This window comes from Gastrolobium bilobum, unplaced genomic scaffold (assembly GCF_033153095.1).
Source record: "Gastrolobium bilobum isolate Gb01-03AN ecotype WA unplaced genomic scaffold, APGP_CSIRO_Gbil_v1 utg90389, whole genome shotgun sequence".
NCBI lineage: Eukaryota > Viridiplantae > Streptophyta > Magnoliopsida > Fabales > Fabaceae > Gastrolobium > Gastrolobium bilobum.
In genome coordinates, this window is record NW_026898883.1 from 1 (window position 1) to 65,171 (window position 65,171).

Genomic DNA, 65,171 nt, shown 5'->3' on the forward strand with positions numbered 1-65,171 from the left:
TCAATTCTTGAAGGAAGAGGTAAGCAAGTAGCGGAGTAGTACATTCTAAACAACTGTTCAGAGGCTGCTCCTACATTAAGTGAGATTTTATTTGTTTTTACATTGGTGCCAAATGTTAAGACTGCCTGTGGTTAAGAGGGGATCAGAACAACGATCATTTTTTTTGTTACAGTTGCTTCTCTAAATGGTTTCGATCCAATAATTCCAGCTAGCCAAATTTCAAACTTGATCAATTCATTTCCTCTCGATTTCCTAAATGGTTTTGAGAGCACTTCGTTGCGAACACATCAGCTGCACATGATGTTGCATGGAGTTTAGCTGACGGAGCTGCAATAATTGTCACACGGTTCAGAAAATATATCATTAACGGGTACAGGTTTGCAACCGTAGAAGCGAATGCAAATAAATCTTGCTGTAACTATGGTGTATCTGTTCGAGGTGGCTTGGTCGATGGTATTGAGGACGACTACTATAGGAAGCTACTTTACATAATTCAATTGCATTACAGAGGGGAAAATAAGGTGACTTTGTTTAAGTGTGACTGGATTGATAACACTCCACGCGGGACAAAAGTTGATAACTATGGCAATGTTGAGGTTCATCAGTCAAGGAGATATACAGTGAGATATGAACCAATCATACTTGCTCAGCAGGCCGAACAAGTTTATTATACATCATATCAAAACCAAAGCTCGAAATGTTATCCCGGAGTCCAAATAGTCACAAATAAATGAAATATCTGAACCATTTCAAGCTAACGTTGAAGATTTACTGCCCGTAAATATTGTAGAGGATGATGTGCCAATCAATCTATTTGCTACTGCTGCAGAGTTAGACATGATTCCTATCCATGAGGGGAATGAAGAATCAGATGATGACGAACAAGAGACTTATTCAGATAGTGAATCTGAATTGGACGAATATGAGACTCCAGAGGAAGCGCACAAGAAGAAGTAGAAGAACATGATTCATCTAACTGATCACTCTCTAACATTTGTTTACTAATGTTTGTTATGCTAAAGACAGTTATCAATATGCCTTGACTTGTAAACTATATTGAGATTGTTGTTCCGTACATTTCATTGCGCTTAAATTATTTTTGATAGAGCTCATTAGTAACTTGTTTATGGTTGGGTATTGCGTATTATTTTGTACATATTCAAACATTATTTTTATAAAGCTTTGCAGATGGATCATTCTCAGCCAAATTGCACTGGTGCATGCGGTAGAGGATGTGCCCGTCGTATCACCGCTGGCAGAGGAGATAGGATAGAGTCGTGACGCCTCTAACACACTTATCATCCTCCCCTCTACCACCAACTCTGTTATGGGTCCCGGTGGTCTTCTTCACACTCCTCCTACGCTTTTGGGCGTGCCAGAGCAGGTTAAAACTAACTCCAATTTGAATAAGTTAAATTTTAATATTTTATTTATAATTTTGAACTAACTGCTTGAATGGATAACTTATTTGACTTTTGTAGGATCTGTCCCCCTTCTTGTGTGGGTGATACTCCTTTTGCCGAGGAGCCACTGTGGGGATCAGTTGATCCCATCACCAAAATGGTCTGGATTCGTCCGTCAGGGAGAACCGAGTAAGTTTTCTTTGTTACAATGAGATACTAATTTCTTTTTTTTTTACCCTGTTGTTTGTATGCTAATAGTTTGATTTATTTTTATTATCAGGTTCTACCCACATAAAGAACCCAACGAATACTTGATGAATATGATTTTTCAAAATTACACCCACACATGGGGTTTTTGGAAAGATGTTCTACCCAACCAAAAAGAAGCTTGGCGTGATTCTTTCTTGGTAAGTTTGCCCATATTTTGGTTACTATACCATTTTTATCAACATGCATTTTAAATTAATCTTGTACATGATAATGTGCACTAATCGCTTGTGTCTTGGAAAATTTGCAGGGTAGCTTCAGTTGGTTGCCCGATCACCATGCCGATTTGATAGCTGCTTTCAAACATAAGGTAGGCAAATGGTACGCTAACAAAATGCACAATTTGAGGTATGACAAGGGCGATAGCTCTTAGTGCAATTCTGAAGCTAAGCGTCAAATGTTGGAAAACTGGGCCGTAGATGAGGGCTTTCAGGCGAGGTCCGCTCGAAACAAGCAGAATAGGGCGCACATGGGAGAAGGCACTTATGATGGCGGCTGCATTTCGTACTTCGAGCATAAGAGAAGAATTGTAAGTGTGCAATATTTTTTATCTCGGCATTCTATATTTTGCACTTGTAATTAATTAATTATGCCAATTTTTATTTGTAGCAAGCTTATGGGGTGCCCCCAGATAAGGTAGAGTTTGCTACATTTCAGAGGACCCACACACAAGAGTTTGAAGCAGGGACTTGACGGTGGATTAACAACACGTCCAGATAAATAGCGGTGAGTTATTAGTTACTTCGTTTTTGTTTGATTTATTAGCGTTTAATTTGCTTCATGGTTATTAATATTTTTTTTTTGGCATGTAGGAGGGGTTCCAAAAGCTCCTGGAGGAGACATAAACACAGGTGACAGACGATGGAACCGCCTCTTCTCAGGTCGATAGCAATGAACTCTTCATTAAGGCGACTGAGCCATTTAATAAAAAGGGAAGAATATTTGGCCTGGGAGAATTTGCTAGCAGCTTGAAGAGGACCAAGCGCCCCTCCAGACAACTTCCAAGTGTTTTTGAAGGTAAAGGCATTTATAGTTAATTGTTTCAAAATTTCACTCCCTATTCCATTTAAATTAAGTACAAAACAATTGACCTAAGCATATGTTCTTATTATTGCAGATGAGCTCGCCAGAATGCGAGCAGTGGCTGCTAAATTGGAGGCAGAATTGCAGTAGCAAAAGGAGCAAAGGGAAAAAAGGGACGCCGAATTGCAACAACAAAAGGAGCAAAGGGAAAAAAGGGACGTCAAGCTAAGGCATGAAAGGGATAAAATGGACACCGAGCTAAGGCAACAAAAAGAGAAACAAAAAAAGACGGATAACCTGTTACAGAAATTACTTAGCAAAATGGAGAAGAAGAATAAGAAGAATAAGCAGAAAAAGATGATGAAGAAGAAGCAGACTGTAGACTCATCATCCTCATCCTCATCCCCATCCTCATCCCACACCCATACCTCATGATGTATTCGAAACTTTTGTTTATGACTACCTTTATTGATACATTTTTCTAATTGTATGAGATTATAATGTTAGTTTGTATGGAATTATAGTGTTAGTTTGTATGAGATTATAATTTGTTAGTTTGTATGGGATTATAATTTGTTAGTTATTTCATTTCAATGAGACATATAAGTATTTTTGTTATGGTTGTATTGTTTACAGGTTTGAAAATAAATTAATTTAAATATATATTTTTAATTTTTATAATTTTTCGACGGAAATTGTACTCACATTCCATTGCAAAATTTGCAATGGTATTTTTCACTATTCCATCGCAAATTTGGGTTTGTGGACCGAATTTTTGCGATGGTATTGCAACACATTTCCGTCGCAAATTCTTATGGTTACTGGCGGTGGGATTTTCATTACATCCAAATTTTGCGATGGGTTTTTCAAAAATTCCATCGCAAATTTGCGACGGTGTTGTAATATATTTCCATTGCAAACTTTGCGATGGGTTCTTTCCCCATTTACTTTATGACGAATCATTTGCGACGGGAATTCCGTTGAAATTTTAGACGGTATTCTCATTATTCATGTCAGCATTCTGCGATGGAAAATAAGTGTTTTGTGACGGGTTTTTTGGGTCGCAATTTGCGACGAAATTTCTAACAAGAAAACGTCGTCGTAAAAGTAGGTAATTGTCTGCAGATGTTGCTAGCCACTACCAGTACAATTAAAAGTCTAGAGGATAAAAATGTTATAAAAAAGATGGGTAATGTTTTTCTTCTTTTACATGACACAAACAATTTTCTTACACAAACATAAAAGTGGACCCATCAATTCTTTTACTTTTTTTTTTACTTTAAAAGTAGTGAACCTCACAATTGGTTATCTCTATGACATGACTTAAAATTTTTTTCTACGACATAATATTTGTCTTTCCCAAAAAAAATGTTATTAAAGTCGAAATGTTGATAAACTCAGTCGTGATACCAAGTTAATAAATTATTGGTTCAATCAGTATAGAAATTAATTCATATAATTATATGTAATAAATATAAAAAGAGGATGAGTACAACCGACACATATGTCCACTCTTGATGATTAGCATTAATTTGCACTTTTTTCCTTCAAAGCATTGAAATTATCAGGAGTTATTCTTAAAAGCTATTAATAGTTTAATCATTTTTTATTATATAAATAGGCATTAATTTGCACGATCGACACACATGCTTATTAAGTGGTAAAACTCAAGAGGCTAGTCCTTGGTACATTAGTCTATAAATATTATTACATATCCCACAAATATTAGAGGATTCGACTAGTAGAAGTTTTCAACCTCTTTCATTACTTCAATCATTTTTGTTTTCTATTTTGTTGCTTTCTTTCATTGAACATTATTTTACATACTTTCCTTTATATTTTCTTTTTATTTGAACTTTCTTTTAATACTATATATTTCTTTTATTTGTGATGGGAGTTATTCATTAATGGAAAATGCATAAAGGAATCTATTTGCTTTGCTGAACTGATATCCCTAATCGAACCATTGACAAATTGAGTAAATTTTAAAACAAACAACCACTACGTAGTTTTGTATACCTTTTCCATCCTTATCCAAGATCTTTCTGAGTTACAAAAAAAAAAAATAACTAAATAAAATCACATACATAGATTGAACAAAATAAGGAGTATATGCATTATTCTACCTCCGTAGGTATTATTTATATCAGGGAATAAAAATAGGCATTCTTAGTAAGGAAACAAAGTGAAAATAGTATTAAAAAAAAAAAGTTAGGCAGTGTATCACGTAGGAGGGAAGTATTGCTTGTCAATTTAAAAGCAACGGCCGAGAATGCTTTTATGCTTCTTCTGAGTTTTACTTAATCATGATAACCAGTAATCTTAGAAGCAATTTCAGGTAATCGTCCTTACCCTCGACGTAATCCTTTTCTGTCGTAAAACTGAAGGAAATCTTAGATTTATGCGGAAGCGGTTTAGGACCTAGTACATTGGTATGCTTACCGAATCATCCTTGTTTCAGAATTACCTCTCGGTGCGCAGGTCTCGTGTAGAATCTTCCCTTGTAGGATTCCTCTTCACGAACAGCTCACCTCAGTGCCGCAGCACGAACAACCTCCTTGAAGCTGGACTGTGGCAGATCTTCCAAACTATCTCTCGAGGAGGAAGGGGAAGTGTGTGGGCACTGATTAGATTATGAGCTTGCCTCTTTCTCACAAAGAAGACCTTAGAGGCTGATGACTTAAGAGGTACTATTTATATGGGTTCCAAGAAACCCTAGCTCATTGGGCTCTAGGTTCCTTGGGCTCTTCTCATACTAATAACCCATTTGGGCTTTAGTAAAAGAGCAAACCCAACAATCTCCCACTTGCTCTTTTGGATACAAACTTGAGTCGTAAAACCCAAGATCATGTAACCCATAAGTCCTCATCTATCTGAAAAATACCCCATCCCTTGTCTCAAGCTAGCTTGGGGATCTACCATCTGTTATTAATCAAGGCTCCTGATAATCAACAAATGATTATCTAATTCGGTGCTACTCCACTAAAAGCCCGAACTTGAACTCCAAGATTAACAACACTTATAACATGAATATGCATCGCCCCTTTGTAAAATGTCTATAATGGATTGACAAGTTTTCTGTAACTCAATCAATTATTTATTCCATTGACTATGATAGTTTCTCTAATGGATTACATGCACTGGCCAGTGTCTTTAATATCCAAGTACTGAAACATATCAAGGGGACATATCCTACAAATTCCATGTTGTTTATCTCATAAATACCGATAATCAAATAATCTCACTCCCAAAATACCGAGTTATTGGCCGTCAATAGATCGAACCTCACCCGTTGGTAAATCAAAGAATGAAAACTATTTGATTACCTATTTATAATAAACTCAGGATTAAGAGCAATTACATAACTATAGTTAACTAGAGATTTGATACCTTATGACAGAAAAAAAACCTTAATCAAATCTCTCCTTGATCCTTTCAATGTGAATGTTAACTCACACCAATATTTTACAATGATTCAGACAAAACCATTTCATAAAATATTGCAGCCTAAATAAAGTGCCCAACTTTATTTAACAGCTGTGAATCCATTCATCAATTGTGAGAACCTATGATCATGTCCTCTATGAACGTATCCATATGATCATATACTCCACAATTTGATCCGGACCTTTATGTTTGTAAGTAGTGCGCAAAATAAATAAATAAAACCTTATTTATGAAATTCAGAAAATTATTTTATTGTTTCATTGTCTTACTCCAAGAGCACAATGAAACCAATAACTCCCACTTGTTTAATGCAAGTCTGGGATCCTCCTAAGACCCAAAGAAGTAACATGCCTCTCGAACACAAGTTCAGGCAAACTCTTAGTAACTGGGTCTGCAAGATCCACCTCTAATGCTATCTGAGTTTAGTGAAAAACTCATAGCTCGAGGTTGATTTTCTTGAGTCAATATCCACTTGAAATAACTGAATTTTTGAAAACTCAGCTTTTCAAGACTCCCAACCAGCATATAATCTTTCGTTCTCCAAAGATACTTGAGTACATGCTTAACAATAATCTAGTATTCCTCTAGGTTCAAAATGGTACTATCTCACTACTCCCACTACGTGACAGATGTTTGGTTTAACGCCCAACATGATATGCGTGAGTCTACCTTTGCCAAAGCATAAGATATCTTGCTCATGCATTCTTCCTTCTTAGAAGTCTTTGGTCACTCCTTAGGAAGATGAATTTCACATCTGAGAATTATAATTCTTCTCTTAGAATTCTCATGTTGAATTTTGGGTTTTGTCAATGTAAGTAGCCTGAGGTGATGCCAACAACTTATTCTTCCGGTCTCATAAGAGTTTTATACCAAGAATATAATTGGCTTCCCCAGTACTTCCATACCAAAACACTAACTTAGCCAACTCTTTATGCTTGATATTACCTCCACATTGTTTCCAATAAGGAGCATATCATCTACATAAAGTACCAGAAAAGCTATTGTCTTCCGTTGTATCCTTTACATACAAATACACATCATTCATCAAGGTTCTCTCAAAATCAAAATTTTGATAACCTGATCAAAAATGATGTTTCAAGACCTGGATGCTTGCTTAAGTCTATGAAATAGACTTTCACAACTTGCATACCGTGTGTTCCTGCTCATTTGCTATAAACCCTTTTGGTTGTTGTATGTAGATATCCTGACATCCAACTCCCAAAATGAAATCTCATAATTGAGACTTATAGCAATTAAGAGAATCTGGATAGACTCAAGCATGGCGTCTGGCAAAAAATGCCTCCAAGCTAGCTTTGAAGGTTTTCACCTTTCTGTCCATCCTCTCTTTGCCTTTTATGTCCACATGCACCTTGTGGGTTTTACCCCTCTTGGTGTATTTACTAGGACCGAACGGAGTTGAAATACAAGTATTTCATCTCATTGTTCATAGCGTGAGCAACACTTGATCAACAACATCTTCTAGTGTATTATCGTAACTAGTAGGATCAATATCACTCAACAAGAGACAACTTGAGAGTTAACAAGGTTCTCTCCTACTATGAATGTACTGCATTAGACCTTGTGTATTTATAGGTAAAACAAATAGTGGGTCAAATGATGGATCTTCAATTTCTTGAGGATCCGATTATCCTTGATATTGTTCCTTTACATGTGATACTAATATTTCTACTAGTTTCACTTATATATTATCATGTTGAATTTCCAATCATGGTTCTCTTGTTTGTTCACTTAGAGATATATCTATCCCCTCTTGAACAATCAAGGGAACAATGGATGAAGCTTCTAGAGATTCTGGAAATTCTTGATCTGAGATAAATCTCATCGAGAATAACCTAACTTAAGAGCTTGTAATTTCTTATCTAGTCCTCCTTTAAGAAAATCATGTGAGTGCTCACTTAGATTATCTTGTCCTTAAGACTAAATAAGAAATCATCCCTAGTTCTCTTAGGGTAGCCAAAAGATATGCACACTTCCATACAAGATTCCATCTCATTTGACTGCTGTTGTAGGACGTGTGTCGTAGCACCCTAAATTCGAATATGGTTAGATCTGGGCTTGCACCCCTTCCATAATTCTTTAGGTGTCTTTACAACAAACGTTGACGGAACCAAGTTAAGAAGGTACATTTCCTTCTCTTAGGCATCTCCCTTGAACAACATTGACAAAGATGAATAACTGAACATGATCTTCACCAAGTCTAGAAATGTTTGATTTTTGCATACTGCAACTTCATTCAACTAATGCGTTCTTAGAGTTGACAGTTACGAAAACTATCCCCTCTTAAATCAGGTAAGACCTGAAATTACCAGACAGGTAGCCAAACACTTTAGTAGACCAAAGTGGTTTTTGATTTGAACACCTACATGCTTTTCTGCCTCAGACTAAACCTCTTGGAATTTCCAAAAGCTTTAGACTTATGGCGCACTTGGTTCATCTGTCCAAATCCAGAGTAAACATTCATATAATGAAGTACTCATCACCTCTTCTGGTCTGAACGCTAATTGGTCCACATACATTAGTATGTACCAGTTCCAGTTGAATAGTTGCGCAAACCTTTTTGGCCCTTGTAGGATTGCTTGGCCACTTTACCTTCCAAATAGGACTAACATGTAGCTGTTAGTTAAAAGATTCTTGAACTTTCAGTATCTCTTTTAACTAAAACATATTTTCTACTTGAGATAATGTGACTCAATCACAAAGGCCAAAGTTATGTTTCATTTGAAACTTTTATTTCTTTGGTGAAAATCCTTGTTCATCATCCTTTCCATTCAACATAACAAATTTAAAAAAGGTTATAGGACATAGGTAATAAAGACTATTTAAACAATGTACCAGAACAAACAAGACGAAGATGAACTTCGAAATGTAACTGAGGAATCAATTGCATTGTCAACCCATGTTTTAACCAAAACAACTAACAAAAATTGAATTCCTCTTGAAATCTGGAACAAATAAACAGTCACCCAAAACCATAGTCTTATAAATAACTTGTCTTACTGCAAATGCAGACACAAGTTCCCATTTTCAAGCTTAAAATATCTATGTCCATTGCTGACAGGTATGCCATGTTTGAACTACTACAAAGAGTAACAAACATAATCAGTGATTCCTGAATCAATAATTCATTCACTGATCAGGCCTTGATATGCCCATGTCTGGTTCTTTTCATCACCTCTGGGCAATTTTTCTTTCAGTGTCCCTTTAGTCTGTACTTGAAGAACTTGCCTTGCGGCTTCTTCATAGCAACTGGTTTGACAACTGATAACCAAGTCATTTTGTTCTTGTTACCACCCTTGGGTTTCCCTTTGGATTTAACAAGACTCTTAGCAAACCTGCACCGACTGCATTCTGTCTAGCAGAGCTGCTAGATGCAGCAAACATGTCATTAAGAGTCTGAAGCATTTTTACTCCACTCTTAATCATGTACACTTGCTTTTGCAAGTATTTGGAAAGACTGACAATAATATAGCAACGAACTACCATATCTGCCCTTTCTCAATCTGAGAAATGCATCTTAGTTTCCTTAAACGCTTTCTCTGCAGGTTGCTATGGCCCTCACATTGTCAGGACAAATTTTAGCTTCCATGTTTTAGAACAATATCAAAGATTTGCTTTTCACTTATTCATAGTTGGTACCATCTAGAGGTTTTCGACTCAAAATCATTTCTAAGATATTTTCTGAAAAACATATAAAGCACACAATTACAAACAAATAATGCAATAAACAAACGAAGTGCAAGTAGATTCTCATAACTACTCTTGTTTATTGTTAACAATCCTTCAGTTTATCTTTACAAGGCTTACGATGGGCAAGTCACTTGTAAAAACCAAAATTGTTATTTGGGCCTTCAGTGCCATTGCCAGAGCCTCGATGGGAGGGTTAACAATTTTACCAAAGTTGAATGTAATTAACCATTGTTTAATTTCAAAATTATCCTTAGTGTCTAAGCATTGCCGACGATGGGCCGTACAATACTTTACTAAAATTTTGAAATTATTAAGATTTAATCTAGTGAAATCTGATTATCCTTATCCGATGGGGCTTCAGCGATAACCATTTCACTAATAAACCCACAAATGGAGCCCGCAGGTTTTAAAATTATTTAATTTTTAAAACCTTCACTCATTCAACATTTTTGTTTGAGAATTTTCATAAGCCCTGTCGAATTCATTGTTTAATTTCAAAATTATCTTTAATAACTTAGTATTATCGACGATGGGCCATACAATACTTTATTAAAATTTTGAAATTATTAAGGCCTAATAAAATCCAATCATGCTAATCCGTTGGGGCCTCACATGATTATTTTATTGATAGGCCCTCAATGCGCCTGGAGGTTAAATTAATTTCTTAATTTAAATCTCCTCCCATAATTATTTAGGTCCAATCTAATAAAATTCAATCATGCTTATTCGATGGGACTTCACATGATTATTTTATTAATGGTCCTTATAATGCGCTTGAAGGTTAAATTAATTTCTTAATTTAAATCTCCTTCCATTCAACATAAGCAACATTTTCTAATTTCCAAGAATTATTTAATTGAGAGTATCCTTTGTTTGATTTCAAAAACTATATAAGTAAGAGCACCGATAAACGTGCACTAAGCTTAACATAATTTTGAAAGCATTAAGGTCCTGAAATCCGGTCACTTTACGTCAGCGTGTGCTCCAAACAATCATGATACATGAATGTTGTATGCAGCGTGTGTTATTCCATGACCATTTCAGAAAACCCACAAATTACTCGCAAAATAAAAGAATTCTCTTAGGAAATTTTCTCTAATTATTTTTCTAGATTTAAATCATCCAAATAGCTGATTTAATTATTAATCTAGATTGCAACAATCATAATAATTATCATTTATGAGGATAATTTGAAATCAAAATAATTTCCATAACGATTATTTGTCTTGATGTTAATTATCCAAAATTAATTAATTCAATTATTAATCTAGATTTTTAATAAAAATCATAATAATTATTAATTAATTTCTTAGGATGATTTAAAATCAAAATAATCCCATAATAACTATCATACTAGTCGCTGAAGACATAATAGCTATTATGCTCATGCAATCATACAAGTTATGCAACAATATGGCACCACATATTCTATATGGCACCACATATTCTATATGGCATGTTATCGCAATAAAGCATGTTATCAATCATATAATTTATACCAATCAATAAAAGCATTAAATAATAAAATCTAATTACTTTAATCCATGGCCTTCCTATTTTAAAGAAAATAAAATAAAATAAAATAATACAACTTTGGAATTCGACTTTCGCCTAGCCCATAGTATCTGTCTCAAGCCCCTTTAGGGTTTCATGGGCCCAAAAGCCCAAAGACCCAATCCTTTGGCGAGAAACCCTAGGACGCGAAAGAGAAACCCTAGCCGTCAGGTCTGCCGCGCCGTCACCCGAAGTCAAATCAAGCTGAAACTCCAGGGGAAGGACCGCCACGTAGAGACGAGTGCACCGCCGCCGGAATCACCCAAAAAGGTGGCCGGACGCTCCCTCACTCTCCCATTCTTTGCCGGAGAGTGGCGGCCACTCTCAGAATCTTGTGGAGGCGCGTGGAGGCGCGTGTAAACTCAGATGGCGGTAAGCCACCCACCGTTGCGTTCGTCTTTCCGTCCTCTTTCCAACCATATATAGATCGCCTCATTCCGAGATCGGGAAGACCTCGAAAAGTCTCCGACAGTTCTGACTGCGCATCTTACTCGCGGTTTCTCGATCTTGAACTTTTACAAAATATTTGAAAAATACACAGAAATTCCAAAAATAAACAAAAACAGCAAGGAGGAAACCTAATCATATGGGATTCCTCCTTGTTACAAATCGAGAAATACACGAGAGATCCTAACCATGGATTAAAGCATTTTTACCGATTAAAATTTAAACTTTTATGAAAATGAATTATAAAATACACATGCTAGATTCATACCATAATCCTAGAACCCTAGGTGCACATTTCAAGAAGCAAAACTAATTACATGAATAGTGAAACTAGATTCACATACCAATGTACAGCCAAGGCTCTGATACCAATTGAAGGAAATCTTAGATTTATGCGGAAGCGGTTTAGGACCTAGTACATTGGTATGCTTACCGAATCATCCTTGTTTCAGAATTACCTCTCGGTGCGCAGGTCTCGTGTAGAATCTTCCCTTGTAGGATTCCTCTTCACGAACAGCTCACCTCAGTGCCGCAGCACGAACAACCTCCTTGAAGCTGGACTGTGGCAGATCTTCCAAACTATCTCTCGAGGAGGAAGGGAAAGTGTGTGGGCACTGATTAGATTATGAGCTTGCCTCTTTCTCACAAAGAAGACCTTAGAGGCTGATGACTTAAGAGGTACTATTTATATGGGTTCCAAGAAACCCTAGCTCATTGGGCTCTAGGTTCCTTGGGCTCTTCTCATACTAATAACCCATTTGGGCTTTAGTAAAAGAGCAAACCCAACAAAAACAGTGGTAGATTTGGAATAATCATGTGACCTACCACTCTATAAATATGAACACCTCCATGCATGCTACATATATATAACCAAGATACATAGACTTAAGTGTCCTTGAAATAACTAGAAAGGTTGTGAGTGGCGAGAATGACACTTGCATATCATCTTCATTATTAGAAGAGGGGCTGAAGAAGAAGCATAACACTATAGTAGCGAAAATGGGAGCCAAGAGGTCATTTTTTTTCACTCCTTTTACAACGTATTCAAATTCTTTTTCTCAGGTGGAAGCAGGTACGATGAATGTGAAGGCAGTGGCAGTACTGGGAGCGGTGGAAGTGGAAGGATATTTGTCAGTGATGAAGACAAAGGACGTTGGTTTGCAGAGCCTGATATTGATAGAAAAGCCTCTGAATTCATTGCTAGATACTATGCCACCAGAGACACTAACTCTGAGGACCAATTAGCATCTTAATTTTTTGTATGAATTCATGTTTCTTACTAAAATTTCTTTTGCCTTTCAAGGGAGTTGTGTAGGAGAATGTTTAGAAATATATACGTTCATGATGTTGAATTACCGTTCTCGTGCATGATCTATATATCGCTTTTCAAGTTAATTAGGGATATCATTTACTAGTATTAGCATAAGTTTGCTATATAGTTTCTTGTATTAAAATTCACAGTCGTAGTTTTTTTTTTTTTTCCAACTTTTCTTAAGTTACACATACATGCACTAGCACACATTGACTTATTTAATTATATATGCTTATACAATCATTAATTTGGCAAAATCATGACGAAGAGACGCGGTTTCTTGTTAAGAAGGGAATTAACTTAGTTGTATGTATGTACAGTTGTACACTATATATACATTAGACAGCTATAGCAGGAGTTAATTAATGCATGCAAGTTTAATAAATACAAGTATTATTATGTTATTCGCATTCTAATCGTATTCTCTATTTAATTTTAAAAAGAAAAATTAAAATATCTATCTTCTCTCTGAATTAGAACTCTTTTTGAACAATTGAAAAGGTCAAGTGCTAAAATAATCTCGTATGTGATTTTTACGTGATCAATGCTCTTCATGATTCCACTCAGCCTAAAGAAGGAACCCTCTCCCTCTGTTCCCCATAAAACTTTCCTCTTTTGCAATTTGATATAAAGAAGGATTATATTTACAAAAATTTTATTTACAAACTACACTATGTTCTACTTGGGTAACACCCTGTGTATACTCGGTTTGTTATCATATCATCGTATTAAGCTACGCTTAATTAAATTGCGGAATAAATTTTTCTTTTCAATTATGACGTCATTATCGTTAACCAAGTTGATTACTTAGTCCTTTTTCATAAAACACTGTCTGTATGTAAGTTGCAATAAAGCTAAATACACTGAATAACCTCATGACATAAATAAGTGAGTATCTAAGTCACGGAACTACAACACGTAGTCCGGACCATAATCCTTATACAATTATACAACTCAATACTAAAACGAAACATAGTCAATCAATGTGGCATGGACTTAACCCCCGTTTTAATGGATGTTCATTAACATATTTTAGACTTAGCTTATCAGTCCTTAACTCAAATGATCCAAGTTTCCCTTTTTAATGGATTAAATAAGCTTAAATCATGAAAATACCAAAGGGGTGATCATGGTATACCTCAAGGCTTTGAAACTCAGAAAAAGACACTGACTTTGACAAATTTTCCATAGCAATTTGCGAGGGAATTTTCATATGACAAATTTCCCTCGCAAATTTCGTCGCTGACCGTTTTTGCGAGGGAATTTTGCTGTTTTGCGAGGGAATTTTTCCCTCGCTAATTGTGAATTTTCTAGTAGTGACGGATTACACTGATTTCAACAAAATATAGGCTTTTTGACCCTTATAACCCTTTATTAATAATTAATTACCAAATTGACCTTCATTACAAACTATTTCAAAAATTTAACCCCTTAAAAAAACATGACACCAATCTGCCCCTGTTTGACCGTTGACCACCAAGCCTACCCGGGTACACCACTCCCTACCCGGATATTTTTTGAAATTTTTTGCCTACCCGGATAGGTAGTGGTGTACTTGGGTATTGTTCTTCGCACCTGGGAAATTGCTTGAATTATTTACCCGGGTAGGGAGGAGTCTACCCGGGTAAATCTCCACATCTTCATCTTCGTCTTCTTCAATCTCTCTCTCTTAAGTGGGTTTGCTTTTGTCTCACAGAAATCAGGTTGGTCTTTTCTGCTTCTCCTTCTTTCTCTCTCTCTCTCAACTGCTGTTCTTAAAAATACTAATTTTGGTGTTGTTCCTGTTTTGGAGTCACCTTTGATTTTGACTGAATTGTTATTTACTTAAAAGTTTTAATTTAAAAATTTGTTTATTTTTTCTGGTAATGATCTTGTAAGGTAGTACGAGGTCTTTAATGGTTCCTCAAGTGGTTGAGATTCTTCTATCTTTTTTCTATTTTCAGACCCAGATCTCAGTTTTTCCCACCCACTATTGTTGCTTCTGTATAATTTCTTTCTAGAACCGATTTGTTTCCATTTTTTTATTTTTTATGTTGCTGTTTTGCTTCTCTGTTTTTGTCTTTAATGGATTCCAAAATTTGTTAAAGAATAGAACTTGTTCTGGGTTTGCATTTGGCTAGTGCTACAGGGAATGCCTATTTTTGTATTCCGCCATAGCTTTTGGTACTTATTTGTTGTTTGTAGTTGAACAATTACTAAGATTCATCCAATGTACTGAACTCTGTAGTATCCCTTGGCGAAAATTCATAAACAATTGTTAGTATGCTAACTCGTAGACGAAGATAAAGATGTGGAGATTTACCCGGGTACACTCCTCCCTACCCAGGTAAATAATTCAAGCAATTTCCCAAGGGCGAAGAACAATACCCGGGTACACCACTACCTATCCAGGTAGGCAAAAATTTTCAAAAAATACCCGAGTACACCACTACCTACCCAGGTAGGCAAAAAATTTCAAAAAATACCCGGGTAGGGAGGGGTGTACCCGGGTAGGCTTGTGGTCAATGATCAAATAGGGGCAGATTGGTGTTTTTTTTTTAGGGGGTTAAATTTTTGAAATAGTTTGTAATGAAGGTCAATTTGGTAATTATTTATTAATAAAGGGTTATAAGGGTCAAAAAGCCACAAAATATATCCTAAAGATTTATACCTAATGCCCAACATAGACCAACTCGTGGATAATTTAGCCAAGTTTTGGTTTCTATCTTTTATAAACTCTTATTCTGGCTATAATCAGATACAATGTATCCAGAAGATCAAGAGAATACGACCTTCATTGTCGAAAAGGCCAATTACTGTTGTAACGTAATGCCTTTTGGGTTGAAAAATTCAGGGGCCACATATTAGAAAATGATGAACCGAGTATTTGAAGATCAACTCGGCAAGAATTTAGAAGTTTATATAGATGATATGATTGTCAAATCAACAGATCTTGCAAACCATATTCAATATTTGAATCAAACATTTGAGAAGCTTAGAGCTCATTGAATTTGGTTAAACCCGATTAAATGCGCATTTGGAGTCCCGGCTGGAAAATTTCTGAGTTTTATGTTAACCCACAAGGGGATTGAAGTGAACCCGGACAAGTGCAAAGTTGTGCTAGACATGAAGGCCTTTAAAAGCAAAAAGGAAGTTCAGCAATTGACGAGTAAATTGGCTTCCTTGACTATATTTTTGCCAAAGTCGGCTAAGAACGCGCTCCCTTTCTTCAAGTTGTTAAAGAAAGAAGCTGAACATGGATGGAACTCGAATTATGAGTCTGCGTTTGAAAAAATCAAGAAATGTCTAGTAACGCCATCAGTTCTTTTAGAACTGAAACCAGGAGAGGTACTAATCATATATTTTACTGTTGGAGAAGAAGCAACAAGTGTTGTGTTGGTGAGAGAGATAGATAAAGGCCAAGAGCCAATATACTTTGTTAGCAGCGCTCTTCAAGGCCCTGAATTGAGATACCAAAAGTTAGAGAATGTGGCATTTTCCTTACTTACCACAACAAGAAGACTATGGCTATACTTTCAAGGACATCAAATAGTAGTCAGAACTAACCAGCCAACACGGCAGGTATTGCATAAGCCAGATTTGGCTGGAAGGATAACTAACTAGGCAATAGAGCTCTTTGAATATGATATAACCTATGAAACTCGACATGCCATTATGTTTCAAGCACTAGCCGACTTTATAATGTAGCTTACTCCATCTGATAGAGGAAGCGCTGAGAAGGACGACATGTGGAAGGTTTATGTTGATGGTTCATCAAATAATAAAAGGAGTGGAGCTGGAATCATAGTTGAAGGTTCAAAAGGGGTTTCAATAGAACACTCCCTACATCTAAATTTTCAAAAATCAAATAATCAAGCAGAATATAAAGCCTTGATAAATGTGCTTATGCAGGTAAAAAAGTATTGGGCAAAAAGAGGTCAAGTTTTCAATGATTTTCAGCTTGTCATTTCACAAGTTGATTGGAAATATCAAACCAAGGGTCCTCTGCTGATGAAATATTTAAATAGAGTGAAGGAGATTTGTTGCTACTCACGGCAAGTGCACCGATCGTACAAGTAATATAATGATTAAGTAAAAGATCGTTCCCACGAGGATTACGGTTCAAGCACCAATTCACTATCGCAACTTAAGTTGGACAATCAAAGTTGTATTTGGAACAGAATTTTGGATTTGGAATTTAAAACATTAAACTCAAGAATTAAAATAAGAATTCAAAGATGTGATTTACTCTAACGAATCAAGTATAAAAGCAAGAAATTAAAGATGGGATTAGCTAATTTAAAAGAACGTAGCTAGGGTGTTGATTTCCTTTAATCTCTTTATTACGTTTGAATTCCTTCTTAATGTTAATCGTCCTTAATATCAATCTAATCGATTCTTTCTTATATAATTAGAGCTCAATTCCTTGTTACTCTAAACCTTCACAATCCTGGAAGAACCCTGGTTCCCCGGTTATACCCCAAGAACATAAGCATTAAGTTCAAGAATCTTAAATATAACGCAAACCATATGTCTATCCCTAGAATCATAACGTTTACGATGAAGTTATCAGATATGGATCACACACCAACATCCCTATTGTCATGCATTTACCGATGATCATTATATAAGATTCAAGCCTATATAAAGCATTAAAAACAGATAACTTCATTCATGATATAAAGGAAAATTAACAGACGAATTGTTCAAAGCATAATAAATCGACTAAAATCCATCTAACCCTAACTACTTAAAGAACTAGCCAGACATAGCAAAATCAAGAACAAAAGACAATATAAAAGCTCCCCCAAACTCCATAGGTGATTGGTGAATCTTGAATATCTCCAGTGAAAACTTGACGTTGATCCGTCTCCGCCGCTCATGAACATGAATCTGATGTTTCTCCACGTTCCTTCAGCCTCCAAGCACCCAGAATTGTTTTGTAATATGAAAGTTATGTAATTCTGGTCCCTAATGGTCTTTTTATTGGCCAAGAGTTCGTATTCTAGTTGAACACCTTGAATGGGCCTAAGTTGGACCTGTCGGGGCGCTTAAGCTTGCTTTACCGCGCTTAAGCCCCCTAGGAAGGTGATTGCAGATTTGCGTTCTCCTCGACTAGGGATTTTCTTCTGGACGTGCGCTTAAGCCTTGAGTTGGGGGCTTAAGCGCCCAGAGGCAGTGGCCATTTGCGTATTTTGGAATATTTTGGGGGCTTAAGCTCCACATTGGGGGCTTAAGCTTCCTCTTCAACAACTTGATGATCTTGATCTTCTTGGATAGATCTTCATATCTTCTGAATTGATCTCCCTTTATCCATATCTTCATATTTGACTCCATTTGTCAACAAATCCCTTAAAATTAGCAAATATTATTTAATTAAGTAACAATCAGATAATGTTCATGATTATCCTATTAAAACCCTAGTTTTTGACTTGTTCAATTAGATAATTCATATTATTTTAGTCCATAAAACAAGATAAACTAAAGGTTTATCAAGATAATATCCGAGTTTGATGAAGTTATGATCACTGACATTCCTCAAGGAGAGAATAGCAGAGTTGATATCCTGTCCAAATTGGCGAGTACAAAGAACCCGAGTAATCATAGAACCATGGTTCAGCAAACAATAGTGGACCCGAGTTGCGTAATGGTTATTACGTCATTAGAAGATTGGAGGCAGCCAATCATTGTTTATTTGGAAAGAGGATTTTGCTAGAGGATTTCGTAGAGTCCAAGAAATTAATCCAAAATGCAGTTATGTATACAGTGGTAGAGGATCAACTATATAGAAAAGGTCGCATTCTCCAATACTTAAGTGCTTGAACTCGGTAGAAGTCGAGTACGTTTTGGCAGAGATACATGAAGGAATTAATGGTCAACACATGGGAGCCAAAGCTCTAGCTCAAAAACCTCTTTGAGCATGGTATTATTGGCCAACCATAGAAGCAGAAACGAAATATCATGTAAAGAAATGTGGCAACTGTCAAAAATATTTCAGGATGATACTTTCTCCTTCAAAGGAATTGACATATATCTCGGCTCTATTGCCCTTCTATAAATGGGGAATGGATTTTGCTGGGACCATTTAAAGCGGCTGAAGGACAGTTACGATGGTTTTGATTGTAGCTGTTGATTATTTCACGAATGGATAGAAGCTAAACCCGTCACTACTATTACCTCGGATAAAATTCAAAGAATTTTCTAAAGAAATATTATTTCCAGATTTGGAATTCCAACTGAGATAGTGACGAATAATGGAACTCAATTTACTTATAAGAGTTTCCAAGAATTGATGGCTGATTTCAAGATTCAGCATCACTTTGCATCTATTGAACATCCCCAATCAAATGGGCAAGTTGGAGCTGCCAATAAGATAATTGTGGATGTACTTCGAAAACGGATGGAGGATGTTAAAGATAGTTGGGTTCAACAACTATACTTCGTTTTATGGGGATATAGAATGAGTATCCAAATAGCAAATGGAGAAACTTCGTTCAAACTTACTTATAGATGCCAGGCTATGATCTTGGCTGAGATAGGAGAGCCATCGTGGAGGAGAATGAAGACTCTTAAAGAGAAAAAATAAGAGAATAGTAAAGCTCTGACAGTAGAGTTAGATATGATAAATGAAATCAGAGTCTCGGCATATTGCCGAGATGTGGCAACCAAACAATTGGTAGTAGCCAAATATAACAGAAGAGTAAGATCAAGGTCATTTGAAAAAGATGACTTGGTACTTTGAAGAGCAAATATTGGCAACAAGAATGCTAAAGATGGGAAGTTGGCTGCAAACTGGGAAGGCCTCTATCGGGTAAGAGAGAAACTCGATAAAGGAGCTTTCATCCTGGAAAAATTAAAAGAAAAGCTAATCAAGAGAACATGGAATGCGGATAAACTGAAGATGTATTACAGTTTAGATTTGAGTTCCATGGACAGGCTATTTTGAATATTTTTTCAATTTTTAGGAGAATTATTTTTGCTTTTATTGGGATTGTCTAAAGTCGACTATATCGACAAAATCATGTAATCAATATTATTTGAATAAATGAAAAAATTCTCATTGGAAGTTATCCTTATGATTATGATGCATTAATATACAGATCCGAGATAAAGATGTGATTTGTCATAATGACTCTGATCAAGTCGAAATGTTCAAAATTATGGTCATTGAACCAAACTCGAACATGTGATGGAATTGCCATTACTTTGGATAAAATCTTGGTAATGAAACTCAGATTACAGATCGAGGGAATCAAAATGTACCTTCGCAAATAGAAACTTTGCAAAATGCCAAGTTAAAATAAAAAACGTCATGGAAATTAATATCTGACAAAGAAAATTGCAGAATCCATATAATATAGATTGACAATGGCCATGTCAGCAATAATACTCAAAATTCATATCCGAGTTAATAGATATAATGAAATAATCTTGTTATGGTTTAAAAAGCTCGAAATTATATCTGAGTTACTAAATAAGCCTAAAAATCTAGGTGAATAAAACTATATTATCAAGGAAAAGATATTAGCTAAAAAGCAGTGCATGCAGTTAGTAAGTAATGTGAAGTCAGAAAATATTAAAAATAAAAAGAAAAAAATTAAGAAGAATCCCGGCAATATTCATTGCAACATCAAAAGGGGCTCCAAGGCCCCAAATAAGAAATACAAATAAAATCGGCATCTCGGCTCTTCATTCTGTGGGCTTCTCGGATTGATCTAGCATCTCAGTACCTACCTCGGCAGCAATATCCTCAGTAGCAACCTTCTCTTCTCCTTCGTTCCAGTCCACATCTAGCTGAGTTGCAGAGTCACCTACAGAGACTGAGGGGAAGGGATTAATTATCCATTGCTGACGTAGGCCATGTGATGCAACCCATCAATGTTGAGTTTAATGCCAGGGTTGAAAAACCTAATCTAAGACAAAGCATTGTTGAAAGAGACTAAGATAGCCTTCTCAAGCTCAGTACGATATTGTGAAACCTCGGCTTGATAAAGGGAAAGATTGTCTACATCCTCTTTCAACTTTGTCTCAGTAGATTCAAACATCACCTTGAATGACTTCATGTTCTCAACATTGTTGGCATGAGTCAATTGAAGAGAAAGGTACTCAGAATTAATTGTCCTAAAGTCCTCCTTCACCTTGAGAAGCTCCTCGTAAGTCTTGGATTTCTCCTCCCTGGCATCCTTCATCTGGCTGTGAGCCTTGCTATACTTATTTTTCAAAGCAACAAAAGGCCTTACCAAAGAAGTCATTTTCATCGAATTCAATTCAATCACCTCCAATTCCTTAACCGCGGCATTATAGAAAGGATTTGGATCATAAAAATGAACAGGAGGAACGAGAACATTGTGGAGATCGCTGCTGACTCCAACCTCCCAAATGGCACCTTGGGAGAGATCAGATGAAGGAGGAGGAGAATGAGTCTAAGTTTTTACTGCCAGAGCTTGGGAAGAAGCACCAGCAGGAGAAGTTGAAATATCTTCTGACTTGTCAGTCGAAGTCCTTTTGGACTTATCTCCAATAGCGCTCTTCTTAACCCTTGAATCAGGGGTCTTGCGTTTCTGGGATGTTAGATCAGTCGCCGAGATCTTCTTACCATGACCCAACGTAGCTAGGAAACTCGGCTGCTCATTTTGTTGTCCCTCCATATTTGGAACTGCAAAATTAAAACAATATAACCATGTAAAAAATGGGATCTTGGCACTACAAGTATCAAACAGATAAATAGTAGAGAAATGATTCTCATTTCCAAATCTAACTCGTCTTGAGATTTGAAAATAAATGATGCCACGCTAATATAACCATATTCCTTCATATATGCAAGCCTGGAGACAACTGTGTTAACCTCAATATTGGACAACTCGGATACGTTGAAATAATAACTGGAAGGAGAAAAGTTACGATGGTCAGGAGACCAATATAATGGGAATTTCCCCCTGCATCCTCGGCCTCTAGGGAGCGAATGAACCAGAGTTCTTTTCTGACTTGAGAAGTAACTTTAAAAAATTTATTTTTAAAGTTCTTAAAAGACTCGAAATTGACATGAAAAAGTTTTCTTAAAGGATGACCTCGGATAACCCAACCCTTTCTTTCCGGAGGCTCACGGCATGTACGGGAAGTAATGGCCTGAAAAAAGAAGAAGAGGGAAATTGTGCAGGGCAAAGTTAAATATGCACATAAACGCTCAAAAGCTTTGTACAAACCCCAATCATTGGGGTGAAGTTGGGTGGGAGCAACGTGGAGATGATTCAAAACACAAATTTAAAATTCAAATAAAGGAAATTGAAGATCGAGTTTTGTGAATAAATCTCGGTAAAAGAAGAAAAATGAAGGCTCATCCGGGTTCCTCCCTAAACAAACCAGCACATTTTCGTGTAGAGGAACAATGTCATAATTTTCTAATTTGTCGACATTGAGCTCGGTTACATCCTCCACGTTCATCTCGGACAAAGTACTTAATACTTCATATGTTACCTAGGGATACTAGGATATAAAAGTGGTAGGCGGACATTCAGAATCCGACTCAGCAGTGCGAGATTCTCCTATAATCTCTGACAGAGATGACCCCATAAATACCTAAAATAAGAGGAATTATAGTCAGAAGAAATTGATGAGCATACCTGAATCAAAATAGCTACTAGATAGAGAATCACTAGTTGATAGACTTGTAGTTTTATCCGATATCGAAATCAAATTATTTGCATCATCAGAAGCCGAGTTTGATTTTGGAAAATTTCCATAGCAGAACTTGACAAAGTGGACTCAGCTAAAGAGTCACCCTTTTTCTATAAGTTTATAACTCAAGATGAAACAAGGGTAACACGAGTCACTTTGAGCACCCTTATACGAGACTCGAGGTTTTGAAATATGATGGGAAACTTTTTTGGTTGGGATAGATTGACCTTGACCTCGGCTCCTATTACCAAGAGAAGCTTGGGTATTTATGGTAAGTCGACCTCGACACCAGTTCCTAAAAATATTTGATCTGGGTCTCTTTTTAGTGCTTCCAGCATGTTATCCACGAAGCATTGCTTCGTATTTTCCTCTTCGATTCTGGGTATCCCCCAAAACCAATATCGAGGCCCATGAGGGATCCTTTTGATTTCTTCCTTCTCATTTCTAACAAAGGAAAAATAAAAGGAACTCCCTGGTATTTCCAGAGAAATGGGAAAAATCTATATGCTTGCCAACTCATAAACACTAAAAATGCTACACAAATTCAACAAGCATTACAGAATACAATACAATATGGGCAGAAAGCAAGGAAGATGCAAATGAAGAAAACCCAAACAAACAATAAATACGCCTGACAAGTGAAGATGAAAGAATATGAACACTTTCAATATTGAAAATACAATAATGAAAAAGGAACGCTCAGGGGATAAATGGTGATATCTCAGTCGATTGGATGGAGAAAAACTCTTGGAAGCGCTTCACAACAAACTTTTCGTGTTGAAGAAGATGAGAGGAAATGCAAACAGAAAGCCTCTCAGAAACTGCAAATGAAGAGTGAAGAAAATAAAAGGGGGAAATATGAAATGTAAAGTGTAATTACGAGAGTTATGAATAACAAACAACAAGGGCTTAAGTGTTAATTCACCCTAAAAGTAATGATTAGATGGATGAAACAACCTAGCAACAACAAGCTACAACAAGCTAGAAAAATTAAAAGTCACCACGTGTAAGGATTTCATCATTATGTGAAAAGTATGAAGTTCTTATCTCGGAACTATAATTCTGCAAACAGCAGAAAACTGAGAATTAACTCGACTCATATAGAATCCCAACATAAGAAATTATGTAAAGATTAAGAACCAGGTTCCAGGCAACTGTTATGGACTCATATGTGAGACCTATTTATTATAAAGTCCAAGAAGGGGCAATCAAATTACAAACCTGGTATAATCAAAGGAGGCTGCTAGAAGAGGCACAGAAGGTCCAGAATCCTAATACTCCTAGGTAAACTCTATAAATAAGAGGTAGAGCCTACATGTATGATTATTCTCTCTCTATTACTATTATGTTGTCACTGTGCACACACACTACCCCTTTGGAGAAAGTTGTCTTTTATTCTTTTTTGTACTGTGATATGCTAAACTCAAGGGTATCTAACTCATAGTTACCTTAGAGAAAACACCTAGATCCAAAAGTAACTCACTAGCCTATTAGGCTAGACATCTCTGTCTACAGGACAAAACAATTCCTTTTCCTTTTCCCTCGCATTCAATAATGAATTGTTGTTAAACCTAACCCTAGAGAATAAGTTATAATACTTATAAATTTTATAATCACAACTGTACATTTTTATAGAGTTTTACAGTATAAACAAACCACTTAGATTTATTCATAAAAATAAATAGCTATATTTTCATTTTTACTTAGTATATACTCATAAAAAGAAGTAAAGTATTACGTACTCATAAGAGTAAAGATAAGAATGAATAGCTAGCCTAAATTAAATAACTAATAGAAAAAGGTCTCCAAAAAAAAAAAACGGACAAAAGATGGATGTAGGGACAAATTCTCATGCTTTAAGAGACAAAAATGCACATAATTGCGTACATAACCCATAAATTTTCCAAGAAAAGTTGAGGCGTGAATTAAATAATGGAATGGATATGCATAGCTTGGCATTTGATGATTGCATCCAAGCTAAGTCCTTGTTAGTGGTACGTTGTTCGTCTCTAGTTGGCAATTTGGTTTCCACCAGATTGTACTTCATGGTGCACTTTGCCAACCCTCTCTTTGGACCCTCTTCTATTTCGTCCTCTTCAAACAGGGTTGGTCAAGGCCATGTTTGTGTCCACATCTACCACTGCCCTCCCTCCCAAGTTATAGGCTCGTTCTAGCCAGTTGCCACCCACAATGCTCCAATCATTATCAACTTTAGGATTGGTTAAGAATGGGTCATAAAGTGAAACATGACCCATAATTTAGGCCACAACAAAGAGAAATTACTAGTACACTTATGAATTCTCATCATAATTATCTTTTTACATAGATATAATTTGGAGATAATTGATTCGGGCTTTGAGTTCTAGTCCAAAAGCCTTTGACGATGTCAAAAAGTCCAAAATCCCATAATTATATCATGTTTAACAGAATAACTAATCATATGCCAAAGAACCTCCCAATATTCTTCATAAATAGACATAAATAATGATACATGATATTTAAAAATTAAGGGGAAAATAAAATAAATGTGGTAATAATAATAGGGTTTAAATTATTTTATGTTATTTGAGAGAATTTTCTCATGCAAGTGACACATGAAAAGTCGTGTGATTCTTTTTTCTTTTTTTTGATTTTTTTAAAAATGATGGGACTCACATGATAATAATAGCATAAAAGATTTCTAAAGAGGAAAAGTAAAGACCGACCATCCATTAAATTCCCAAACATGCAGTCTGTCTACATGTGAAAACCACCCATCAATCATCTCAATTCATTGTTAAACAAATGTATTATTTTCGTTTATAAAACAACAATCATAGCAGCAATAATAATCGCTGTTCAGGTGTCAGTCACATTGCATGTGAAAGGGAATAAACATGTCTATGTACTTAAATTGCAATAACTTGTGCATTTGCAAAATTAGATCAAAGGGGATGCACTGTAGCATTGGGTTTCTCTGCATATTATGGCAATTACTTTATACCATATGATGTACTTAAAAATGCAAATGCATCTCATAAAAGAGTACAAGCTTTGCTTCAAAGAAAGCATAGCACAATGAATTAACCCCAATTTGGATATTCCACTGACATGAGATTCTATTCTTTATGGGGTTTTAGATACCCAAGGATGGTTACGTAATATTTTGACTTTTTTAAGTTTCGGTTACTTTCAACATAACCAAAGTGTTTATATTATTCTGAATGATAATTTCTTTGTTAAGATATTGATTTATGCAGATGTAACCTATGATCAGACACACTTTGAAGGGAAGGTGTTGAGGTTTTCAAATCAAATGAAACTGCATTGGTAAGCTAACAATATATCGTTAATTAATGAAAAAATTATTTGTCGTTAGTTGTGTTTTTTTAATTTTTAACTCTATGTATTATTGATAGTACATAGTTATAATATAAAAAATAAAAAAAAATTCTTTTTTCTTATTTTTCAGTCATATCAATTGACGTGAAAAATAAATAAAAAATTATATTATAACTATATATTATCAATAATATATAAAGTAAAAAACTAAAAAGACATTACATCGAGCAGACATTCAACCCTTAATTAATTGGCATTTTTAAAGTAGTAATGTGGTTCCCTTGGATGTAAGTGAATGTCATGTCAAACCCATGATTACAATCAACGGCACCGTTGCACTTGTGTTCACATTGTGTATGAAATTTTTATTTTTTATATCTATTTGTGAAAATTTATATTAGTCCATAGGCTACGTTTTCAAAGCTAAAATATGGGCATTTTTACGTCAAAGTGAGGGGTACTAGATGGGGTTGAAAATGAAATGCTTACTTCATAGAGACCCCACAAGGTTTGGTTTTTCTTTTGGTTTGCCTTGAGTTCAGTCTTCTATGTTCACATTCCCCACTAAAGCATGTGGGCATCACATGCCATGAAATGGGGAACTAATCCTTTGTCCAATGACTTAACTTATTTCATTACAAAGGGATCAGAATTTTCAGATCAGCATTGGGGTTCCTCCCTTCATAGAATAACTGTATCATTGCTGACCCCAAGGAGATAAACTAGCACACCCAGGACTTATAATTTTTGCTTATCCACTTGTAGTCCTACACCACACAACATATAAACAATACCCATGTTCCAAACCCACAGAAAAAAACAACCTAGAAACATGCCAAGAGGAAAACTAGCGGTGTATGAAACTAGGAACTATTAAGGTTAAAAATGGACAAGTGAACATGAAGAGTTGTACACCAGGTGTATGATTTATTTCCTAAGAGAGAAAAAGGAACCAAATGAAAAAAAAAAAAAAAAAAGTTGTAGTAAAATGGCAGTGGGGGACCTTCCACGAAAAGACCACAGACTAACTTACATAGCAAAAAAGAAAGAGGGTTTAACCCCTTTTAACAATAATAATAATCATTATCATCCTAACAACAAGAATAATAATAATAATAATAGAATCCATTAGAAAAGAATTCACGTGTAAGGAGGTCTGTGAGGGAGCGTGCAGCATGTGCTTAGGCACAGTCGGCGACCTTTTGTTTGATGAGATAAGGGAACTCAATAAAAAGGAGTGATGTTCCTTCCATCTATAGCCTCATCTCACGGATCTTGCCTCTCTCTCTCTCTCCTCATCTCTGTGTGTGTCTCTTTGTTCCTCTCCCACTTACTATATTATAATTCTCTTACATATACATACTCTTGGATACTGGATAGTATATAAGTCCTAGAGAATACAGTTATTGCTAAGAGACTTAGCACCAAATTCAAAGACTTATATCAAATACTAATTCAGTTACCCAGTATGGCATCTTGGAAGAAGACCATCACATCCCCATTCAAAAAAGCTTGCACTTTCTTTAACCAGCAACCACCAAGGGACGATAAGAAGTCTCAAACAGGTGTGTACATGGCATAATATTTATTCAACATAAATGTCTTATCTGAAGCTCTTGTGGGTCATCGATTATTAATTATATCATGTATCCATGTTATATTGATAATTGGTTAATTTGTATATATGATTCAGCAGAGCAAGAGAACCGTGTAATGGATCTGCATGGTGAAGTTATGGCATGCGGTTATGAAGATGTTCAAGTTATGTGGTCTATCCTTGATAAGTCCAAATCCACATCCTGCAATATAACTACTACATAACTTGAGCCAACTCTTTCCATTTACCAAGCAAACAGTAAAAAAAAAAAAAAGGTCTAATGAAACAATTAGCATATGTTTTTGTATGCTAATGTTGGTCATGATTGCATCATACTAGCTTGTTTTAGCTATCTGACTAGCTTTTGAATCTGGTATGAATGTAATTCTCATTGTAGAAAATGAAAAATGAAAAATGAAAAAAAAAAACAAAAAGGATATGTAGGTGTTTGATAGGTTTGAATCAGTTCCTCTTTTACTTTGATGATGGTGGTGGCAGTTTCACTTTGTAATTTTTGCAAGTCAAGGTGTTATATCAATAGGGAATCCCCATGATAGATGAGGCAAAACATGGTGAGATTTTTAATGAAATGTAGATTCTTTTCTCTATCCTCTCTGTTTTTCTCTTTCTCTGCTTTCTTATTTACTGTTCAATATGGTTATTTTCACGCCAGACATGAGGTAAAATCGGTCAGAAGGTAATTAGGGAATTAAAGGTGGGTTAAGCAATTGAGTTAGAAGACTAAAAAAGGGGAGAAACAAATTAAAAATTATTATATAAAAATACTTCATAAGTACTACGTGATATATAGTTTAAAATCATGTTTTAGATAATAACAGATTAAAAAAATCAAGAACATGACAATAATGTGTTATTTAATGATATAATATAATCTTTTATGTACCATATTCAAATTCTACAAGTAGTTGTCTTAAATTTTTTATTTAAAAAGAAGAAAATGAAAATATGGTTAGATAGGTTCAATGGTTCATCATCCGAGTTTGACTAAGTCAATACCAAAAGTCCATTAGGAAAAAGAATTAGACCAGCTCAAAGAGTAGGACACGAGTTTTAAGTCCATCCGATCAAGCAAGTTCAAATAATACAACTATGATTTTTACCTTCTTTTTTTTTACTATTCACCATATGTCGTCTACGAGAAAGATAGGATTATACGTAGGGATGTAAATAGGTTAGGTTAGGTTAGGTTAGGTTAGGCTTTGACTTAAATATGTTAAGTTTGTGTAAAAAATATTGGGTCTAGCCTGGCCTGTGTATGCCTCAAATTACAAGTCTAACCTAACATATATTTAAAAAAAAAAACTTTGACCTAAGCCTGTTAGCCTGTTAAACATTCAACAAGTAAAAGAATAACTAAAATAATAGGGAAAAAAGTGTGGTATTTTAAATGACACATCTTACATCCTTCTTACAAAGAAGTGAGACCCATATCTTTAAAACTTCCCCCCCTACTCACTCTTCCATGATTTATCTCTTTCTCTCACTTAAAATGACACAATTTTGTGTCATTTAAAATGATACACACTTTTCTCAAAATAATATGAATTTATTATTCAAAATTATTGAAATAATAATTTTATTTATTTATTTTTAAATAAATAATATGATATATGTCGGCCTATAGGTTTATGTCCTGTTTTCTAAATAGGTTTATTTAAAAGCCTATATCTATTATATTTTACTATTTGTAATAGGCCAAGTCTGGCCTAATATAAGCTAGGTCGTAGGTTCCTATAGGCCGGCCTAACCCATTTACATTCCTAATTCTATGGAATCCCGCTTTACATTATTATAGGAAATAATTTCTTTTACTATTTCTCATATTATAAGAAATAATTTTATGTCAAAGTTACGTGAATTCATGTGAAAATAAGAAAGAAAAAAAAATATAAATCACATATTCTTTTATATATAGAATATAAAATTATCTCGTATAATACGAGAAATACCAATCCTTAGAGTATACACTTTTCAATTATTGTTTTATGTTTTCAAGTGCGCCAAACAAATTTGAACGGAGGAAACCTCATTAGCTTGGTCAATTATGATACAAGCAAAAGAAATAATAACAAATGCGTGCGCATTATTCGTTTGCACTCTAAATGAGGAGAAATTTCTGCATGAACTCGAGATTTGCACTAAACAAATGAGTTAGTTGCAGTACATGTTGAGCATACCTAAGTTATGTACAATATTGGGATCCATATACCTTGCCAAAAAGTGCTTGACACGACAGACCGTAGCGAGTTAAACAAGGTTTTATGAAAGGCTGAGAAAGGAACAAAAATCTTACACTTGATTTTCTACATTTTTCTTTTATTTTCTAAGATAAAGAGAGAGAAATTAAAATTCTTTTGTTTTTCTCTCTCTCTCATTTTTATAAAAAAAATATATATAAAATTTGTGTAAAAATAATATTACAGAAACCTAAAATTCTATTAGAGTATACCAAAAAAAAAACTCTATTGGGAAGATTTGCTCAAGCTACTACTAGTTTTATTAAACTTAGACCGGACATCAATCCAGCTGAGATATTGAGTTACTGGGTCACTGGTTGAACCGGTGGGTCACTGATCGGACCGATTGACCCGAATATATATATATATATATATATATATATATATATATATATATGCATTTGTTGATGGACGGACTGGGTCACATCTTGGGCTTGGGAAGAGACGGTGCTGATCAATTCACTTGAGTTTGGAGGAATAGAAAACACAAATTTGGGTGATATTTTTTGATTGGCCAAAAATCCCTGCTTTCAATTGCTTTTTCTATTCTCCTTTTTTTTTACTCTCTCTCTAAAATCCCACAACCAGGAGCGCTACACTCACTGTTTCCATGGAATGCTGAATCTGGAGCATACCTATTTGGCAACCACTCTGCTCCACTCCAGGTTGACTTCGCCAGGTCATTGACCCCCTCTCTCTGAGGATTGAGATTAGACCTCACATGCACGTTGACCCCTTTGACCCTCAAAATTCCTTGGTTGAACCCATAACTCTCGAGTAAGAGGGGGTTATTGCATCTTTTTTTTTAAAAAAATTTACACAGGGAAAAGACGTTTGTTTGATGTGTAAAAAAAATAAAAATAAAACAAAAACAAAAAATTGCTACTAACGATCTAGAATTAGATCTAAATCATTATTTTTCTCTTCTGATTTTCTCTCCGATGATCTTTGTTGTTGTGGTGGTGATTTCTCCTATCATCTTCGATCTTCTCTCTCCCTCTCCTCCGCCTTGCTGGTTCTTTTCTCTCCATTATTGATTTGTCGCACCGTAGGTGCGTGAGAAAGACAATGAGGGTCTGAGTTTGATGATATAACTTTTTATTAACTCAATTGGGATATGTGTTTTATATTTTGATAGTTTGATACTTTCATTAGCTTGTGTAATATTAACTTGTGGATGTAATTGGTTGAATTATGTTAAGTATATATTGAATCTTTGATGATTGGTGGTTTGATTTTTTAAATTTTTCAAATAGAATATATATTTATAATTTTTTAATGTACAAAATTGGGTCAGCAAAGTGACCCCATGACCCCCTGATTGACCCGTGACCCCTAGTGTGTGTGTGTCTAAATTCCCTACCAATATATATATATATATATATATATATATATATATATATATATATATATCATATTAAATGTTTTCTCCTTTTGTATGGTTATGATTTTCCACATTTAATACTTTCATGTATATATATGACAAGTATTTGACTGCTACACGTACATCAGCTGTAAAAATATAAATCCCATATATATATAAACCAACATGAAAAAAAAAAAAATAACTTCACAAGTTGGGTGTCAGCCCATATTGAAATTAGCGATGAAGTTGCTTCAGATTGTGACAAAAAGAAAATTGGACACTTTCTCCAATTGAATCATCAATTCAGCATCTCTTCATTCTTCAAGCAGAAAATATTATTAAATTTGCACTGGTCAGCCCTGGTGCATCGCTATTACTTGCTAGCCAGCAGCCCAATACTAAATTCATTGCTAGACCAAAATGACATCTATAGAGTAGTCATAATTTGCACTCACAATACACAATGTTTATTAACATTGATCAGTAATTACATTTGATTGTGATTTTTAAAAAATTCAAACCTTCATTAATAATATTTTTGCTTATTTATCAATATTTTATTGAGAGTAACTTAATTCGTTATACTTAAAAATCATTAATAAAAAATACAAATAAATATGTAGGAGTGTCAACAACCTTGTTCCTTAACATGTATATTTTACTATGTAAACAAAACTGCCAGTGGAACTTGAAGATAATAGAAGAGATTATTACCGTCAACAATGTAAAATGCCTGAGTATAACTTTTTGACATATAAAATGTATATGTAGAGTTTAGTTGGAAAAGGAGGGAAGAGGGAAAATGAAGGCAAGAGAGAGACGTGCAATTTTTTTCTGTGATTTTTCCATTACTGAATATCGTACTTCATAATCCCTAGAATAATCTTAGTAAAGCAATTAACACAAATCCAGATTAACAAGGAACTAAAATCAGGCTAAAGTTGAACTGGGTTTATTTCCTACTTAACCAGACATATAGTCCTCAAAAACAATTGGGCTGCATAGGCATTCATTTAGGCCAACGATTAGTGTCTTCCTCGGGCTGGAGGTGAGTTGGTGATTCACTACACATTGGGTTTCCTACAGTATATTTCCTGAATATTAATTTCTTAAGTCCTGAACCTGGATGTGTCGACATATTTGAATTAGTTTTCTTCATTGTTAGACATGTGATGTGAATGCTTAAAACAATATATATAGGGAGAATAGATTTTATTATGAAGAGAAGATTGAGAAAAGATTACTGAGCTCATTTTTATACGAGTGTAATAAATTATTTCTACAGTATATATATATATATATATATATATATATATATATATATATATATATATATATATACACGAACATAAAAATAAAAAATCTTATATTTTTTCTTAATTTTTGATTAACTTATATCTAATAACTTATTTAACAAATAAATTAGAATCATTAAATACAAAAAAAATAACTATTAAAATTAAAATTATAACTTATACCCATAAAATAATATGTATATATATATATATATGTGTGTGCGCGCGCATGGATAGAGGATCAATTTTTTTTTTTCATTTCTCATCACAAAAATTAAATCGGTTTATGTCGTGAATAAAAAAAATAAATTGATTTTATCAAATGTTATTTCTATTCGTTTATGTTTCCAGGAATAAAAATAAAAATAAAAAATTATATCATACACACCCTTTTTTTTTTTGGTAAGCTATCATACACACCCTTTTAATTGCTAAAAGACTTGCCATTAGATTATAAATGCACACAAAACTTCATGCTAAACAATGAGTACACAAAGTGTTGCGGGTGCTAATGTGAAAAGGATATATTATATCATCTAATCATATGATTTGATAAATTTGCCAATTTTTTATATTATTAAATTTATTAAATGAAATAACAATATATTATTAAATAACAGTATACAATTTTTTATAGTAATAATAAATACAAATTAAATTTAAAATTTTCTTGTTGTGCGACGATCATTAATAAAAAAAAAATTCTTCAGAAATAAATAAAGAACTAATAAAAGCATATATTTGAAGTACATGTCTGAAAAATAGAACAGAATCATACTAGAAGGATAAGGTGAGGGTGAGTAGTGCATAGGTTGAACCTTGAAACTGGTAACGTGTAAGGCAGTGATCAGATTACACACTACAATGCTTTCTTCTTCGCTCTCCTTCCTTCATTCTATTGCGTTACCCTCTTCCTCTTCCTTGTTCACAATTTCAAAGCCAAATCCCAAGCCCTCGTTCTCGTTATCTTTTGTGGTTGAAGCCCAAACCAGGACCTCAACGGAAGACAGGGTTGCCCGCCACAAGCGTATCAGGAAGAAGGTCTTTCATTTACTTTTCTTTCACTTTTATTGCTTCCTTTGCGTTCAAAATCTATTCTTTTCTACGAATTCGAGTAGCTACAGAACCCCACCATAATGGGTATCTCTCTTTTTTCTTTCTTCACATTGTCCTTAAATTACCCACCACTTGAGTATGCCAAATTTGAGTTCTTTTTGTCTTGTCAAAGGTTAACTATGCCTTTTCTAATTTTTATTCATTGTTGGGTCTTTACTTGCATTACTTGTTTGTAAATTTTGGCATGTACTAGTTGTTGATGGAACTTGCAGATTGATGATGGCTTCGCTTGTTATTTTAGTGTGTATTGAATGAGGTTCCCCTGCTTTATTATATTTACTTTGGTAATTATGTATTAGTCAGAATACTGGTTTTGCTGTTTTCCAATTATCCATTGTTTCTTTTGTTGATTGTGTTGTTTTGGCATGTCGTTATAATGTCCCTTGGCGAAGTCAATCCTTGCACTCTCTACCATCATTATGAATTTATGTTGTATACCAGTTTTATGTCCAATAAACTGCATATCTTATGTTTAGGTTGTGGCTTCTGTTTTGCTTCTCTGGTTACATAATTCACAGTGATCAATTAATTTTTACACATTGTCATGATGGCCTTATATGATATATAGCACACCATGCTTTGTTATCCTTCTTTTCATTGAGAGGAAGTTCATGTTAAGCTACCCTTGGGCGGGATTACCTGAGTCATTGGGAATGAGGATAATATTGTGGACATCTGTTGATAAGTTTCTATGTAACTCTTGCATGATTTTAGAAAAAAATGAAATAAAAGAATGGAACTAAGGAAGATAGAGGAGCAACCATGTAGGCTACTTCAATTTTTAGTATCACAAAGATGAACGTTATGATAGTTTCCTCTTTCATTTCACCTTTCATCTTTTCTTCTTGCTATTGCTTTTCTTGCTATAATACTTATATTTATTGAGAATATGGAAGTGCATAAGAATTGTTTGTATAATTATCTCCATGCCTTGGGAAAACAATTTCTGTTAAATGGAAATCTGCTGTCATGAAGAGTCCAATGTATATCTATTCTGGAATAATTTTGTTTTATCAGGTTGAAGGGACACCCGAAAGACCAAGATTGTCTGTCTTCCGATCCAACAAGCATCTCTCCGTCCAGGTGATAGATGACTCCAACATGCACACACTTGCTTCAGTTTCAACAATGCAGAAGACAGTTGCTGAAGAGTTCAACTACACCTCTGGCCCTACAATTGTAAGTTCCTAAAATGCTCTGATTATAATTTGATTTATGCCAGATTGGACTCAGTGTTGTGTATAATACTGAAAAATAATTTGCCTCTTTTCCTCAATGATAAGAAAATTTCCCGTTTCCTGATTGGAAGTCATAATGTTTCCTTAACAACGCATAAAATTAAACATTGATCCTGGGAAAAGAAATTAGTAATCAGTGGAGAACTAAATATACCAAAGAGGAAACTATACGTACCTTGCAAAGATGGATATTGTTCTCTGCCTCACCCTTAGGTTAGGATGGCATGGCCCAGAGGCATGCACGGCCATGCACTTATATCAAAGAAATATCTGTTACTACTGCATGTTGTCATTAGACACCCTTCATTGTTATTGTCATCTTCTTTCTCTCTCTTTTTACAATAAACTCAATACCTGTAGCTAAAATATTTTTATTGGATGTAATTTCCAAACTTCACATTGTAGCAATTAAACAATGTAGAAGGAAGAACCTTTTGGGTTCCTTGAGTATCTATGTACCTGTATTCGCATAGTAATCATTGTAAGTCAGCTTCATTTGTTGCAGTTGAAGGCTCTATTGCCTACCTCACAATTAGTGGATACTGAGTTTTTTGGCAATAGATGCATACTTAACATGCAATGATTTCCTCTGATGTTGGTGTGCTTTCTCAATGCCAATATAAAGGGAATTGTTGTGTATTCATTTGATTTAAAACACTCTAAACTCTATAGACTTACAGAAGCAAGAAACCATTTACATCCTGAAGTTCATCTCCACTTTCAATGATGATAACTAATATATTATAAATGCATTACATTTTTAACCGATCATCATGGTTCCAAATACTTTCAATATTTCCTGTTTTTCCTCAAATATGTCTATGAAAGATGTTATCAACACACACTATCTGACACACACTTTATTAATATTGAAGTTTTATGGGAGTTTCACTAAAAAATTGGGCCTACTCTCTTTTTTAGTGGAGCCCACATGAAATTGACCCATTAGAAAGAGTGTCAAACAATAGGTTGCTAGCATTGCTCATATATCAATAGATACTGAAAGAAAGATACAAAATGACTCAAATCAAAGTGGCTAGGCCACCAAATTCTGGATTTTTACAACAGGGTTCCATCAAATAAATACTCTTCTGCCTACCAACAAATTAAATTAAGCAAATAATCTTCAAAACCCACTTGGTGTTTGCACCAGAGCAGTTGTAATAGTCAAATTTCCTTTCATTATTAAATCTTTGAACTAGTTGAGTATGATGTAAAAGACATTTGTTTCTATGGTTGTGATGCCTCAGTCTCCCTTGCTAAAAAGATTTCTTGCTGTATCTGCTGTGTTTTTTTTCTTATGTTTCCATTTTCTGAACCTTGGATCTGATCCTTTCAAACTTTTTGGCTTCAGGAAGTAGCAAAGAGGATGGGTGAGATCATTGCAAAGTCCTGTCTGGAGAAAGGTATCAGAAAGGTGGCCTTTGACAGAGGTGGATACCCATATCATGGCCGTGTTCAAGTACTTGCTGATGCAGCTCGTGAACATGGCCTGGAGTTCTAAAATGAATAGTCTCTTTCCTCTTTGCATTTCATGTTTAAATTTGTAACCTAAGGATTTAACAATTCTTTTAATGACATTTCCTCTTTTACAGTGACTTTGTTATGATCCAATGACGTTGTGGTTATATTGTATGCAAATCTTATCATTAGTAGTGTTAGAAGAACATGTGACTTCACATCCAGCATGAAAGAAAACATTGTAGCTGCCAAAGGAATAATCATCAAAATGGCACAGCTGAAAACTTTTCCTTTCCAGATCACAGTAAAATTGTGTACTTCCAATAATTTTGACACAATAGTCGGAGTCATATTCAACCCCGTTTGCAGCACTGATGATTAATATAAGATAAATTAATATGACATAAACTTTAACTGTAATTTTGTTTTCAAGGGAGGTGTGTCCTGAGAAAACTAACAGGGTTCTTATCGAAAGGACAAGGAGAAATGGGAAATAGGGAATAATACATGGAGGAATTTGGACTTGTCGCCGCAAAATAAGGAATGGAAAGTAATTAACTCAGGCTAGACCGTACCTTAAAAGGTCTTATTTATTTTTTAAACACAAAGCTTGAAGTCTTAAACATAAAATTGTGTCATTTGGTATTCATGATCGAGTCATGTTTGTATCAATCTGCAATTGACCCGTTTAAATTAAACAGTTATATAATTACGTATTTACCTTCACCCCACTTTTATTTATTTAATTTGAGGTTACTTCAGTAATTTTTATTCATAAATACATTGACGAATTATTAGTATCATGTAGTATTAACTCATATAATAAACCAATCATATTAGTGTCAAGAGTTTTAACACGATAACAATTCGTGTTTCATATTGAGGATATACATATTTATATGGAATTCATGTTGATTCAAACATAACCCAAATCCAATTTGCCACCCCAACCGCATCTACTTTTAAATAGTTTAACCAACTTGAACCTGTATATAGTCCAATAGCCCAAAATCTTTAAATATATAATAATAATAATAATATTTACATAAACAGGCCAATTTGGCAAACTTAAAAGCCTTTTGGATAGTCTAAGTTCTTGTCAGCAGCAGACAACTTCAACTCAATTTTATTTATATGTTTACCAGGTCATATCAAGAGCCATGTTGTAAATATGGAATAAATAATCTCATAAGGACATCTGACATGCTTGGATGTGTGCACATTTACAAGAAAATTGAAAATATGTTTAACATTGAAAATACTCAAGCCTCTTTCAAGCATACTGGCAATGAGTCCATCAAGGGTTGCCTATAAATTATTGTTCTTTTTTACAAGCAAAAAATAGGAAGGAAAAAGCTCAAAGGTGTTATAAAAGTAAATACTGGAACATCAACACAATGGATAATCAGTTGTCCACAAACATAGTCAGATACAGGAAAAACAGTTTAAAATCGGGTGATTTAAGCACAAAGCACACTTCCTAGACGTGACTAGAGATATGCAACCATTTCGGGTTCAATAGTTATAAAAATACAGAGTTACCAGACTCCTGAACATAATCATACAATTACACTAGTTCCTGTGCTTCTACATGAATGCCCATGATCTTCAACACAATCACACCACATAAAATAGAACCAACACCAGCTACACTCAAGAGGCAGAGACAGTTGGCTGAAATTCCTCCTCGGATCGTTTCAAGGAAATCAAATCTGGTGCATTGTCACCACAGAAGTTGTTCTCTATGTTGTCAGCCACTTTTGTAGTTGATGAGGAAGGATAAGGAGCTTTGCTCCCCAACCTTAAACAAGACATAAATGAATTCAATAAGAAAACTGGTCTATAACAATCATACACAAAATTAGAGGTGGCAAAGCGGGCTGCCCGCCCCGCCCCGCCATTGAAGGTGGGCTAGATATCTCTGCCCGCCCCGCCCCGTTTGGGCGGGCGGGGCGGGCTGCCCGCCAAACCCGTCACATTTTACACTAAAAATTAAAAAAAAAATAAAAAAAATCAGCCCTGGCGGGCTTGGCGGGCAGCGAGTTTAGAAAACTCAGCCCGCCCCGCCCCGTTTGGCGGGCGGGGCGGGCCGGCCCGGCGGGCTCGGCCCATTTTGCCAGCTCTACACAAAATTGGAAACTCTAAACTGAATAGTACCTGTCTCGCCGCTTCTCAAGAAACCTTTGAAGTGAATGTCTGCGTGCTATTGGAAATTCTGAAGAGACATATCGAGCAAAATCCACAAGAGATTTAAATTTTTGTTACATTAAAATAACAGACAACATAGTTACTAAATAGTAAATGATAAAGAAGACAAAATTGTTTTGAAGATTATCATCTAAATCTAGCACAATAATAGGAAATTTACCACCTTGCAGCCTGCAAATGGAACTCTTCTCTGCAGGAAAGCAGGGTGCCTGCGGTGAAGCAATATTATTGGTGGTTCCATTTGGAGAAGAAGGCCTAGTGGGAACGGGTGAAATGAGGGAAGATTGTGTCCCAATCTTCTTCATTTCAGTAGACTTGGCAGCAGCAGCAGCCATAAGTATTATTTCATGCACCTGTTAGTAAATAAGAGAAAGTACATGTATGATTTGGATTGTATCATAACATGTAAAATAGAGGGCTGGATCCAAGGCACAACAGACTGCAAGATTCACTTATCACATCAAAATGCAGCAAGTCGCTACCTTTTCTGCAGGGATTCCATCATAGACACAAACACTCCCATTATAGAAGATGGTAAGCTGACTTGTACTAAGAATCACTGCATTCAGTCCAGATACTGGCACTGACCTAAAAGAGAAAATAATAATAGTAAATAATAAATAATAAAAATAAAAAACTATACACAATATACACTCGTAAAAGCATCTGTAAGCATGAGATTGGTGGAAATTATAACTTGGACTTTCTAGAATTATCAATGCTTTATATTTAATAGATTTCTATATTTTCTAAATTTTGAAGAGCCATAAGCTCTTTGTAGTATTACGAGATGTGTCAAGAATTGATTTTCAAGTGAATTGTCCCTTCAAAACACATCAAAATACTGGAATGAAGTCAGTATGATTCCCTTTATCAATTTTCAATTCCCTAACTAGCTCTAGCAAAATCCTTGGCAATAGTGGAAACCCATAAATAACGTTGCATAAAAAATGCCTATTGAGACTAATTGCTTTGAAAAGCCAAAACCATAACCATAAAGTAATAACAATCAAATTGAACTTAAATGTGATCCACCAGCCAACTGCCTTGAACCCAAGTAGCTGGGAAGCACTTGATATTGGGTTTGATACCCGGTGAGTCTTAATACTCACAGTAGCCTACCTTTTTCCCCCACCCATCAATAGGTTTTAATACATGGCTTCTAGAAAAAATACAAGGTAGATACATGTTGAAGCTTCCCAATCCTACCCAAACAAATATAAGGACATCGGATATTACAATTGATTATCATCAGAAATTTTTTTCTCTCTTGAGCTTAAATACACATGCATTTCATCAATTTATGCATTGAAAGTTGTTCTTTTGTTAAAGTTTATCCAAACAACTGGGGTACATTATGCTGGCCGTGAAAAACATTACTATATCTGACCACCATTGATTTCATATACCAACAAAGAACAGGGAGATAAGCTGAGGCACACATATTTAGATTTATCTTATAACAGAGGTTAAATCCCAATTGCTTTCAATGCTTTTGTTACTTAAAACAATTGAAGTTTTTTGTGTCATTTATTTGGAACAGTGACCAAAATGCCACTGTTCACCAAGTTTTTTACCTAAATACCACGCGAACAGTGTTATTTCCCAATCTGCCACGCGGGCAAGTTCGCTGCCCGCTGTAGCGAACTCGGTTTGCTGACGTGTCACGTTTATAGTGGACACCTTTAACCAAGTTCGCTACCCAATGTAGCGAACTCCATAATTTTTTTTTTTTTTTAACTTGGTACTTGTTATCCACTAGAAATGTGACACGTCAGCAAACCGAGTTCGCTACACCGGATAGCGAACTTGCCCCCGTGACAGATTGGGAAATAACACTGTTCACGTGGCATTTAGGTAAAAAACTTGGTGAACAGTGGCATTTTGGTCGGTGTTCCCATTTATTTGCTGAATCAAGATTATGGGTTTATACTATATTATTCCTTTTTATTCAATTTGACAGGGAAGGTTACGTATCATTTGTCCAGCAGAAACCCTTGGATTTTTTAAAAAGTTGGTAAAATAAAAATGTGTTAAGTCAAAGGTTCAGAACTCAGAAAAATTCTGCATTTAATTTCATTTGAGAGAGAATTCTCTCTCCCAAATGGCTCCATCCTTTATCCAAGGGAGAAAATAAATTCACAAAAGCTTTTTTAGTATAAAGCAAAAACAGGCATTGATTTCAAAATGAGTCCCTAGTGCACTATAGTATAGCCCCAACCTCATCTCCTCCTTTGAAATAAGGGAGACATTGGGTATGGTTCATGTTTTTAAGAATCCGGGGAATGTTTCCAGGATTATTTAGGACACTTTAGAATACCATGTAATTTCCATGTTCAGTTCATCATTAGAAAAAAAATATCCCACAAATCTATCATTCATAAGAAAGCAAAATTCCCATATTTTGTCAACAACAACAACAAAAAGGACAAAGGGCAAACCCTCCTAGACTTACCCTTCCAATTTTACAAAGAGACTATTTTCCAGACTTGAACCCATGACCATGCGGTCACAAGGAACAACCTTCCCGTTGCTCCAAGGCTCACCCTCCAACAACAGCAACAAAAAGAAACGAAAAGAAAAGTTAAAAAAAAAAAAAAAACACTGGCAATATAGACGGAGGAATTAAAAATGCCATCATTGCCAATCTTTCCTCATTTCCCCCTCCATCCTTACCGCTACACCCCCACTTTCCCTTACATCGTCACCCCCACCATCATCATACCACTATTACTGCTACACAACTTCACTGCTACTCCACCATAGGTGTTCATAAATTTTACAGCGGGAAAGAGTAGTTGATAGAAGATTAGAGCAAATACTTGCAAATAACAGAACCAATTTGGAGGAAGATGGACCATGGAGGATATATACCTTTTGCAGGGTTTGATGGAAGGATGCAGCTAAAGACAAGAAAACTTATATATGGTCTTCACGGATCTAGAAAAAGCCTATGATAGTGTGCCACAAGAAGTCTTATGGAAAGTTCTAGAGAAGAAAGGTGTTCATATCGCATTATATTCAAGCTATATAAGATATGTATAATGGGGCAACAACTAGTATTGAACTTCTGGAAAAGTAACAAAATATTTTCCCATTATAGGTTTGGATCAAGGCTTGACTTTGAGTACACACCATTTTACCTTAGTATTGTATGTTCTTACAGAACACATGACATCCAAGAGGTAGTAGATTGTAGCTTGATTCCTTTATTGCAACGATATAGTCCAGGTTGATGAGTTGTGAGAAAGAAAAATGGGGAGAGAAGCTTAGGAATCTAAGGGTTTTTGGTTAAGTAGGAATAGGAATACATGGATGATCATAACACTAAAAGTTCTACAGGTTAGGTATTTTGGATCTATCTTACAAAGTAATTGGGAAATTCAGCTGTCAACAATAGGATTCAAGCGGGGTGGATGAAATGAAAAAATGTTTCAGGTATAGTTTGTGATAAAAAAGTGACTACCAAACTCAAAGGAAAATTCTATAAGACAGTTATAAGAACAATGATACTCTATGGTGTGAATGGTGGGCAGAAAGGTTCCATCAAGAGCATAAAAATTAATAACAGTAAGTGTAGTGGAGATGAGAACGTTAAGGTAAATGAAAACCATATACAAGGAAAGATAAGATTAGGAATGAATAGCTCCTATTGAGGAGAAGAAGACAAGACTTGACATTGGACGGTGGTATGATCATGTGACAGGAAGATCAATAAAGGCTCCCATAAGAAAAGTGGGTCAAAAAAAATTTAGCAGATAGTGAAACCATTAAATAAGACCTTAGTTTTCTGATGGAGTCCAAATGGCGTTAATATATCTATGTAGCAGATCCCACCTAGGTTGTTGTTTCCTCCAGAATATTTTTTGCAAACCAAAAACTTTGGTTAACATTCCTGCATTTCCCGGAGCGTAAGGAAAAAAATCATTACCCAAAACAAACTCCTCTAAGGCTCATATCCATCTCATAGCTTTCTTAGGTTACATAGTAGACTTAATCCCGAAGATGGCTCTTATTAAAAAGTTGCCTCAATTCATTAGAACGTTTTCAATTCACAAAACTAAGAGTTACAAGCATCAACAACATCAACATCAACAACACATTTATCCCAAATTAATTGGGGTCGGTGGTAGATGAACCCACGTGAAAGATACAAAACGGTTAAAAAAAATAAAAAATAAAAAAATATAAATAAATAAATAAATAAATAAAAAATTAATAAATACATAAAAATACACAAATATATATATATATATATATATATATATATGGGTCTCGTTAACTAAGAGTTACAAGCATAATTCAAGAAAAAAAAAAAAAAATCCTTTTTCAGGCACATATACCTTTTTGTTCTCATTAATTAATTGCCCATACTGAACCCAAGAGCATACGGGTCCTCATCTCACAAAAAATAGAAACTTTTTAAGGCGGATAATTAAAAAAAAAACCCATAGTTAATTGTTCATCCAAGGTTTGCAATCCCCAAAAATAAGAAATTTTACCCAAAATTGATATGACAAAGCAAGTGGGTAATTGTTCATGAAACAAAAATAGTAAATGGAAACAAAAGAATGTGTATTGTGAAAAGAGAGACATATCAGTTGTCAAAAGACCTACTTGTTGGTAGTAACTCCATCAGCACTATCACCATGATCCTCCAAAGCAGGAGGAGAATATTCTAGACCCAAAACCTGGTCTTTGTGTTCTTCTTCTGCAACCTCGGCCTTGACAGTGACACCATCCATTGTTTGGGGCACCCAATAAATGGATCAGAACTTGAGAAGAGAATGGTTGAATGGTGTTGTAATTTTATGCAAGTCTCGGAATTTCAACGCTCTGAGAAAGCTGGCTTGATTCCCTGTAGCTTGTAGTGACCAACCATCATTGCTTTTAAGGAACATGTGTTTTTTGTGCTTTCATTTTTTATTTTTTTCTTTCTTTTAATATTGTCTTTTTCTCTGACACGTTGCAACCACTTAGCCAATGCTTTGAGTCTTTGACACTTCAAACTTGCTTTGTTCTTGCTTTTTTTTAAATGAAATAAGGAGCCAAAGTGCCGTCTCAATGACGCTTAACATGTGATACAAATATAAAATACCTTAATGCCACGCACCTAGATTTTTTTTTTCAAATTGCCATAACATTAAAATTGGTACATGATATAGTGACTATAAATAACATATATGGCACAATTTCCGTGATTAGCATGTAATATAGTCAAATTCGAGTTTTTACATAGAAATGGAAAGAGTGATAGAAATATAAAATGTAAAAATGATATGAAATTTAAAGTTTTTACTTTATACTCAAGATACAAAATTATATATATACATATATATATATATATATGCATATAAAAAAGTATCATATAATAAACATGTGTGTTGAGTCACTCATCTATCTAAAACGAAAAATTATTTTTGATAACCAAGTATCAAAATTATAAATAGTGATAACTAACAAGTAATGGATAACCAATCTGTTCTATCTACTTCATATACTCTGCAGATTTTGAATCTTCGTTCATTAGGATATAATTCCACTTATTTCAATGCACACAATGATCCAAAAACACAAAACGATTCTCATAGTATAACTTAAAATAGAATTGTAGCTTTATAAGACATAATTATAAAAAGACATATATCCAAATAAAAAGATATCAAGATATTGTGCATAAGATCTGGGCAAAACAAAAATTGGGTTTTTTTAATTTCTTTTTTTGTAAATCTTTATTTTTTTTAATTTAGTTTTAAGTAAAAACGGTCGAAACGGTAAAAACGTAAGTTTTTACTGTTTTTACGTTTTTACACAGTGTTTTTACCAAGGATCATTTTTACTTGCGTGTTACCACGCACCACTCTAGTAAAAACGTAAGTTTTTATGTTTTTACACTAATTTTTGACAACAATGCATGTTCAACCAAAGTCGTTACACACTTTGAGTTTTTTTTTTCTCGAAGTCATTACACCATGTAGTGATTTCATTGTTTTATTTTTTCTAACCAAAGTAGCTACATAATATAGTTATTTTTGGTTTTTTTATTTTATTTTAAATAAAATATTAAAATATCATTTATCCTAAAAATAAAATATTTTTATTAGTGTAGGGATGAAATCATAGATTAGTTGACCTATATTATTTTAATATATGCAAAAATAATATTCAAACTAATGTTAAAATTCCATTATATTTTTAATTTTAAATATAATACATATCAACTAACCTATGATTTAATTCCTACACTAATAGAAATATTTTAATATTTTATTAAAATCAAATCAAAATAGCTACACTATGTAGCTACTTCGGTAAGAAAAATAAAAAACAAAGTTGCTACCTGATGTATCGATTTGAGAAGGGGGGACCGTGGCAAGTTAGACCACACAAATACTCCACATGTCAAGAAACCAATCCAAAGTCGCTATACAGTGTAGCAACTTTGGTTGGACAACTTTTCTAACTGTAGCAACTTTGGTTGGACAACTTTTCTAACTTTGTTGATCATTGAAAATACGTCATGTGTTCTATTCATAGTCACTATATCATGTAGCGACTTTGATATGGGGGGACTGTGGCAAGTTAGACCACACAAATACTCCACATGTCAAGAAACCAATCCAAAGTCGCTATACAGTGTAGCAACTTTGGTTGGACAACTTTTCTAACTGTAGCAACTTTGGTTGGACAACTTTTCTAACTTTGTTGATCATTGAAAATACGTCATGTGTTCTGTTTATAGTCACTATATCATGTAGCGACTTTGATGTCATGGCAGTTTGAAAATAAATTCTAAGTGCGTGGCATTCAGGTGTTTCGTTTCTGTAAATGTGGCAGTACGGTCAATGTCCCGATATTAATTATGGTCCCGATATTAATTATGGTCCCCAACTTATATGTTATAGGAGAAGAATTGCAACCAATTAACACTATATATTACCGATAATACATAGTTATAATATTAAAGTTGATACTTTTCTCTCCGCCATGTCAGCCACAACATATGAGGAGAGAAAAAAAAACATCTTTTAAAATTATAATTATATACTACCTGTAATACATAGTCTTAATTCGTTGCAGAAAAAAAAAAAACTTCTCCTATTACATAAGAACTTTATTTTCCATAATTATTTACGGATGTATTAATCTCCATAAGATATAAAATAGAAAAAATATTGAGATAAGAAATGACAAAATTATCATCGTTATTGATTTGTCTATAAATAATTAAAACTATATCACATGATATAATAATATTAAATAAAACATGAAATAATTCACTTGTACATATATACATGTAGGTTTGTTACAAAAGTTTCTTATATTCTCTATCTCTACATTTGGTCCTATTTTTATTTAATAATTTTAATTCTTTTAATTATATGAAATCGTTGAATATAAGTAAATCAATTACTAATAATAAATGTAAAATTTCTTTTGTGAGGCTTCCAAGAGCACATTTTCAAGTATTATGGGATACATCCTCTTTTATTAAAATATTCTTTTAATATTCTTTTTTTACTTCTTTTTTTATAATCGCATTCAACACATACACAAAATGAAAAATAATTTTATTTTAAAAAAAACTCCTAAAAAAATAGAAAAACATCCAACGTACTCTAAGGGATGGAGAAAACGTATTTCCTTAGGTTGAGTTTGGATTTAAGTGAAAAAAGTAATTCCATTTGGAGGTATATTGGATTAAGATTTTAAAAGACTTTTTTGTGATAAAAAATCTCATAGATTTTAAAAGACTATTTAGAATTTGAGAGATTTTGAAGACTTTTTTAAAAGACTTTTTTTACAATCAAGATTTTAAGATTGGATTTTAAAGGATTTTAATAGAATTTATAAGATTTGAAAGAACAATATGGATTTATAAAGTTTTAAAAAATTAATATTCAAAATTACAAGAGTTAATAAAAAAATAACAAAGAAATGCAATGATATTAATAAAAAAATTAAAACCTAATATAATTTTCTCAACCAGTAAAACATAATATAAATTTTAACAAACATTCATAATTACTAAGCAACAGCTCTCCATATATCTAAAGCATACAAGTTCTTCACGCATTAGTATTTTCTCGTTTATGCTCTTGGGTATTACCAAGTGGTTAATAATTATCTTCTTCATTTGGTATCAGAGCTATGCATATATGATTATAAGACCCAATATTTTTTATTTATTAAAATAATTTTAAATTTGCATATAGAACCTAAGTTCATGATAAATTTTGTTTGAAATTTTTTGCAATTGATCTTGGAAACCTTGGGGTTTTTGTTCTACGTGATGAGAGTTTTCTAACCATATATCATATGCATATTTTCATTGAGTATTATAAGAAAATTTCGAATATGAATTTCTTGGTTTTATTACATGAAAGTTTAGAAAATTTCTCAAATTATTTTCAATTGATACATTGAAACCTTAAATTGCTTTAGGGCTTTCGAAAAATAAGTTTTTAGTTATCTATTGATACAAAAATTATTTGAAATCAATTCTTATAGCGAAGGAATTTCGTTCATGAATGTATTGTTACGAAATATAGGGTTCATATTATGAAAGATTCAATCGTTCTGTAAATTAATATTGTTTCATTTATGTAAATCGAAAATTGGTTTGAGGGTTTTAGTTCCCCTATTGTTTTCTCACTATTTTATGTTGTTTTTAATATAAATATCATACATTTTTGTGCTAAGAAAAATCACATCTCATAGCTTGAAAAATTATTTTTTAAACTTCCAAAAGCTCTAAAAAATTGCTGAAAAATCTGCCGATTTTTAGATGGATTATGTTATAATCTTGTTGATTTGTTGTTTCTGGTTTGTTTTGCGATGAAAATCACTCAAAATCTGTTATTTTTGAGTTTTGACGAAGCTTTTATGACGAAATCCGGTTTCGAGCGGATCAACCCGCCAAAGGAATAAGAATACACTGCAATAAAAAAATCTCAAGAAATCCTTGGGGTTAGGGTGAGATTGTGAGAGAGGTATCATATTTATATTTCTCACTAAAAAGTCTCACGAAATCCACACCAATAGAGAATCCATTAAAATATCATATTTTTGAATACCACGAGATTGTTTTGTTTTTTTTTAAATCCTGATTGAATACCAATGAAATTGGACGGACTCTAAAATAATCTTTTAAAATCTTAATCGAATACCAGGTAACTTTTTTCAATCCTTTAAAATCCTAATTGATTACCATGGATTTTTCTGTTAAAAAAAATTCATTGAAATCTCAATCAAATACACTCCACTAAGTCATTTACCACTTTTTTCTTTAAATAAATAAGTTTCTTTTCTTTCCAGCACTTAATTACTAATAATATATTTATAAATCATAATAAAATTAAATTAATAAATACAATTAACAATTTAGTCTAAAATTTGTCACAATGGTCCAAAAGATCACACTTTGTCAATAAACATAAATTCCTATTGGTAAAGGTGTTGGGTTTTGTTATATAAAAAAAAAAAAAAGGTGTTGGGTTTGTGCTCTTTTACTAAAACCCTAACGCGCTAAGAGTATGAGAAGAGCCTGAGCTTAGGGCTAGGATTTCTTGAAACTCTTATAAATACTACCACTCAAGTCATCAGCCTCTTAGTTTTTTTTTTGAACAAAAGAAATAAACTCAGATCTAAAAAGTGCCACACACTATCCATTTCCCATCGAGAGATAGTTTGGAAGGTTCACCACAGTAAAGATCTGTTCGTGCTGTGACGCAATAGAGATTAGTTCGTGAGTTCGTATTGTGACCCAAAGGACTGAAGAGTGTGGAGCATCATCATATCTGTCTAATAAGAGGTAATTGTAAAACAATGATGATTCTTTACATTCAAACTACAATGGTCTAGCATACTCCTGTTGCTCCTACAGGAGGAATTTAGAGACCACTAGTCAAATAACATTCATTAATCGTGGCCCAATTCTGGTCCCATATGTATAATATCTAAATATGGCAGCTATACTAATTATAAAGATTGTTTAAACTCATTGTAAAATGAAATATAGGAACTTCATTGCCTGTAATCTTCTTAAAACCAGGAGCACCGCACATAATCCGATAAAAGTGGTTAATTTTATGCTTCTCTAATAAGAGTCCTAAAGTCACCCCTTAGAGTACATAAATAAATCTATGCGTCTAAAGTTAGAAAATTATTCTTTCGTTTTTTAAGCACATTGGAAACTCTGGATCAAGTTGAGTTCTTCGTTTTTTGTTGAATCTGTTTATATATATATCAATAATATTGCACCACATGGGATGATTACCAACTTACCAAAACTCATAAACGCAGTTCTTAGAAATTTCGGGAAGAGAAAAACATGAGGCACAGACACTTATTTTCGTGCATTTTGGTGGCTGTGGCACTTTGCGTGCTCTGGCCAGGTGTGGTGGGCTTTGCATGCAACTGGGGAAGAATTGCAACACAGCCTCTTCAGGGAGAAATAGTTGTGCAGCTTCTGAAGGACAATGGATTCGATAAGGTAAAGCTTTTTGATGCTGATGCTGAGGCGCTAAAGGCTCTTGCAAATTCTGGTATCCAGGTAATGGTTGGAATAGACAATGGTTATTTACAATCCCTTGGAAACAACATCAAAGCTAGTGACGATTGGGTGGCTCAAAATGTGTCAGCATACATCAAGAATGGAGTCGATATAAGGTTACCAATACTTTTTCTCTCATATATATCATATGAATCTGATGTAACCATAGATGTTAAAGGACATGGAATTAAACAAATTTCATAAAGTATATTATATTTTGTTAAAGAAATATAATATACAATTATTAATTTAAGTACTTGCCTTTTTTTTTTTTTTTTGACAAAAGCACACTTCCATGATCAAGTCCCCATCTTAATTTTTAAAATTTTGCGTATCCATCATATAATAACCATGAAAGATGCATAAATTTTATTCTACACTTGAATTTATTATATATTTATAAAGAGGAAGTCTGAAGAAGTGGTAAAATTATTATTTTTTTATTGAAAGGTTATGGATTCAAACAATTTTTTTATAATTATATAAAGGTAAGATTATGTACAAGGACTACCTCCACTCCACCCTTTCTATTCCGGGTTTAATAGGAATTAGTTTGGAATTTATTATATATTTATCTTTCACATCTTTTTATTGTGTAGAAGTATCGTTTTTTGTTTATATAAAAAAGAATAACAATTACTCTGGCACATTTTGGAACTCATATAGGTACGTTGCTGTGAGCAATGAAGCTTTCCTCAAGGACTATAAGGACAAATACATACACAAAGTTCTTCCAGCACTTAAAAACATCAAAGCTTCCCTAGACAAAGCTGGCTTAGGGAAAAAAGTGCAAGTGACAATCCCTATAAATGCAGATATCTATGAGACTGACAATGACCTTCCATCTGGAGGAGACTTTCGTGCCAACGTTACAAAAGAAGTTGTTGAAATACTCAAGTTTCTCAATACACACAATGCTCCCATTGCCATTAACATTTACCCATTCCTCAGCCTCTACTACGATTCCATGTTCCCCAAGGAGTTTGCTTTCTTCAATGGCACTTTCCCTGGTCTAGTTGATGGAAACATCACTTACACCAATGCCTTTGATGGGAATCTTGACACCCTTTCAGCTGCCTTAGAAAAACATGGGGTTGGATCAATGCCTATCATAGTTGGAGAAGTTGGGTGGCCAACAAATGGTGATTCCAACGCAAACAATGCAAATGCTCAAAGGTTCTATCAAGGCTTAATTGATCGCATAAATAGTAATAAAGGACCCCCCAAGAGGCCTCAAAACATGCCAGATGTGTACATGTTTGGACTTGTAGATGAAGATGCAAAGAGTATTCTACCTGGCAACTTTGAACCACACTGGGGTATTTTCAACTATGATGGAAGCATTAAGTACCAAGTGGACTTGGGTAATGGCACAAAACTAGTACCTTCAAAAGGGGTTAAGTACATGAAGAAACAATGGTGTGTGCTTTCTCCAAAAGCGAGACTTGATGACCCCAAGATGAACGAAAATTGGAAGATTGCATGTGGGGCATCAACGGGGTGCACTAGTGTGACTAATGGGTCAGCTTGTGAGTGGATGGATAATAGGACAAAAGCATCATATGCATTCAATGCATTCTACCAAGTCACAAATCAAAACAAAGATGGATGCAAATTCAACGGTTTATCAATCATCACCGAGAAAGACCCATCACCCCCAAATGCTACTTGCAAATTTGATATTGCACTTGATGTGGGGCAACTTGCAACCGTACCTGCACCTGCACCTAGCCCAGGTAGAATGTTAGCACCTGAAATTGAGCCTAGTCCTGGTAGAACGTTAGAACCTGGTTCCAATTCGTTTGCTGTGGCAACAAAGCAACCAAACTCAATTGCACTAATGGTATTAAGTTTGATGCTTATCATCCTCTGATCTCATTTAATTGAGTTAGGTTTGTGTCCTTTTTTAGGTGATCTCCATTAGTATGTTTAATGTCATGAAGCGAGAGGTTTAGTATTCATTAACACAGGTTTTACACTTTGCTTGTTTGAAAAAGAAGGAAAAAAAAAAAAAAACAATTCGAGGAACAGAGTGTGTTGGAATATATAATTTTCATTTTAATAATTTAAAAAAAAATTAAGCGTAAGAATGCAATGAAAATGATATATAAATGTTATTGTTCATTTGTCATCATCTCTCATTTGTGTGAGTTTAGTTTGTTTTTAGGGGCATTTGTACGGGAGATTTTTTTTTTTACCAGAAAAAAAGATTTATGATCAGAATATGGTGAAATTTTTTTTTTTTCCGTAAAAGTAACGAAAAAGTGATTGGTATGGTAAAATTTTATCAAAAATATTAAGTTAATTTTACTGATGGTATGTTTGGTTGATGGTAGAATATTGAAAGGAATCTCAACAAAAATTACTAAATTACCCATAATTTTTTAATAATGTATCTCTCTCATCAAATACGAGAGGTCATTTTGTTCTCAAATTGTTAAAATCAGAATCCAAGTATATGGAAAAAAATAATATCTTAGGTTGGGGGGAATTCTTTTTTTCTAGGGGGCGTTTGGTTGAGGAGAAATTTTTTGAATACTAGAGAAATGTAATAGATAGGGAAATGATTGGAAAGTGAGATAAACTGAGATTGGTAGGAAAATATAAAAAAAAAAGTTGTTTGGTTGAGAAAAATTTTACTGAAAAAATTAGGTAACTTTTATGAAATCTATGTTTGGTTATAGGTAAATATAGATGGGAAAATTAGATAACTTTACGAAAATAACCCTGTTTGTAAATATTTTTGACGGTGGCATGCTACTTTACCCTGAAGTGAGAAATGAAGGGAACAGTAGCTTGATTAAGCACTTAACCTCTGAAGTTCCATAATATGATTAATTTGTTGTTCTCTTAAAATAAAGTTGACGCTCGAACTGTGGTGGTAATGTGTAGCAAAACAGAATAGAAACCTTTAGCAAGAAAAACTGGAACTAATTTACACAAGAAGTAGTGTTTAAGTTTAGAGTTTTTATTTTTCCAATTTTTGTCGGAAGAAGTCTTGTTTTCCTAGAAATGGAGACTTCAGAGTTATAGATTTAACCACGAAACAAATATTTGGATATCAAACCCAGTGATGTTACATAATTGGTGATCTCAGAAGCAGAAAAAATTCCCTGGTAGCTTGCCTGTTGTTCGAATTTCCTTTGCTTTCTCATTTGCTTTCAGCTCTTCATTCTGTCGGGTTTTTCATGCCTTGTTTCTCGCTCCTCGTGCAATTTGTTCTATATACGTCATCTTAACTCGAAAGTTCTCCAAAGCTTCCAGCCTTCTCCGCTCAAGTTTACTTTGCACTTTCACAAGTTCGAGATTAAGCACTTTCACAATTTTATCATACTTTATGTACCATTTTAAATGCCTGCAGCAGCCATGCAGTTCTTCTTCAAGGAAGACAAGTTCACCTCTTGCTATTAAGGTGGGTTCAGAAAGGAATGTGTTAGACTAAGAAGATCGAACAGAGATAAGAGAGGGTATCCAAGTCTTTTGGTTAAAAGTCGCTCTCAGTAGATTGATTGCTTTTCAATAATACCACACGATGAAAGGGAAACTTTGGCCGGCTAAATCCATGAAGATAGATATGCAACTTGGTTTGGTAAGATAGTGATTTAGGTTGATAAATATAGAAGTTGTCTCAACCAAACACGGTGTAAGGATATTTCCACTTCTTACTTACTCATCTATCTCAACATTTCCCCCCAACCAAACACACCCCTCTAATGTTTAGTTCAAATCTGGATTGATGGAGAAATTTTTTTGTTGGGAATTTTTTATGATTCCTAATATCAAATATGGTCAAAAAACATTCCCCACCCCACTTTCCCATCATTCTAAATAAAATACTCGTACCAAACACCTTTAGGGGGCGTTTGGTTGAGGAAATGTTTTTGGAATAGTAGGGAAATGAGATAGATAGAGAAATGATTGGAAAGATAGATAAAGTGAGATAGGTAGAAAAATGTAAAAAAAAGTTGTTTGTTGGGGAAAAAATTTACTGGAAAAATTAGGTAACTTTATGAAATCAACAGTGCATTAAAAGCCAGATAATCGATTTTCCGAAAAAATCCCACCTTCAAATTGGGTTTCTAAACAGTGCGGATATCTATGTTTCTCATAAATCCAGACAAATTGGATAGATGGATTTTTGGTGAAAAACGTTGAAACAAACATAATGTTTCTAAAAGTCATACTTGAGAAAGATAGATATCCCCTAAAAAACTCCCAACCAAACACCAGCTTAAAGCTAATAGTGTTATTATTGGCACAGCAGACACCGAATTTTGAGTTTCAAGGACGCAACTTAAAATATATAAAAGAACTACATATAAAGAAGAGAGATAACAACGTGCTTTTCCGAATGAAAGATCATGATTGTAACAGCCTCGCTTTCAAATAAATAAATATTACAAAAGGATTATTAATAAAAATAAACAATTCATAACCTAGAATAAGACATGTTATACTTTAATACGACTAACTAATTAAATATATCTTAATTTATGAGTTTGCGCATTAAAAATTGTATAACAAAAATAACGTGGTAGGAAAAGAAAAAAAATAAAAAAAAATTACCATTAAGTTTGAGAATCAACTGGTAAGGAGTTATTCTATCTTAATCAGTAGTTTTGAGATCAAATTCTATACATATGTTTCTATACATATGTTAAAAACTTAATAGAAAGATTTTTGCCACTCTTATGATCCTGCTAGGTTCGACGGGCCTATTAACCAGTACAATTATAAATAAAAATTGAGTTAGATTGAGGCAGGAAGCAATCAAATGTTCTAACTCAACTTATCCTTATTTACCCAAGCTAACCAACCCTTGTTTTACACACCAGTAAGCGCGCATGCCCTGGAAGGTAGGAAATCCAGTCCCTTCTCTTGATAAAAATTGGTTGTGTTCTTTTATTTTATATTTTCCCTTCCAAATTATTGACTCCACAAACATTGCATTTTAATACACAAACTGTTTGAGGAAATGCTTGCATGCATGTTTTGGATAGTACCTGACTAGTCTTCTTATTATTTCCTTGTCGAGTTCTTGATCTCTATGAATAATTATGCTTGCTGACTTCAACTATTTTTTTTCCTTTTTTTGGTAAAATGCTGACTTCAACATTGGTCCCTAGTACTATTGATAAAAGTTGATCATGCATGACAGGTTGTTGCACTTTGAAGCCACAATACCAGGGTTGAGCATGGTAGTTTAAAACTTGTTTTAAAATTATGCTTTTATAATTTTTTTTCATCAAAACAATTTTATCAATATTCCAAGTACTTTTTTTTTTAAGATTTTTTTATTATGATTTTATGTTGTATAAGTTTTTAATCCCCCTTTCATTTTAGGTAAAAACTTGATTTTAACTAGGAGAGAGTACATATGTAAATTATCTCCTTAATTCCTATGAAGAACACAGTGTAATCAATGTTGCAACTTCGGCAAGACATCAGTACAAGTAATAAAGTGGTAAAATAAGATTGTCGATCCCACGAGGACTGATTACCAATCTCTAATTTATCTACGCAATTAAACATGGATCTATCCTAATTAATTTTGTTGAGAGAATTAATTGTAAAAACAAAACAGAATTTTTAAACAACTTATTTTTGATTTTCAATATTTAAGAAATTAATGCAAGAATTAATAATGCGAGAAAATTGGTTTTAACTTTTACTAAAAGACGTAGCTAGGACTCAACTTCCCCAATATTTTCCTAACGAGTCTACCCATTCTTAGGACTCAACTTCCCAATGTTTTTCTAACGAGTCTACTCATTTTATAATTAACATTCAAGATCAAGTTATTAACAATTTCTTCTATATTTGATTAGATCTCAATTCCTTGGTAATCCAATCCTTTACTTCACTCGAAAGCCTAATCTCTTAGTACTTTTTCATAAAGCAAGAATTAACGCAAGAATCATACGTTATAGAATTCATAAGTCTATCCTTAGATCATACAAACTCTAGCAATTAACCAATCAGAATCAATACACCAACATCCCTATTGTCATGCACGATTCATATATTTATCTACGAGTGATCAATTCATAAATAAAGCTAATCATAAAGAACAAATTGATTGCATAACTTTAAACCATGAATATAAATTATAAGAAAGGCAAACAACGTTTAAGAACCCATTGGTTCCGTCTCGCCCTAACTACTTAAATAAATTTAGCTTTGCATAATCATAACAACAGAATTAAAAGATGAAAAGAAACCAAAAATTTTCAGGTTTAAAGTAATTAATTACAAATACTAATGGATAAAGGCAATTGCAAAGGATAAAGATCAAGAAAAATAAAAAAATTAATCAGAATTAATTCTTGTTCCGCGAACCTGGTCCAAATTAAAAGCCCAATTTTATTTCTTTAAAAGAGACGCAATTAGGGCTTTAGAGAGGAATTCTGGGACACGACAGAGAATGGCTAGGAGGCAGCCGGAAATGACTTAGGAGGCAGAGATCTTGATATCTTTTGGATTTATTAATTAACATTATATTCTTAATCATATTAATCATTATTTAAACTAAATTTGATATTAAAAATAGAGTAAATACCCTTTTTGGTCCCTAACAAAAAACACGGTACCCATTTTAGTCCCATACAAAAAAAAATTAGTCTCGAGGTCCCTGACAAATTCAACGTGGACCCATTTAGTTGAAATCGTGGTCCCTCACAAATTCAAAAAAGACCCATATTAGTCCCTCAAAAGGACTAATATGGGTCCACTTTGAATTTGTCAGGGGCCTCGAGACTAATTTTTTTTTGTAAGGGACTAAAGTGGGTACCGTGTTTTTTGTTAGGGACCCAAAATGGTATTTACTCTTAAAAATATAATGTCTTTGACACTTATCAAATCATTCCCAGATTTACTCATTGCTGTCCTCAGCAATGAATTAAATTAAGAACATGAGATATATGCAAAAGTATAAAAATCATGCTCAATGTCAAATTCAGATAGTAAATCAATCCATAAATGATCAGACTTAATAAAAATAGCAAAGTTTAAGAACAAACATTTAACTTAGCTGTCTTGAAATCAAGCAAGTTATAGAATCAAAGCATGAGATCTATCAATTGAACATAATAACTGAATTTCAACACACCCCTCACTAGAGATATTAAGTCACTCATCACTTATCTGTCTAAGGGGTAAGTGTTTCACTCAACCTTTCAGTGTATCAATACTTTTATAAGCTTGATCATATTCTCACTCTCTACAGTTAATTAACATGCACAAAAGATCAAGAGATCTTTATTCAGGTTGTAATGGGGCTTGGCTAAAGGAAGAATAAATAAGAGAAAACTAGCTAAAGCATTGGAACACAGAAAGATCATGGTAAAGTATAAACACTTAAACAAATAATCATTTTTCTCCTTCTTTCCTCCTTTTTCTTTTTTAGCACTTTTATTTTTTTATGTGCTTTTCTTTTTCAACCTCTAATATTTTTCTTTTCATTTTCATTTTCTATATTTTAGCACTTTTTTTTTGTACATATATTTTAGCACTTTTATTTGCATAAAAGCAACAAATTTTTTTTTTCACCATTTTCCAACCTTTGCTTTTGCTCAACTCACCTAACCTCCTTTTTCACCACTTAAAATTACATGATGAAGTACTCATGTTTACACCCTACCATGAAATTTTTACAATCCAATCCTATTTAAGGTAGATGTGTATGTGCAGTGGCTAATTAAAACAACAGGTATTAAGAAAAGAAAAAGCCTAGGCTCAAAGGATATCATAATGGTTAGCTTTTTGGCTAGGTAGCTAAAATAATAAAATGCATCAATCATTTAAAACATGCATGTAAACAACCATTTTAAGGAGAAACAAAGCAAGTTCTAGAAGTATTTTCAACAGTGAAGTGCACATCGAAAAAAAAATTCTGTTTAGGCTCAAACCTCACAGCTATAGGTGTGCAATTTAGTTAATTATGCTCTTTCTCAATCACTCATACTGTAATTTTTATATTCCTGCTGTCTCTTAGACTAACTCAATCAATGCTTATTCACAAAAATAAAATATTCCCTAAGTCATCACATAATGGATTAATTTCAATGACTAATTCTCCATTGACATAATCTAATTATTATAAATAATTCAGACAAAGAGGAGAAAATAAAAGTTAATATTAAGAGGAGAAGTTAAAAGAAAGTTCCTTGTTTATTGATAAACCTTTGGTTTACCATGTTTTTAGGCTAAATTATACAAGAGTTCTATAGTAGAATGCATGGAATTCAAGGTTTTACAACATAGAAATCATAAGATAGGAAATCGAGCTGACGTTTTGATGATATATGCATTTTGAAGGTAAAACCACAAGAATTGATGCTAAAAGTGCTAAAGAAATCATGACAAAGAAGTAGCGGCTCAATATGGACCAAGGGAAGCCAAAATCTTACAAGTTAAGAGCCAGAAAAGCACGCTCAAGCGCACAACAGGACGCTCGAGCACTTGAAAGCAGGAAAAACAGCCAAACTGGGCACAACAGGACGCTCAAGCGCACAGATGCACGCTCAAGCGCCCAAGAATACAAAAATTCAAACTCGAGGAGCACGCTCGAGCACCCAGTAGCACGCTCAAGCGCGCTCAGGCAGGCAGAAATAGCAATTTGAAACAATTCAGCACGCTCAAGCGGCCAACAACACACTTGAGCGCCCAAGCACATCCTGACAGCAAAGATTTGACAAAATTTAATGAAGATTTGCTGAGATTTTTCGAAGGATATAAGATTTTGATATCTGGAATTAAAGCGGAAGCATATCAAACCTGATTTAAAGAGATTCATGGAAGATTGGAGTAAGATTATAACAAGATTCAAAGTCAAAAATTTGTCACCAATCTACAAGATCTTAAATGCAAAAAGGAAACAATTGTAGAATCAACTACAAATCTGATACAGATTCGGTGAGAGATGCAATGAAGGATTCAACTCCAATGGCTATAAATAAGGAGCTTGGGGTCAGACCAAAACACCAATCCACAAGTCCAGAGCATTACACCAAGACTGAAGGAGGAATCCTGTTGCGGAGCGCTGGAACACTGTGGAACCAAGTCAACATCACACCAATGGAGGCTTGGGGTTCTCTTTTCTTTATTATTGTTTTTCAATTCAGTATTGTTGGACGTTTAGCAAGTGCACTAGTCGTACAAGTAATAAAATGATGAGTAAAGATCGTTCTCACGAGAAATTGTGTTCAAGCACCAATAAACCATAGAAAACTAATTTGAATCAGATAAGAATTTGTAAATGTCATGAATAATTTGTCACCAGAAAATTGATTGTAAGTAATTTGACACAAAATAAATATGGATTAAGAATTAATAAAACAACAAGTAGTCAGAAAACAACTTTCCTCCATAATAACCCATGTAAAAACTGATCATATGATGAATTCTTTTTCATGTGATGTTAATCAACCTTTTACTTATCATCAAGATGTAATCCCATACTACCCTGATAGATACATTAATCAGAAACCCCAATCCCTAGGTGATCTCTTTCTTAATACATGCATGAAATACTAAAGTCTTAAGATTATATCAGAACTCTAGCATCAATCCCTTGAGTACTAGAATTCTGATGTTGAGATTATCAGATACAGAAGTCATATAAACATCCTTGTTCTACACTACTTCCTTGATAGAAATAATTAAATCAGAAAATCTCAAATCAACACATGAAAAATACTTCATCATATTAATCAAATCAACATAATATTATCATGGAGTTCTATTGCATTCAGACTACAAAGACTCTACTAAGACATGACTAAGGAATATACAAGAAAAGAAGAATCAAACTTCATTTCCATGTTGAAGGTCTTCAATCTCCAAACTATTACAAAGAAATCCTAATACAAAAACTAAAACACTAAGAGAATTTAGAGAGAAGTCAGACTAAAGTTTAAGAGAGAGAGAGAAAATTCCAGATCCTTTACTAAGTGTGAAGGCTTTGCCTTTTATAGTGTTACAATTAAAAACAGAAAACTAATGTGGGTGCTAAAACGTCCATAAGTGACCGTTTTAACGTCCATGCTTTACGTATGCTCAACTGCTTTTAACTGACAAAAACGCTAAAACGTTAAGGAATGACCGTTTTAGCGTCCAAACTTGGTGGATGCTCAACTGACTTTAACTGACTCCAACGCTAAAACTCTTGATTTGGACGTTTTAGCGGTGGAGACCACAGTCCTTTTTCCACTTCAGGGCGCTAAAACGCTTATTGCAGGCCGTTTTAGCGCCCAAGACCAGCAATTTTCCATCTTCTAAGTGCAGCAGCGCGCTAAAACGCTCTGTGTGGGCGTTTTAGCGCTCATCACCAGCAAGTTTTGGCCTCTTCCTGTAGCAGGGCGCTAAAACGCTCAATGTGGACGTTTTAGCGCTCAACACTTAGGCAATTTTTCTCCTCTTGAGCTCCAGAATCTTCTTCCTTTTCCAGTTGCCTTTCAAGCTTGCTTTTCCTACAAGAATCATACAAATTTCTAATAAAGCTCTTGAACTTGTAATTGAGGACATCTTAGGACATTAAACTTGTTTTTCATCATTTAAACATACAATTTGATCTTAATTCCTGCTAAAAACCATGATGAACTAAGGGTTCATCACAATTCCCAGATTTGAATATTGTTGTCCTCAGCAATAACTTTAAAGACAGAGAAAGACTTGAGATTCTTTACACATGAAATTTATGAGGTTGGATTGAAATATGACAGATCAACTTTCCAAGATACAATCTAACAACCCAGCAATCTATCTTTTACTATGACTTGCTTAACCTCATCACATGACTTTCAACAGATCAGTAAGATGAAATGCAGAGACCTTCAACACAAAACACCCCCTCACTCGGAACTTCTCAAAAATTGTGAGAATAAACTCTCTTGCACTCTAGTGTCTAAGGGTGTACTCATCACTCAACCTCCACTGCACTCAAACTACTATAAGCTTGCCCATCTTCTCACTTTCCATAGTGACAGTGATTCATAAGCAGAACAAAAGAGGCTTTGGTGGTATGACTTGACTAGGGATAGGATTATGTATAGGAGAAGGAAAATGGCTTGGCACGTAGTTGGCTGAAGGTAGGATTTGATGTTGCAGAAGGTTAGATAGATGAATCAGATTCAGATAAGAGGAGGATCACTATTGAATTTATCTATGTACTCCTTAATCCTTTTCATTCTCTTCTTCCTTTTCATTTACTCTTTTCACCACCTTTTCTACAACTTTTCTTTTTCTTGAACTTCCTTCCTCCTTTTCTTCCAACTTTCAACACTTTGTGTTGTTTTGATTTCCCTTTTTCCTCATTTCCTTTTTCTTTTCCTTTTCCAAACCAAGCACTTTGTGCCTTTACTTCCTTTTTCCTTTTCATTCTTCATTTTCTCCAAATTTCCAACACTTAACACTTAATATTTTATTCATTGCAGAAACACCTTTCTCCAACAGAGCTTTCATCCTTTACCCCTTATCTGAACACATAATCTGAAAACTTAGGATCTGGAATAAGTGCAGGGCTCTTAGTTTTATCACAACAAGTTTAGACTTAAGGCTTCCATACAATAGGAAAATTTAGTTCAAAAGAAAAATGCCTCAATAAACTCTACTTTACAAACCATGAACTATTTCAAGTTAGAAACAGGGCAAGTTCTAGAGTTACTCATACAGTGAAGTGCTCTCTGAACAAAAAATTTTCTGTATAGGCTCTATGTCTCACAGTTCAGAGTGCATGCTTGAATTCCTCTATATACATCAAACTGATCTCTCTACTCCTCACATAGCATGAGTCATGCAAACATATCATTTAGCACACATGCAAGGATTTCAAATTGCATCAAATTTTTTTGATCAATCATGTAAAACTTTGATCATCCTATCCTCATAAAATTCACATCATCTCAACTCTAAATCCAACCTTTGTACATATACAACACTACCTAAACTACCTAAAACTACATTCACAAGAATTTAAAAGAAAGGATTGAGATGTTTCCCTGTTTGTGGCTCATCAACTGTGTGTCATCATCAACTGTGTGATATCACCATGGAATTTTGCAATCATGTCATTCATTCACACCCCATTCCCAGATTTAAACGTTGATGTCCCCAGCAACTAATTTAAATCTAAAAAGCAGTTGACAAGTTCTGAAACACATTCACATATCAACAAATAGCATCAGTACTATTTCAAAAGTGCATCATCCAAACAGAGAATCTCAATGTACTAACAAATGTACAAAATTAAAAATAATACCAAAAGTAACTAAAAGTATCCAAAATAAAACAATAAAAACAGAAAATGTGTAAAAACAAAATGAGGAGTCTAGTAGGTAGACTCCTCATCATCAGTAAACATCAAATCTGAGCCTGGATCAGCAGTAGGCAAGGGGTTGTACTCAGGATCAATACCTCTGTCCTCATCCATGGCACCAGTATCAGCAGGTGGATCAGCAGCAGCAGCAGCAGTGGTCTCTGTGGTAGTGGCATCAACAACAGGCTGTCTCTCTGAAGTGTGTGCAGCATGGGAAGATGTAGCATCATCAGCAATCGCAGCTCCATCCACATGATCAACATAGTGAGTCCGGGCAATTGCCTCAAAGGCTTCCCCCTCATCAAAATGAGGGTAAACAGCAGGCTGGTAATCAATAACATCTAAGCCCTGAGCCTCACATATAGATTTCATCATCTTCACTATATATGTCTAAAATGAGTGCTGACTGGACTGCATAAACCGGAGACGCCTGCGCAAATGTCTCATACGGAAGTCAGTATTCACCATCCATTGCTCCCCTGTCTGTAGCCTCTCTTCTAACTCATCATCACTCTCAGCTGTAGACTTCCTACCAGGGGTCAATCCTGTGGCCTCCCCTCCTCCTATCTTCAATTTCTTTCTTATCATTGCGGCATCAATTGTAGGGTGCAATTTAGTTGGTGCCCCATTATCAGTAACATCTACACCAGCTTTTTGACAAAGCAGCTGAATCAAGGAACAGTGACCCAAAGCAGCAGAGTCACTGTCAGAGTGAGCCATATCATAAATGTTGTCCTGAAGAAGAATAGGAAGTTCCACCTTCGCCTTGGTCATGATAGTGTGAATCAGGACAGCTCTCTTCAGGATGACCTCTGCCTGGTTGGAAAAGGGCATGACATTTGAGATTACAAAGTGAAACCAGACTCTAGCCTCACCATTTAAATACCTTAACCAAATCAACTTAGGATCAACCTTATCTTTGGTTGGCTCCCAAGTTTCACCAGGTTTGGCTATAGTCTGCAAAATGGGCTCAGCTGCCACCATCTTGGTCCAGGTTTCAAAGTCTGGATCACTTCTCCTTGGTGGAATTTCAATTTTCTACAAGTTCTTCCTGAACTCACAACTGACATTATTGACATAGTCACAGAACCTTATCTTCAGCAGCTTTTGGATGGTGTGAGCATCGTACTTCACTTTCTTTCCCCTCACCCAGCTAGTGAAGGTCCTCCTGCTTTCTTGATCTCCATTAAACGCATTAGCAAAGAATTCCCTTGCTATGTTAGGGCTGCTATCACCCGATATTTTTCCAAAAGTTACCCAATCCCTGGTCTTCAGTTGAGACTGAAACTGAGGATATTCATCCTTTTCCAAGACGAATTTTCTTTCTCTCACAAATGGCCTCTTGGAAGTCTTGTCAGTATAACGTTTCTCATGTTCCTCACTCTTCCAGAAATGAGCATCAAATTGCGGGGTAGGCTCAGCCTCAGTATCTCCTCCTTGATCCACTCGGGCTCGCTTCTTATATCTCTTCTTCCCCTGTGTAGAGGGAGCTGGTTGAGAAGAAGAAGACATTGTGCCTACACAAACAAGAGAAAATCAGTCCAAATGTCAAACAATTACATATCATGAATCCAATTCCACAATTCCCAGATTTAGAACTCTTGTAGTGGGGAATTTGGATCAAAACATGTATGAATTACAACCCCACAATGCCCTAATGTAGACCCTCAATTTTGTATGAAACAGGGCCTGGGCGCTAAAACGGTCACACTGAGCGTTTTAGCGTCCTGGCCTTAAACATGTGTAAAAACTGGACGGGCGCTAAAACGTTGAAACCAAACGTTTTAGCGCCAGGCCAATTTTTGGGTCAGGCATTTCCACGAACACCTTGTGTGCGTGTGTAATTGCATATGTGAATAAACATTGAGGGGATCTCTTCTAAACCCCAAAACAGATGGAAACAACAGCATGATTCAAACATAAACATTTAGTGACAATCTAATCATAGCATTATAACATGTTCATGAATCAAACTAGGAACTCCCATGGTTGTGAAGTAAACCCTAAGGTAATCCAAATTGAAAAGATGAAGAGAAGTTGATGAATACCTGAAATGTGAGTGGATGAGATGCGATGAAAGATTGTAGAAAGAACTCAAGATGCAATGAGAGAGAGATGGAGAGATAACAAGAAAATAAGAAAATATTGTGAATGAGAGAAGTGGGAGGGAAACCGTGTTTTATGAATAAGTGACGGGGCGCTAAAACGTTGGCTGACCAGCGCTTTAGCGTCCTTGTCCAGAGAAAAATGCACACTTTGTGCAGCACAGCGCTAAAACGGTCAGAATTAGCGCTTTAGCGCGGTTGGCCAGAGTGCCTGTATTGGTGTTGTTGGTGAACGCTAAAACGCTCATAGTGAACGTCTTAGCGCGCACAACCAGAGAGTTTCATAATGATGCAACTCTAGGGACGCTAAAACGGTCAGGATTAACGTTTTTGATTTTTCAAAAAAAATTTCCCCTTTACTTCTTCATCTTATGGATATGGTATGAACATGGAATTACATACCTAGTACAGTGGGTTGCCTCCCACTCAGCGCTTGTTTAACGTCACGAGCCTGACGGGTATGATCTATCTTATAAACAATCTCTGTGACAACACACATCCCAAAACATGTTCCATTGAGGAAACTCTTCTCTGATCACTACTTCCAAAATCTTTCTCTGAAGCTCTTTTCTGTAATCCTGGATAAGTGATCAGCCACCAAGTTTTCAACTCCCTTTTGTCTTTGATCTCTACCTCAAACTCTTGCAACAGTAACATCCAGCGGAGCAACCTGGGTTTAGCATCCTGCTTGCTTAACAAATACTTTAAAGCTGCATGGTCAGTGTAAACAATAACTTTTGATCCTAACAGATATGGCCTGAATTCGTCAATGCATAGACAATAGCCAGTTATTCTTTTTCTGTAGTCACATAATTCTTCTGTGCATCATTTAAGATCTTACTGGCATAGTAAATGACATGCGACAATTTATTCACTCTTTGGCCCAATACCACTCCTACAGCGTAATCACTAGCATCACACATTAATTCAAATGGTAATGAACAATCAGGTGCCATCATGATAGGTGCAGTGGTCAACTTTTCTTTTAAAACATGGAATGCATGCAGACATTTATCATCAAACAGGAACTCTTGGTCCTTGACCAATAAGTTGCATAAGGGCTTGGCAATTTTTGAAAAATCTTTTATGAACCGCCTATAAAATCCTGCATTACCAAGAAAACTCCTCACACCCTTAACATTAACCTCACACCCTTAACATTCCTAGACACCTTGTGTCCAAGAACTATACCTTCGGTCACCATAAGTGACACTTCTCCCAGTTCAAAACCAAATTACAGTCCCGACATCTTTTTAAGACAGAATCTAAGTTTTTCAGACATACATCAAAATCAAGACCCAAATATAAAAAATCATCCATAAATATTTCTATACGATTCCTCTACCATATCAGAGAAAATGGAAAGCATGCACCTTTGGAAAAGTGGCAGGGGCCCATAGACTAAAAGGCATCCTCTGATATGCGAAAATTCCATATGGACATGTAAATGCGGTTCTTCTCCTGGTCCTCTGGTGTCACAGCTATCTGATTGTACCCTGAATAACCATCACGAGAGCAAATAA

At 34.7% G+C, this 65,171-nt stretch overlaps 4 protein-coding genes across 5 annotated transcripts; 3 read left to right on the plus strand and 1 right to left on the minus strand.

The window, feature by feature from the left end:
• Nucleotides 1-27,514: 27,514 nt before the first annotated feature.
• On the plus strand, nt 27,515-28,288 carry LOC133285028 (uncharacterized). Of its 2 annotated transcripts, none has more exons than XM_061482175.1 (2): nt 27,515-27,701; nt 27,830-28,288. In XM_061482175.1, the coding sequence occupies exons 1-2, from the start codon at nt 27,605-27,607 to the stop codon at nt 27,955-27,957; spliced, it is 225 nt and encodes a 74-aa protein (XP_061338159.1). In that variant the 5' UTR covers nt 27,515-27,604; the 3' UTR covers nt 27,958-28,288. The 2 variants fall into 2 exon arrangements, with proteins under 2 accessions (XP_061338159.1, XP_061338160.1); XM_061482176.1 differs by having other exon boundaries at nt 27,833-28,280.
• Nucleotides 28,289-33,424: 5,136 nt separating this feature from the next.
• Nucleotides 33,425-36,653, plus strand: LOC133285026 (large ribosomal subunit protein uL18c-like). The gene is made up of 3 exons (XM_061482173.1): nt 33,425-33,693; nt 34,786-34,947; nt 36,361-36,653. The coding sequence occupies exons 1-3, from the start codon at nt 33,517-33,519 to the stop codon at nt 36,508-36,510; spliced, it is 489 nt and encodes a 162-aa protein (XP_061338157.1). The 5' UTR covers nt 33,425-33,516; the 3' UTR covers nt 36,511-36,653.
• A 1,149-nt stretch (nt 36,654-37,802) lies between these two features.
• On the minus strand, nt 37,803-43,574 carry LOC133285025 (protein TIFY 3B). The gene is made up of 5 exons (XM_061482172.1): nt 43,293-43,574; nt 39,158-39,263; nt 38,839-39,028; nt 38,625-38,682; nt 37,803-38,268 (listed from the first exon to the last, which is right to left on the minus strand). Exons 1-5 carry the CDS (start codon nt 43,418-43,420, stop codon nt 38,121-38,123), a joined length of 630 nt encoding a protein of 209 aa, XP_061338156.1. The 5' UTR covers nt 43,421-43,574; the 3' UTR covers nt 37,803-38,120.
• Nucleotides 43,575-49,008: 5,434 nt separating this feature from the next.
• LOC133285027 (glucan endo-1,3-beta-glucosidase 5-like) lies at nt 49,009-51,103 on the plus strand. Its single transcript, XM_061482174.1, has 2 exons — nt 49,009-49,346; nt 49,897-51,103. The coding sequence occupies exons 1-2, from the start codon at nt 49,009-49,011 to the stop codon at nt 51,101-51,103; spliced, it is 1,545 nt and encodes a 514-aa protein (XP_061338158.1).
• Nucleotides 51,104-65,171: the final 14,068 nt, after the last annotated feature.

Coding starts and splice junctions, on each gene's coding strand:
- LOC133285025 (XM_061482172.1), bottom strand. CDS start 43,420: ATGGATGGTGTCACTGTCAAGGCCGAGGTTGCAGAAGAAGAACACAAA. Junction 39,264..43,292: donor GATGGAGTTACTACCAACAA/GTAGGTCTTTTG, acceptor TTTCTCTTTTAG/GTCAGTGCCAGTATCTGGAC. Junction 39,029..39,157: donor ATGGAATCCCTGCAGAAAAG/GTAGCGACTTGC, acceptor ATTTACTAACAG/GTGCATGAAATAATACTTAT.
- LOC133285027 (XM_061482174.1), top strand. CDS start 49,009: ATGAGGCACAGACACTTATTTTCGTGCATTTTGGTGGCTGTGGCACTT. Junction 49,347..49,896: donor AAGAATGGAGTCGATATAAG/GTTACCAATACT, acceptor GAACTCATATAG/GTACGTTGCTGTGAGCAATG.
- LOC133285026 (XM_061482173.1), top strand. CDS start 33,517: ATGCTTTCTTCTTCGCTCTCCTTCCTTCATTCTATTGCGTTACCCTCT. Junction 33,694..34,785: donor ACAAGCGTATCAGGAAGAAG/GTCTTTCATTTA, acceptor TTGTTTTATCAG/GTTGAAGGGACACCCGAAAG. Junction 34,948..36,360: donor ACACCTCTGGCCCTACAATT/GTAAGTTCCTAA, acceptor TTTTGGCTTCAG/GAAGTAGCAAAGAGGATGGG.
- LOC133285028 (XM_061482175.1), top strand. CDS start 27,605: ATGGCATCTTGGAAGAAGACCATCACATCCCCATTCAAAAAAGCTTGC. Junction 27,702..27,829: donor CGATAAGAAGTCTCAAACAG/GTGTGTACATGG, acceptor TATATGATTCAG/CAGAGCAAGAGAACCGTGTA.